Here is a 59,864-nt window from a genome sequence, read left to right as displayed (position 1 = left end):
TTTTACAGGGAGCCAGTGCAGAGAAGCTAAAACAGGAGAAATATGATCTTGTTTCTTAGTTCCTGTTAGTACACGTGCTGCTGCATTCTGAATTAGCTGGAGAGTTTTTAAGGACTTACTAGAGCTACCTGATAATAGAGAGTTACAGTAATCCAGCCTAGAGGTAACAAAAGCGTGGACGAATTTTTCAAGGCAGCCCCCTCACTCTGACATCTCTACACTTTGTGCATGTATAGGTCCAGGTTGTGCATGTGTGTGTCTTTCAGATCTGTGTGTTAATGACAAAAAAGAGTGAAAAAATTGAATTTCCCCTCAGGGGGATTAATAAAAGTATATAAAATTAAATTTAAAAAAATTAAATTAAAATGTGTGCCAATATGGCCATACAACAATACACCCAAATGGGCTTATTTTTTTTTCTTTTACTCCTATCACAATGAAACTTTCCAAAAAGTAAACATGAAAAGTAACATTTTTTGTATTACAAGTTTTTTTTTTAGTTAATTTGAATATGCAAATGAGCTCAAAACTCATTAAAATATAGCCGAAAATACACCCCAATAGGCTTATTTTTCCCTTAACTCTTAACACAATGAAACTTAACACAATGAAAGTATACATGAAAAGTAACATTCAGACAACAACATTCAACATATAGAATAACATTCCAAATATAGAATAAATCACAGACGATAATGTGGTGATAACATTTTGTGCTGGTAAATTTACAGATTGTTTGCAAGATATTGTTGGTTAAGATTAGACATTGTTGGTAAAGATAGGCTAACAATTGCAGGCAGTGCAACGATTAACTCGCACACAGCACGTCTAGCCGAAAACCAGACAGAGCTGACAGACACACATTCACCAATAGCAGACAACACAATGCAGAATGCACTTTGCACCAATTTGGCTATACACAATAGCAGATAGCATCCCTGAACAGCGAGTATCATAGGGGAAAATAACAAACTGAATCAAAGTGGGAAACCTAGCCAAGTGGGGAAAAATTCAACTCAAATAAGCTACACTGAACTGATTAGGCTACTTAATGTATGTAGGTTAGAGACTATATTTCTGAACCATCATAACAGGTAGACAATTTAGGCTAACAGTTAACAATTTTGTCCAAAACCAAAATTACTTCACATTTTGAAGTAAGCCTTACTGTAGATTGCCTACTGAAACAAACAAACATTAGCTTGCTAGCACTAGCAAATTCAATTCATCTTGTTGCCAGACAAACACTGTTTATTTCTCACCAACCCAAACCCATTTCTCTCAACCCAAACTCGACTTCTTTATTAATTCACACTACCTCTTTTTGTAATTATAAACAAGTGTTTTGGACCAGGGTTACATTTTGGGCTTCAACCCTTGTTTGGCTATGCATTGTGTATGAGAAGTAGCTAGCACCTGCAAAATCTGTTCACATTGTTGGCAGGACACCACTCTTCATCTCTCCAGAAACTGAATCTGGACATTTTAAGTTACCAATTCTTTTCTAAATTTTTGGCCCAAAACCAAAACTGGTGTGAATCGATGTTGCTTAGTGACATTTCCAGGAGAAAGAGTGCACGTTGAATGCCGCCATAACTACTGTAAAGCAGAAAATATTGTACGTGATAATGTTATACCATCTTTGCAACAACCAGTGCGACTTATAAATCTCCACTCTGAACAAAACTTCAATTTTCGAGAGCATTGCTTGTTCTGTGGACAACCAGCTAGAACTGATAAGAACAAGAAGCAGAGAGAGAAATTTGATGTCTACCCAGTAAGAACAGGAGACTTCCAGGAACGGATTGTTCAAGTTTGCCACTTTAGGAAAGACAAATGGTCTGATACAGTATTTGGGAGAATATCATCTGTCCATGACCTTCATGCAGCAGATGCGATATACCACAAACAATGTGACTCTAACTTTCGAAATATGAAGAATATTCCTAGTCAATTATCTGCAAACCCTGGCAACGATATAAAAAAGGGTTAGATATAAAAAAATAAAAAAAAACCTCCCCTGTTGTTGCTACCTTGTCATGGTGGGGAGGCTTGTGTGCCTCCGTGACCTTGAAGACTATACTGGTGGGGGTTATACCCCTGGCAGGTACAACCAAGCCAGGCAGGTTTCAGGTTAGAGACCAGTCCAAAAGTTGCATTGCCATCACCCATTGGCAGTAGGATGGTTGGATGAAGATTTGACAGATGTATTCGTCATACATATGAATGGTGTTTTTGAGGTGAAATCACAATATTTTGATGAAATGGTTCATGAAAGTCTTATCAGTGTGTTTGATATCATAATGAAAAACATCTTAAATATAATACATTTTGTGGAAAAACAAAAAACGATTTTCGTGATATGCAAATTAGGACATATTCAATTAGTGTTGAGTTAATTTGCATATTCAAATTCATTTCCAAAGAAACTTGTAATACAAAAAATGTTACTTTTCATGTATCCAAAGAAACTTGTAATACAAAAAATGTTACTTTTCATGTATACTTTCATTGTGTTAAGTTTCATTGTGATAAGAGTTAAGGGAAAAGTTAGCCTATTGGGGTGTATTTTCGGCCATATTTTAATGAGTTTTGAGCTCATTTGCATATTCAAATTCATTTTCAAAAAAACTTGTAATACAAAAAAATGTTAGTTTTCATGTTTACTTTCATTCTGGAAAGTTATATTGTGATAGGAGTATAACAGAAAAAAATAAGCCCATTTGGGTGTATTGTTGTATGGCCATATTGGCACACATCTAGGATTGATGAGAATTAAACATATTTCCGCAACGAGGATTTCTTAGGACTTTTAGTATGTCGTTCTGGACACCTCATAGAAATGATAAATGGTGAAAAAAATTCTCTTACAATTAGTCTGTCGTAAAAGGCTATTTTGCCTGGACTATAAGTCCCGCCCTCAAACGCGATGAGCCAATCACAGTGCGTATAGCCATTCCCATACACTCGACATTCTCTGTCTGGACGTTCATTGAAATGCATTACAGAAAGTCAGTTTTGTTGGGTTTTATGAGCTTTTTCGGATAATTGAAGTTTAAAAATGGTCAAACGGTCTGCATGGGGTACATGCAACTCCGACACAAGGTATCCTGAGAGGCTGGGCGACGAGGTGTATTTTTTACCCTTTCCTAAACCACATCTCAACCGAGAAAAGTGTCTCCTTTGGATAAAAGTGTGCGGTAGACCACAACATCAACTCAACATGAATAAGATTAACAATGATGTCTACATCTGTTCTAAGGTAAGTCAACATCATGTTTGAGGCAACATATTGTCACTTTGCTGGAAAGAAATATAAAGTTATCTTTAACATCTCTAGCTAACGTTAGCTAAAGTTAGCCTAACGTTAGCTCCTAGCTGCGTTGTTCATCATGTCACCTTGTTTGCTGGGAGTTCATTAGCCTATTTTGTTCTAGTTTTGTACTTTGGTGATCGTACATCATTGTTAGCTGTTGTCCAAAGGGCTCTAGTTAAGCTAACGTTAACTTCTGGAGCTTAGCTTCATTAACTTATCTGTAATGGCAGAGATAACAAAGGTTGGCAAACGTTATGCTGAATGATTCAGTGTAAATACTGTAGCACCAAACTAACGGAGAGACACTCTTGGTAAAGATGGTAAAAAGGCCGTTATCCTTTTCTCATATTCTGAGCCAAAAACCTTAACTTCAGTGGCACTTTAACTTGTTGTCTTTGATGGTGACGGCAACCAGATGCGGTTCACAAGCGTACACTGTGACCTGTAAATTTTGGCTTGTAATTTAAGCTTTTCATCGACCTTCTCAACAATAAAATGATGAATATATCCCTCCAATGTGTAGTTTAGGCCCTTTTGTTTACTTCTCAATGGCATCTGATCCTTATGTCCCCAAAAATCATCAACTGCCTCCTGCGAAATGCCGTGTACTGTGACACCTGCCATAGCGCCAGTCACTGAATGTTGATAGTTTGTCCGAGTGAGTGGAGGGGGGCATGGCTTAGCCATAGGTCAATTGGTAGCGTCAATGAGGCGGGTGCACTGCTAGGTAGACGGGTTGGATAAACTCTCCAATGGATTTCGATGGGGATTTTCTGGCTGATAGGTGGGTATACTGTAGAAAGCCAGAAAAAGAGGTGGGTACACCACTACTCCACTGGCTCCAAGGCATCATTTCTGTGGTGGCACATCTGCCAACTAAACATACTGTCACTGACAGTAGAAGCAGAGCTGTTTGGGTTGGTCATGATCCGCAACCATGAACTGTGGGCAGAGCAGAGGCTCAGCCCAGCCAAGAAGTCTGTTACAACTGGACTAAATTTCATTGAAAAGTTTGTGTTTTACATTATATTTACATATAAAAGGTTCCACAGCATCTCCAAAACATAGTATATTTACATAAAAGTGCTTAATAATTAAAATCTTTTACATCCATGACAGTATTATACATACATGTGTTTACAAGTGGGATGCCACTGCAGAAATGGTGGCTTGTATGCTTCCACCTGCAAGCTGGATTTGTCCGTAGAGCCATTAAGCAAGAACCACTTTTTTTTTTTTACCCTAATTATGTAACTATCCATGTTTCAGAGGAATGTGTAAGATCCCCTCCAGACATAATTTACCAATATGAAAATACTGCTTTGAATAATAATTTGTACCTGATGTGATTTTTCTACAATAAAAAAATATCAAGAACCTTATCAAAAATACTTGAAATTACATTCTCTCCCTTTTTGTCATTGAAAAATCCAGAATCTATGAATAAATAAATGTAACCGATTTCAAGGCTACTTTTCAGTCTCAGTGTATGTGCACCAGAGCCTTTAAGTTTACCACACTTATGTAAGTTGCATTTTGAACCATGATTGGCTTCACATCTTACACTTCTTAAACTCAGATTTGAGTACAGAGACTTTCCTCCTTCAGCACATTAAGGTGAAAACATCCTTCTAGTGCCAAACTAGTCTGCACATACATGATTCTGCACAGTGAAGGTCAAACATCCAAGAGAATTAACAATAAACTGGCAACTAAAATGGCAATGGTTAAGGTTAGGTCAGGATAATATTATATTTGACATATTATTTGACCATAAGTGCTGTATGAGACGAAACAAAACCAAGGTTGTTGGTGTCCCACAGTTAAGTTCTGATCAGACCGAGTGCCTTTTGCAGGTTGCTGCTTGTAAGGCAACCACAGAATCCTGTGCTTAACCTTAGCTTAACTGCCATTTTGCTAGGAGTAGGATCAGTACCTTAAAATCTGCATAAAATATGGGCAGGTGGATGGCACTTGAGGACTGAACACAGGAAAACGGACATAGTTTGGGGTACTCGAGTAGCCTGGAAATCCAGACCCAAATCTAGAAAGATTTAGGGTCTGGCTATGAGTAATGCAAATGGCCCAACTCGAGGGGCGGCACCAAGCATGCATTTGAAAATATTAGCTAACGGGTAGATTAGATTCTTGCCGTATCCAGTCGGCAAAACAGCAAAACGTCCTTCTTGTTAAGGAAAGACTCGAGCGCCGTCTTCTGTTCCTCTTTTAGAGAAAAAGCCAATTCTAACTCTTTCATCATCCAAAGCCGTTTCAAACAACTGGTGTTCATCCGTAGCCATCTTGCAATGTTTACTGACTGATTCCGGACTTTGTCGTCACAGCGCTGTCTTCATTTGTTTAGCTCACCTCTGACCCGCCTATATCAGACACACCGATGTGATTGGTGCAGCTCGGCTCCAACGGCATGGGTAATGAGCATCATTACTGATTGCCAGAGTGACTCGCTGAGCAAATTCAAATTGTGCTCTCGCGAGAACTCTGGATTCCCAGGGTAGTACTCGAGAGCCTCAGAAAAATAATTCACAGGAAGTACAACCAGCTGGTCCAGGAGCCTCGTCTGGATGATGGTCAGTTCAAGGCTTATTTTAGGATGAGTCGGGGACAGTTTGACAGTTTGACAGTCTGCTGTCAACTGTCCGGCCTAATTATGGTTGGTAAAATGATAGGAAGTAGTTGAGGCTACAGGCTCTTCAGATATATCTTGCAGGTTGCCCAGAGTGACGATGAAAGTGAGCTAACGTTGGCTTAAAAGACCAGTCTGTTGGATTTAGGGGGATATATTGGCAGAAATGGCATACAATAAGTCTATGTCCTTCAGTGCATAATCACCTGAGAGTAAAAATCCTTGTGTTTCCTTACCTTAGAATGAGCCATTTATATTTACATAGGGAGCAGGTCCTTGTTTACAAAGATTGCCATGTTGCATCGCCATATTTCTACTGTAGCCCAGACTGGACAAACCAAACACTGGCTCTAGATAGGGTCATTCAGGTTTTCGCGCCAGCCACCATATTTAGAAGCCTGCAACAAGCAGTGTGGGGAAAAACACTGATTTGTAACATGAAACAGCTTTATTCAGTGTTTTTACAGGTTTAAGTTTCTGGGTCTGTTTGGTTTGCAGAGGAAGAGTCCTCATTTCAGCTCCCAGTAAAAACCTTGTGAATGTCTGAATCAGGATAAAGGTAAGCACAATGTGGTGGGCAAACCACCCATCTCCGACATGCCAACAATGCTGGAGATTTACTGATTTGTAATGCGATATTGCTTTATGAGTGTTTTTACTTGTTTTAATCATCTGGTCTGTTTGTTTTGGAGAGGAGGAGGCCTCTGTTGATAATTCAGCTCCAGCTAAAATCCTCCTGAATAATAAACACTCAAGGAATTCTAGGCAGAAGAAGTTTCAGCTGGTTGCTGTCTGCAGTCCTCACTGCTTGACGCCACTAGATCCCCCTAACACACTTACACACTTTACCTTTGACCCAAACCATGTACCCTACCACTTGTGCCTCTCAATTTATATGATTGGACAATAAAAAAAAATAAAAATAAAAAAAAAACACACACAAATGATGTCTGCCGCTTTTCAATCTGAGTTAAAGTTTTATTAAATCGAGGTGTTCAGGGTACTCCTGCAAAAATGCAAGGCCCATAGTGTGGAAAAAGGTGAGGCACTCAGCCACGCAAGCTCATCAAGCAAAATCCTTCATTCTCACTGGGTGGGGTCACATGATGGCTTCTCATTCAGAATGAAATAAATCTGAATGAAATTATTCGGAATTAAAGTTTTTCCAGGTAGTTTACATGGGAAATATTCATTCCTAATGAGGGTTTACACGGGAGATCAGTTTAATCGCCTTTTAATTGCCTGTATTCGGTTCCACGCAAGGTTTGGGGCAGGGAAGATTTCTGATTGGATAGGGGATGTTACATGTTTACGTTTACCGGAAGAAAACACTGTAGTCCTCATTCCGGATAACAAGGTGCTTGACAACGCCGTTCTTAGTGCCTTCTTAGGGCTTGTTTTGCTTATATTCTTGAAGCAGCAGTACGACAACCTTGTTCTGCTAATGCTTTGTCTGTTGAGGAGGAGAAGGGAGATAGAAGACCGTGCTGTGGCGAATGGAAACCGGCGAGTGCAACGAGTCCGACTGCTCCATCTCAGCCCATTGCTATGCACGCTATATTCGTCATCACGCCAGAAGGGCAAGGAAACGAGCATGCGCAGAAAGACCGGAATGAACTTAAAGAGGAATGAGTGTATTCAAGTGCGAGAAATTCTTTCCTTCGGAATTAGAAACAGAATATTCCAGCCCCTTACATCGGAATGAATTTTCAATCGCGTTGGCCATTTTCATTCCGAATTAGGTGTTTACAAGATCACTTTTAATAAATGAACTTTCATTCTGAATGAAAAGGGAATTAAACTGTCCATGTAAACGCACTCACTGAAAGCAAAAACCCGCCCCAGGCTGCTAAAACATGTTCTGTCTGATCAGGGCCTTATCCTCCAAAATGTTAGGAGACAAAGTAAAATACTTTTCCAAGAAGTGTGTCATCGAAGCCTAAAATATACACTTATGAAAGAAATGATGAGGCGACTTAACATCTACACACAATAGAGAAGAAGACACTAGTTTTTACTATGACTATGCCTTAAAGAGTCACTCTTCATACAGGCACAGGCATGATGTTTTTACTTTGCTGATTTGGTAAAAAACAAAAGTATTTTCCCAGACATGCAAAAATCCACATAGAAATATATACTAGATGGTATGTTATAGCTATTGTGTTGTTCTGGGAATATATATTTTTTGCCATTCTTTCTTTTTACGTAACATACTTGGATTTTCATAACTTGTGAGGTTTTCACCCTGAAGAATTTTATCTCTCTGTCTTTCTGTCTGAAAGTGCTGGTTGACTGACTCGGGGTGAGATGAAGGGGAGAGCCTCGGGGACTCGGTGTCAGATGATCCAAAAATGCTAGAGATCAAGCTACCATGGATGCGTCTGCATTTGTGTGTGACCTGGGGAAGCAGTGAGCTGGGTGGAGGTCAAAGGTTATCTGGGGTCAAAAGAATTGCTAGTCTGTTCTTTTTTTCTTGTCTAGATGTCAGTCTGAGTCGCTCTCCTTTGGTCTGTCTTGGTGACTGTTTATCTGCCCTCGTACCCATCTGGCTAGAGTGAGAGGGCAAGAGGGGCCAAAGTGTGTGTGGCAGCAGGAAGTTTGACAATGAGAGAGAGAGAGAGAGAGAGTGTGTGTGTGTGTGCGTGTGTGTACGTGTGTGTGTGTGTGTGTGTGTGTGTGTGTTCTTGGCAACTGTAAATAAGTGTGAGCACATTTCCATAGAGCTGAAAATATAATGCTGCATCAGACCCAACTGTCAGCTTTCTCTTGACATTGAGAGGAGAGGGGAGATGGGAGGACAGAGGAAAGGAGAGGGGAGAGGTTAGAGAGGAAGAGAGGAGGCAGGAGAGGTGAGGGAGACAGGAGAGAGGAAAGGAGAGGCAGGAGCAAGGGGAGGAGAGAAGCAAAGAGAAAGAGAAGAGGAGAGAAGAGAAGAGCGCGCACACACACACACACACACACACACACACTTTGTTTGCTATGCGGTGACCTGCTGCAGACAATTATGTCTCCTTCGCTCTGCCACAATCAGATTACTGCTGGAGGACAAGGCCTCTGGACCTGCTGCTGTGAGGGAAATGAACACACACACCCACAAGTACACATACTCTCTCTACCTCTGTCTCTCTCACACACGCACATTCCATCATACACACATACACTCAAACTGGCGTAAATGCAGGAAATGCTGCGAATGAGTTAACAGATTTATAAAAAATAATTTCAAAGAAACAGAAAAATATGATTAAAACACATGTCGTGAGAAAATTACTCTTCTGGCATGAATATGAAATAGCTTGATTATAAAACACCATAATCCCCCTTCTTTATGCAGCACTTGTTGGATATTTTGAAAATAAGAAAGACTGCAGATAAGAGAAGGCAGATATGGTGTATAAAGCAGCTTTGAAGTTACTGGTATATGTCAATGAAATAAATGTAGTAAATAAATTCAACAGGACAATGCTAGGACAAGACTACATGGCATTTTTGTATTTTGAAATGGTCGCTGTGTCAAATTAGGTGATCAGCGTTTTTACTGCAACTTGGCTGAGAGACCTGGCAGACTGCACGTTGTACCCTGACTAGTCATTGCTTGCTGTATTCTACATCTTGTGTGATGTACATGGACAATAAGTAGTAAGATAATTCACTAAGCAAAGTCCGTGAACTTACTCCACTGGACGGCACCAACAGAGGCTGTTTGTACGTGTAAAGATGGTTTTATGAATGGAACTATTCATATTCATGTGACAGTGAAGGTGGTCTTTTTCCTTCCCAGTCAATAAAAAGAGGGTATAATGTGCACAGGACTGATTAATTTGGTATACTGTAATGCTGCTGACACGAGGGTGACAGTCAAATTGTTACAGCTTCACTGAAATGAAATAAAACATGACTGCACTTCTGCTCTGCTGTTTTCTTATTTGTGCATAGAAGAGGGCTCCTGTGCTCCTGTGAGCCAACATCTAATGACAAAGTAGTCGAGAGAAAGCAAAGAAATTTCCACATCATCATCTTTTTGTCAGGCTATCAGATGCATGGGTGGGTTTTATTCCACTATGACACAATAAAACAAACAACAGATAAGCCTATTTTTATGCTCATTCTCATTCCTAATGTCTCTTATCTGTCGGCAAGCTATTACTGTCCTGATTTCATGTGACGCAAACAGGCACACAATGAAAGGCATTAAAGTTGCCACATGTGAGTAACCAAATGTACGTAATGACGATCAATCATCAATAAAAATAGCTAAACAACATTATTTACCAGGAAGGTCTAATGATAACTAGAATTACCAGCCGGAGGTAATGGGTATACTGCAGTTGTATGCGTTCGCGTACCAGTCAAGTTTCTATTACAGTTTTACCAATTCGGTATCTGACCAAATGTCTACCCTTCTGTTCCCGAGATGTGCTTTTGATTACTGGGCAAAAAATTATTTTATGCAGAACATGATGATGTCACAGTAAGTTGACCTTTGGCTTTTTAGATATAAGATATCATCGTTTCAACATTCTATCTTATTAGCGTTAGCTATTTTGAGATATGGTGCTCATGAGAATGAGAAAGAGGGATGGACGGAGGGAAGGAGGGATGGACAGATGGGTGGACAACCTGTAAATATTTTGCCATTATGTCACAGGTGTTGCCGGTGTGGAGGCATAAAATCTGTGCCTTTGTGAGATCACACTGACCTTGACCTTTGACCTACAAGCACCAAATTCTAATCAATTTATTCTTCACTTCAACTGGAGGTTTGTGTCAAATTCCCTCAAGGTGTTCTTGCGATATCACGTTCATGAGAATAGGACGGACACACATACGGACAGACAGATGGACAGACAGATATATACTTGCTCAGATATCAGCATCAGCCAGCGTCTTCATGTATTGACAAACCTTCAGCTGTCCTTGAAATACACAGTTGAGTTTCACAAAAGTGTCTTACAATTTTCTTTTTGCTTATTTAGAGTTGAAACAATTACTTATTAAATCAATTAGTTTATCAACATAAAACCAGCCAACAGTTTGATTGGTCACTGAAATCATTTATCTAGCAAATATGTCAAATGTCACGTAAATCTTTAATTTCCTCTAGTGAAAATGCTTTCACTGGAAATATGATTTGTTAAAGATTCATTAGAGCCCCTTTAATTTACAAGAATAGTTTGACATTTTAGAAAATACCCTTATTCACTTTGTTGCCGAAATTTATAGGAGCAGATTTCCTCACCAATGAAATGATAAAAAATTTAAAGAAAAAATTTGCTTTGCTACAAAAGGCAACCACGCATCACTAATCATTAGCAAACACTGTTCTGTCTCTATTTCATTATTTTACATATATTAAAAATTAGTAAACTATAATGTAATATGAGTGTTACATAGGCTATATCACTGTTGATTGTTAAGAGTTTTTGTAATGTGTTAGTATGTCATGAAAAAGTCATATGCTGGCACTCAGTCATCAAAACTTTTAGAACCCCCCTTAAGATTTTTGTTTCAAAATAATCTGAAATGGTCAGTTTAGCTGTTAAGTTTATAAAACTTTCTCCTGGGGGAAATCCACCTCAGACAGGTTGGGTTGCAGAAGGTGTCCACTAAAAATGGAAAAAAAAAAAAACCTTTATATTGGTGTTTCATGTTCATTGTTGTGGAGTAGGGTAGTGGCTGAAGTCAGCTCCTTATGTCACTTTAGAAATGCGGATAGGATATGTATGAAACGTAAGCCAACATTTTCTTCAGCCGATTGAGCAGGGCTGCTGGCTGTAGCTTCATTTTTATGTTACTGATCTTCTCATTACCTCCGAGGATGTTAAAACTCTTTCTCCACTTAAACCAAGTAGTTTTACTTGCCTAAGCCGAAACAAACATCAAACATAAAACAGCAGAAAAAAACATGTACGTGTGCTTTTAGAAGGTAACGTCTCTATGCAAACATATTTTGTTGTTTAGTTTGGAGGAGTTAGAGTCTGCGAATCACAGCCTCCTGAAGTAAAACCAGACCGTGACAACTCTTAGCGGTGGATCACTCGGCTCGTGTGTCGATGGAGAACACAGCTAGCTGCAAGAACTAATATGCAGGACACACTTATCATCAATACTTGAAACGCACCTTGCGGCCTGTCTGAGGGACACTTGGCCAACCATTTCCGTGGTTGGGGCTGTCACAGGTACCTGATGCCTTCGTCCCCCTAAGTGCAGAACAGTTGGTGGGATGCCCGCTACAGTGACAGAGACAGTGAGATATAAAAACAGTGACAGAGACTGCGAGATACAAAAACACAAAGAGAGACACCTCTTTGTGTTTTTGTTGAAAGCTACTCCTGGGAAGTAAGATGACTCCAGTTTTTTCCACCATAATTAAGAGTAAAAATGCTGTCTTATATTTATGCCAATACAGTATTTGGCAGTTAAATTGAACTAAAAGAGAAAAAAAAAAAATGTGACAACAGAAAGCTGAGAGAAAAAGGGAATGTAGAAGAAAGGAAGTGCCACTGAGACTGGTCTGAACAGAGGGGGAGAGGACAGCAAGTCAGACACAGACAGCAGAGGGATGTTGGAGAGAGGAAGATGTGCAAAAGAGGACGGACAGGAAGGAGAATCAAGCGGCGGGAAAGCGAAACATAAAGAGAAGAAATGTCAGATGAAGGGGGAAAAAGAAGAAGAGGAGAAGAAGAGAGTGTGAGCAGGAGGAAGGAGGGATCTGGAAGAAGAGGGGAGATGATGTTGATGTTTGCTTGTTATTCCAGCTCTAATTTTCCCCCTGGAACTCATTAGAGTCTGGAGAGAAACGAACCACAAAACCTTAAAAACCAACAGAGTGGAGAGAGAGAGAGAGAGAGAGAGAGAGAGAGAGGGAGGGAGGGAGGATAAGCATCCAAAGGAAATAAAACATAAACAAATGGAAAAGGAGGAAAGAGAGAGAAAAAGGGACAGGGGAGGCAAAGAAACAAGGAGCCCTAATCGATTAGATTTAGGGAGAATAAGATAAAGAGAAACAGAAGAGATTATAGTATAGAGGAGACAATAACAAGAGAGACACATATAGCGAACACCACCCACCATTACACACACCAACACACCTGGGGCTGTGTGTGCTTCTGTTTGCTTTCAGAAGTTATGCCAGCTTCCACAAAATAAACTGCCAGGCCAGGCTTAAAGGAGGTTTAAGAAAAATAAAAGTACCATTTAAATTTTATTGATTTCATCAGAGCAAATAAATAAGAAAACAGTAGATAAATTGATTTGATTGATAATAATAATAATAATAATAATAATAATAATAATAATCATCATAATCATAATCATAATCATAATAATAATAAATAAAATACCTTTTTTAGCAGTACGTTTTTTTTATATAAGTAGTAGTCTCAGCTTTTTCGCCACAACTTGGTTTGACCCAAAACAAAAACAAGAAGCATGTTTTTAATCAGAAGAGCAGAACGGCAGCCTCAGATTTCCACACACAATCACTAGTAAGTTTCTCTTAGAATATTTTTTTCTTTTATATAACACTGAAGTACGGAAATACAGATATTATAGTCATCAACCAGATTCAGTTTTCAGTATTAGTATTATCATTATTATCATCATAATACCAGTAGAATAGAAATGGTGGCTTAGATTTCGATATATTTATATATCCATTTGTATATATACTGTGTAAATTTATATATATGTATATATGTATGTACATATACATATATATGTATATATATATATATTATAGAGTTCGTGGTTGTAAGTTGGTTTCAGTGTCCAAAGTCCAACATTGAAGAAAAGCAAGGAAGGATCCGTGCTGGGAGGCAAACGAGTACAGCAGCAGATAAAGTACAGACATGAGGAAGGAGAGGGAGATGGAGCATTGAGGGAAGGAAGAGAGAGAGGTGAGTGAGGGGATAACAGAAGTATACAAAAAAAGAAGAGAGAGAAATCTGCACTTGTGGGTAAACAGCATAGTTGAAGAGAGAAGAGGATCCTAGAGAGGGAGGGCTACAAATCTGAGAAACAGCAGCGGTGATGGAGGGAGAGAAACAGACTGAGGGAGGGGGAGATGAAGGTGTGGACAGAGGATGGTGGGACAGGATGGGGGGGGGGGGGGTGGTTCGAATGTTTGCGTGGCTACCAGAGAGATGACAAAAACACTGAAGGAGCAAGGTACAGCAATACTTTCAGTGTGACTTGTATCGTTAGCAAACTTAGGTTCACTTGATATAGTCACAAGAGAGTTAAGTATTGCGTACACGGCTGGAGATAGGGGTTTTATTACGTCTACATTTAACAGTTTACCTGAAATTCCTGTTATTGTAACCTGTACATATACGTCATACTTTTGCTCCATACATTTTCAGTAGAGAAATGTAAAATTGCATTTTTCTGTAATGTTTTTGGAAAGATTGTGCTTGCAGCATATTAATCAGGGATACTCAACTTGCTTTGCGCAGGGGACACTTTTGCAAAATCACAGATGCCCAAAGGCAGCTAAGAAACAAACATTAATAATGTTTATCAGTATACATATATATATATATATATAATAAATGAATTGCCTGTCTCCAGTCTCTCAACTTTTGATGTCCTCACTCATCCTTGCCGAGAGGCAAATCCAGTGGAAGCAGCCTTGTGCAGGTCAGGTGTATGAAGGGGCGCCTCTAGGATTTCAGGACATTTGGGGCTTAGCAGAAACCTCTGTTGGGGGGTCCACGGCAACCACCCCAGTCACTTTTTGATAAACAAGCTCTACTTTGATGCTTTTTTCATGTACTCTGGTACCTTATTTACATTCAAAGTACAAAAAATTATCAGTTTATTTTCATTGTGAATAAGAAAATGGTAGGTGGGCCAGTCGGAATCCTATCGCAGACCAGATCTGGCCCACAAGATCCCTATAAGTTGAGTATCAGTGTTCTAGATGGCAGACACCAACTCTGTCTCCTCCTGTCTCCTTTAGTTTCTATACTACTCGTTTGTTTTAGTGATTACACTTTGTACAGAAGCATAACTGCTGCCTGGAGTATGGTAGAGAGTGCTACATTTCAACGCATTCTTACTCCCAGCTCATCAAATACTGAAGTTTGATCAGTGGCACGTCACACCAAAATATGACCAACTAGGTACCCCTCCTGCATCAGTTTTGCAGTAGGAGTAGCTGCTAGCTAAATGCATACAGTCTTTTTCAAAATAAACTTATAATGTAGGTTGAAAAAATGCTGGAGAGTCAGTGCAAGTATATTTTATAACTACTCTCATTTTTTTTTTTTTTTTTTTATGTTGTCAAACAAGGAGTCCGCCAGTGTAGGCTAATGTGAGTGAGAGGAGGAAAGTCCAGAGTGAGCGATTAGTTAACCGCAATGATCGCATCATCTACGCTTATCAGTGGGCCCTTTAGAGATGAACTGCGCATCACCTGGAAAGTGGACGGGAGCAGGCAGCTGTAGTAGGAGGCGGTGACAACAAGCTGCGGTCAAGTCGGAGGCTGAATCTAAATATCCACCCTCTGGACTTGCAGACTGAGCCCTCACGGACTTCAGCTGTACATAGTGTGACGTATTTACTGTCGTCACGTAAAGTCTGCGTGAACAGAGGCTGCAAGCGGCTGATAGACAACCTTCGCAGACTGTTGTACTCGTTGCCATGGAAACGTTGAACTAACGCTGCTGTCATATTCATGTCATATAAGTTGATGAATAGTGCTTACTCATCTGTTCCTGAAGATAACAAGAAATAAATCCCATGTATAGACTTTTTTGTGACTGAACAAAAATGTATTAATATATCTCTATATAACAGGCTACACACGTTCAAAAACAGAAATGTTTGCAAATAAGGACAGGACTATAACTCAATAAATTGGGCATTACTTACACACATTACAATCATTAAAATATTATCAGTATCCTATATCAGTTTGTTCTCAGTCCCCAATTGTTTTAATTATGATAGATTAATTTATTAAAATGCTTTACAGGCGCTCTTTAATTTATGTTCATGGTTCAACCTCCATTTTACATGAATTCTCATGTAAATCAGCATCATATCAGTTTGCTGTTGCCTTAACTACAGAGGCTAAATAAATTGTGTCTGACTATAAGGTTAATATTTTCAGAGGAAAAAAACCCAAAACAACAGGTTTAATCAAAGATCTGTCAGATATAGTCGAGGCTTCACATCTGTACAGTTGTTATTTTAAGAATCCTCACATCCCACGGACCACAAGTATCTGTCATGCTAAATATTTCAATAATTAAAACAGTCAAATGTTAATATAAAGTAAACTACATATAGTTTACGATACAGTTAAAATGTGAATGTGAATAATTGCATTGCAGGACCATTTAACGTGTGCCCCTAAATTTGACTTTTCGTTTCACGTGGGACAAAGATAGCTGGCTCCTGATTGAAAGTCCCAAGTTTGTTTGACCCATCCACTCCCACCTGCCCTACGTTGACTCTCTCCTACTTTATACTATGGCAGTTGCCCAGAGCATCAGAAACTTATGCCACCTGGGGCGTCTCATAGTCTTCATGCTCAAGGGTGCCTCTGTGGGTCGGTGTCTGATGCCAACAGGCCACTGACTGGAATTTGACAAGTTGGGAGTGAGGCTGGGTTGTACTTTTTGTACCGCACATGGGTTGTGTGGTGGAGGACTTCGACACCGGACAATAACAAACTGTCTTGGTATCAGAGTTTCCTAAAAGCCAGTAATTATTATGAGAACTATAAAACACAGCTTTACAGGGAATGCAAATGTGTCCCAAGCACCTGATTTTGTGATCAGAGTTGAGTATTTCCCCTATAAAAATTCTGGTTTGGCTTTGGGATAGAGGCTGATCCAAAATCAGTGCAGTTGATGTCAAGCATGGAAAAAAAAACTACAAATAAAGCCACAGTAAATGGGAGGGGAGCAGTTCTTCAAGAAACATTCTTCAAAGCTTATGTTAATAGAGGTCATGAATGAATGAATGTGGAGGAGGGAAAGGGGGCTTTACACTCGGGCTTTAGAACACTCTGGAACATATAAATGATCAATTGCGTCTTTCAGCTGAGAATAAAAAAAGTTTTGGCTGTCCAAAGCTGCAGTCAAGCCACAGAGAAAACAGAGGGAGGAAAGGGTGGATGAAAGGATGGGTGAAAGGAGGAAGGGAAGTGAAGAAGCTGGCCATACACTTTCATGTACCGGCTTCGTATTTCTTCTCTCATTTTACCATTGTATAATCGTTCTATGTCATGCTTGTACACCTCTCTAACATCCCCCATCCTTCCTCTTCCTTCCTCCCTCTGCAGCATCCCGAACAGAGTCCGTTGTTACGTTCCCTCTTCTTTTTCTTCTTTTCCACCATCTTATCCGCGTCCTTTTCTCTTTCCCACACCCCTCTTCTTCCTCCGACTGCCTTTTCCCCTGTCGTCATCATCACACTTTCCATCTTCCACCAGCTCCTCCTCCTTTGTTTCCACCCCCTGCTCCTCCTCTTCCTCTCGCTCTTCCTCTACATGGGGAACACCAGGAAGCCGGAGAAGGTGGAGTATTTCCATCCTCCCATTAGGTTTCCTCTCTCCAGTTTGAGGTAGGCCCGGTCTCCCTTCTCCATCTGAATCAGAACCCCATTACTGGCCGCCTCACGCGTCACATCCTGGTCGCCAGCAAACGCTGAAATCACCGGCCAGCCGTTGTGCATCAGGCTCACCTGTAGGAGACGGGAGAGGACAGACAGTTTATAGAATGAAAAGAGGATAAAAGAGACAGACACTCAACAGGGACATATTTTTAGACTTTCTTGTTGAGCTGCAGGATTTAAAAAAAACAAAATTTCATTAGCAAGTATGCGCAGAATGCATGTGGTTTATGATAATACAATGGGATATAATATTTGCATGGAGCAGCTTTTTACTGTGCAGTCATTATCAATAGATATATCATGTGTTCTTCCCTTTTTTCAGTTACCACTTGGAGCAGATTTAACAGTGACTTAGAAAGACATTCACACACAAAGACACAACAGACCCACACTGTTTCTGACTCAACAAATGTTTCAATGGGGAATAACATCTTCTTCTTACAAAGAGAAGTAACTGTCAGCGATGTGTCCCCTCCCTTTCCCAGGCCAGCCAACATACACACCAGACGACGGCTTTCATCACTTCTCTTTTGAGCAACAGCAGAAATACAAGCATTCCCTGGATTTGCTTCCCCCGTATGCTTCACTAAGAAATGGTTTTATGCTACCCCTGGCACCCATGCAGTGCTAAAACAAACTGAAATGAATTTTGCAGAAATGTCTGTTTATGCAGGATCACACTTTATAAAACCTGTGAGATTACTCGGCTTCCTGCGAGCAAACTCGCTGTACCTTGATAAGAAAGGTGGAACAACACGGGGTTTGTCTTCTCCTGCAGTGGTTGTATGCTACAAGACTGTGACTATGTGATGACTGATTTAGCTTCAGGAGGGGGAGAATATGAAAAACGTTTTTTGGTCAGTTATGTCATCCTGCTTTGTAAATTGAGGCTCATATTCTAATTCCTCTGTAAATGTGATAAATGGTATTTCTGGTTTAAGACTGCCAAAAAGTATGAACTATTTATGAAGGATCACTGATTTGACGAATGTTATGTCTGCAAAAGTTCTGATCTGATGCCCCGCAAGACGACATAATCTGGCTTTGCCCTCCAAAATCAGTATAAATCACAATTGATAAATATGGTGTGACAGTGCTGTGGTTAAAGTTTGGTTAGGTTTAGGTACAACAGGGTGCTGCAGGGAAAACGTTTTTCTGTAGGCTGATGCAGATGTTACCGTCGCCCTGGTTTCGTCATCAAAAAGCCAATGGGATTTTTTCATTGGGTTTCAGATTATTGCAGAAAATAACCTCTGGGACAAACAAAAGTTCATGATATTTGCACATTTTTTCAGCAAGATAATCTTCACAATGTAACACCACTTTAATTATTTCTTAAACCCACATGCAATCGACAGACGTAAAAAGCTAACGTTTGGCTTTAAACTATCTACATTACAGTTGCTTGACATAACATGAGAACCAAAACAAGGTGGTAAAGCCATGTTTGGTGTGATGTTTTTCTGTAGTCTCATTTAGTCACTTGTTGGGCATTTATTTTAAGTATTCTATGTCATAGAACATTTAAACAAAAACTCATCCAAAAAGCCTATTGAGTTCAAAACAAGGGAACTAGGAATGCTGAAAATCTAAATTCTGGGTTTTAGGACTCATTCCTGCACCACTCTGTAATGACTTGGTTGAGTTTGGGAGAGAGTTAGGGTTTGGAGATAGGGTTAGGGTTAGGGTTAGGGTTAGGGCATCAGCCAATACCAAGTACCAGTAGTGTATTAGTGTTAAATTAAAAAGATAACATCAGGCTGGGCTTAAACAAGGCTATCCTAACTTTGTCAACCAAAATTTAAGAAATAAGTGCATAGATATAAATTATTATATAGAGGGCGGCTTTGGCTCAGTGGTAGGGGTTGTCCACCAATGCAAAGATCAGTGGTTCGATCTCCCGCTCCTCCAGCCCACATGTCGAAGTATCCTTGGGCAAGATACTGAACCTCCAATTGTTCCTGATGGCTGTTCCATCGGTATGTGAGTGCGAGGGAATGGTAACTGAGTAGCAGGTGGCACCTTGTATGGTAGCGTTGGCTACCAGTGTGTGAATGTGTGTGTACACGATTGAATGTGACATTGAGTTGTCGGAAGACTAGAAAAGCACGCACCAGTAACTTTGTTGAAAAAATCTTTAAGTTAACAGCAGGTAGCTGTAGAACTTGCAATTAGACATTATGTTACAACAATGCTTGGTTTTGTTTAGGGAACAACAACAAAACAATAATAATCAAACAGTGCAAACAAGCAAACAGTGGTCTCCTGTAAGTCTGGTGTTTTGTCGACAAGGTCATCCACACTGACCTCCTCCCTATACTCTATAATACTACGACATGACTTCCTTCCTTCGCTCCCATCATAATCACTACGGCCTCTAGAAGGCTTTGTCACTTAAATGCAAAACATATGTTAATTCTGGGCAACTGAACCGAAACAACTGATGCTGTCATTCCTCCTGAGGAGGCGGTCTCATTGCATTGAATTGCTCACATGGAAGGATGGATTGCATTAGCAATACCAACAGGTGTCCATAATCCTCCCACCACTTTTTTGTCACGATGGCACAGAAAATGTCCATCTCCTGTACAAAGACACAACCATTACAAACCCTAATGTACCATGCTGACATCCACCTTAAAGGGAAAGTTCCCCCAAATCATAAAAACATATTTTTCTTCTTACCTGTGGGGCTTTTTGTCAATCAAGATTGTTTTGGTATGAGCTGCCAAGTGTTGGAGATATCGTTGGTAGAGGTGTCTGCCCAATAAAATGTAACTAGATGTCACTCGGCTTGTGGTACTTAAAGCGCCAAAAAACAAATACATTTGCAAAACAACAGCAATGTCTATTTCCACATCTCATGACCAAGTTATTAAAGATAATTCACAGACCTTGTTGGGAGCAGTTTCATGTAGGAACTATTTTCTGTCTACCAAACTACACCCACCAACCACATCACAGAAGGAAGCATTCATCTACTGATGGATTCAATTCAATTCAACTTTAAAGCCCAATATCACAAATCACAATTTGCCTCACAGGGCTTTTCAGCATAAGACATCCCTCTGTCCTTAGGACCCTCGCAGCGCACAAGCTTTAACATTAGCTAGCTCAGTGGTGTTAGATGTGTAGATTATCTTGAGTGATCCAGTGATGATTTCTGGAAAGAGACATTGCTGTAAAGTTGTTGTTTTTTAATAAATCTTTATGGCACTCTCAGCACCACAACCCATGTGCCATCTAGTTCCATTATATTATACCCCTTTTCCAGCGTGTGTACGCAGGCTTTTTTACACACAGGAAAACTTTATGGTGGTTTCTTCGTTTTTATATCTCTTAGTCATTCAGTCTCTTTTTCAAACTGCAGACTAATTTGGAATGATATTTGAGTCTTGCTTAAGCGGAGACACACAGTATTTCGTGGTAACGCATCATTGCATCTCGCTGGTAAAGGAGTACATTCATCAGGCTGTTATGTTTCCATCAAATACCCATGTCTGCTGCAGAGTCAACTTTCCCATTCCATTAAAAAGCCAGATGTTAGCGGGTGTTGGTGGGTTTTTTGTGCAGTGGAAAAGGAGCTTTGGAGAGAAGGTAGACACCTTTACAGCTGATAACTCCAACACTTAGCAAGCCACACCAAACCAATCTAGATTTATAAATAGTACTACAGGTAAGAACAAAAACATGATTTTGATTTTGGAGTGAATTGTCTCTAACCACCACTCAGAGGTCTGCCTCACAGCAAAGTGTTTTTTTAACACTTCTTGTCCTTTTTTCTTACTGCAGTAGTGTCTTATTATTTCATTAAAGACTTCACCCAGTGTATGTTAGCAGTGCATTTGTTTCTTCACATTATTTAAGCAGCATGCAGAGCTTTCAAGTTTCATGATTCCACAGAAACTCACATCTGAGCTCCAAATATGTCAAAATATTTCTCTACCACCTAGAAGTAAGTAATTGTAAAACTGTTGCTAAGTGATGAAACACAGTCATAAACATCCCATAATTATACACTTATCCACCTCATTCTACCCTGATGGTCAGGAGAGAGAGGGAATACGTGTGTGTGTGTGTGTGTGTGTGTGTGTGTGTGTGTGTGTGTGTGTGTGTGTGTGTGTGTGTGTGTGTGTGTGCAGAGATGGAGAGCCTGTCAGAGTCAAGAGCTCTCTTGGCCCAGCACTCCTCTTAATAGCAAACTGAACATAGCGATTCTGACTGTATGTGTGTGTGTGCGTGTGTGTGTGTGTGTGTGTGTGTGTGTGTGTGAACAGCCAGTCTGTGAATTTGATGAAAACACTTAGACTGTACTTAAACAATTTTTTTAAATTATCAGGGTTGAAACAGTGCAGGTCATGGCAAAATTCACATATCACTGTGGTGAAAATGAAGTTAGTTAAGGCTGCAACAAATTTAATAAAAGAGGTTGTGCTTATTATTATTATTTACCCACTATTCATGTACACTGTGTAGTTTATGCACCGTAAACAACTGAGACTAACATGAGGCCAGGGAGGCATCACTCAGTATACGATGAGAGAACATTGTTTTGGCTGTCTGACATGAACTTGGCTCCTGCTGAACACATCTTGTACTGTGGGGGAAAATAACTCTCCTCCTTGTGCATGTTTATTCAACTTCCACTCTTCAGTTGACAGTTTTTTACTCCCTCCTCTGCTCCATATTGGTCCCTTTCTATGCAGTTTGGAGCCGGCAACTGGTCACAGTCTTTAAAACAGTGACATAAAACACTTCTCGTGGACAAGGAGAGGTCACCAAAGTCAGCAAGTTTCAAACTGTACTTGTAGCAGCTTTATTGCAAATTTAAAGGCATAGTTCAGATCTTTTGAAGTGCGGTTGTATGAGGTACTTATCCATAGTCAGTGTATAACATACAGTAGATGTTACTGGCACACCCGCAGTTTGGAGAGGGAGGCTGGAGTCTAACACAGAAACAAAGCAATGTACTGCTGTGGAGAGGTTTAGCAGCAAAACCTATTTTCATATCCTACAAAAGAAATCCCAACTAAAGAAAAAAAATCTGTATCATTTTACTTATACACGATATTCAAAATATTTTCACTGCTTTAAAGGGCCAGTGTGTAATATTTGGCATGGTTTATTGTCAATCTGAATCTGAATCTGAATATTCTACCCATTAATATGTTTATATAAGTGTATAATCGCTATAAAATAAAATTTGTTTGGTTTTCGTAGCCTTATAATTATGCTTTTATATATATATATATAGCAAGGGCCTTGCTTTAGAGAGGTCGCCATCTTGCGCCGCCATGTATGTACGGCAGACCGAGCGGACAATCCAGCCAGCCAGAGAACGCGTTTCGCGTGTATAAATAAACCAACGAAGACAGCGGAAGGAAGGAAGAAGGAGGAGGAAACAGCAGAGAGTGTTAGTAGTTCGTCGATAGAGAGTAGTGAAAAGTTTTTTTAGTTATAAAGTTTGCGAATGGACCACACTTACCACGCAACAGGAGAGAATGAACCCGAACCGTCATCTGCGAGGAAAAGAAGACGCAACTTCACTCCTTGTGATGCACTCTCTGCGGCGCTTTTCCTCCTGATGATATATCTCCCCAACGATGGTAGCAGTAGCACCGAATCCCATTCTGTGCATTCAGCCTCTCTTCTCGCCCGCTCAGCATCAAACACATGGAGTTCCTCATCTGTATGCTCCGGTTCAAACAGGTATGGCTCTGAATCTGTGTCCGCTACAAGAAAATCGCGTTCAGTCGTCCATTGCAGCTACTATAGTCTGGAGATATTTCTAGGCTAAATAAACAGCTGAGCTCTGTTTACCGGCTACACTGTCAGTCAGTGTGTGGGCTGGAGATTGGTGGAGCAGAGAGGGGAGGGGGTCCCCACTCGGTATGGTAAACGAGTATATGTGAGTTTGGGACGGAGTCTTTTACCCCCTGGAGTGTTACCGGAGTTTTTGGAGTGCTCAAATAAACTGGCCTTTTTCCCGAACGCTACTCTGGTCTCCTGCTCGTGAGGGATTCATTACAATATCGTAACATGGTTTAGATTTCTAAATAAATATTCACCTCGTCGCTAGATAGACCTACTCCTGAAAAACTCGTTAGCAAGGCTTTTTGTCCCTACGAGGCCACCGTCATTTACCCGACGGGAGGGGTGAGCAAGTGAGCCCTGCAATCTAGAATTTGACCACTGATGTCACTGTTTTCAACCCATTTTACACACTGGCCCTTTAACTTAATGTTGTGATTTCTGATGGGGAACTGAGGCTATTATATTGCTCTCTTCAAAGCCAGACTCTATTGAGAAAAACAGTGATTTAACACCAAAAGAGCTGCTGTCTAATGCTGCCTAAATCAGTTAGTTTGTGCTATTGTGTGGCGTTTAAAAGGGTTAGTTCAGATTCCACAAAGTAACACAATAACACAAACTAACTGACCAATCGAAACAGCTGTAGACCAGCAGCTTCCGTGTTCTGTGAGCCAAAGTCACTGTTTCTGTCAATGGAGTCTGGTGTCTTTGACAAAGGCATGGATGGGGAACTAAAGTCATTATTGGCTTCCCCGTCAGAGGGGGCCACCTGGTGGAAAGGTAAATATTGCATACACTTGCACTGTTAATAGATTTTTTTTTTTTTTAGGTGGAACTCATTTAGGTGGCTAGAGTATGTTTTGTTGTTGACCCCTCCACAGCAGTACATTGCTAAGTTTCCGTGTCTGCATTCCTGCTTCTCCAAACTGGGGGTGTGCCAACAGACTTCTACTGTATGTAATACAATACAACATACAGCTCCACTTCCATAAATCCAAACTATCCCTTTAAGGAACTAGACTGAAGGAATATTTTCCCTGAACATGCCAATGTGTGGACAATCTAATTGATGAATCAGTTGCAGCATAAATAACTGGTTTAAATAAATTGGTTTATCACCTGTTTTCGCAGGGCTGCACGATATTGACATTTTTGGATATAATTTCCCTGGGCAATTTAGAGGATAATGATACCATTAAAACCGGCAATACCACCACGTGACTAGTTTACACCAGCAGAGTGTAACAGTTTTAACTGCAATAACTAGTGAACGCATCTTACAGTAAAAAAACTGCTTAATTAGGATCCTTCTTGATTGATTACAAATATTACACTGTTTATGAGAATCTTCAATCAGTGAAGAAGATGAGCACAAATCACTTTAACAAATTCAAGACATGAGATTTGGATCTCGTCCTGCTGTGCAGCCATCATCAATAACTGACACTGCTCCAGCTAACACTCCAAAGGTGAGTGAAGGAAACAAGTACGCAATTAAAACAAATGACACACTTTTTGTGGAGGCTTTTCAGGGGCAATGTAGCAAGTGTGATGGAGAGATGAAGGGGGGACTTGTGGTGTGTTTGAAACGATTCTCAGCATGTCTAATTTCATACATAAATGTGGAGACAAACTTCTTCTTTTATTTACCATCCACGTCTTTCTAGTAACAAATCAAGCAGAAAGACTTGAAGGAGGCCAGTCTAAAAATATCAAGTACTTCCTCCCCCACCCAAAATGTCAAGCTGAGCACAATATTCTCACAATACAGATAACGGACATTAAGAAGAACAATGTGTGTAAAGAGATGCAACCAAGTTAGCCTCATTAACCTCCAGATCATAATGTCAAATAGACAGGAAAGGAGAAGAGGAGGGGGAAAGAAGATAGATAGATAGATAGATAGATAGATAGATAGATAGATAGATAGATAGATAGATAGATAGGGATGCGCTGATTGAGAAATGGTTTGTTTGGATGATGGCCAATATGGATGGTTTTTTGTTGAAGGGGGAAACATCAGTGTATCAAAAAACAACTCAACTCTTTTGAAGTCATTCAGCCCTTCATTACACTATCTTTTTGTGAGCACAAATTCAATCATACAAAAACATGAAACAACCTATTACCTTCTTTCACATCAAAAAATTAAATCACTGCTTCAATGGTCTTTTCACTACATATCTGTAATTTTCAATATTATATATATTGAATATATTCAATATTCTCACCAACTACTACATTTGAGAAGATTACCTTTCAACATGACTGTAACGGTGTGATTTATCTTCCCCATTCTTATTTTTACTGGATAGAGCTTTAACTCACCCTAATGTAACTCAATGCAAACTCCAGTAGCTGTTAGTTTCAGCCACTGGCTGCTAGCAGCTAACTGCTAATGTTATCCAGCTTTCCACCCTCCAATTTCAATCAATGGCTGTATATCAAGATGGTCAACGCATATCTAACTCCACTCACTGTGCAAAAATTAAGTCAATATATCCCAGATATTGCCGCCAACATCTTGAGCTGGTGTCATTATTTGGAGCCAAAATCTGTGCAGTAGCAGTCTCTGCAGTAGCAGTTCCCCGCCCATACAACTGTCCGACCAATCACAAGCAGTGCCATTGATCATGAGCACACAGATTGGCAAACACAGTTGTCAGTCATGACATTGAATAACTAATGCTATAAAGAAGTAACTAATTGATGTTCACGTGTAAAGATGTTAACTTAAACATACATCAGTGTGATAAGAACTATCTAAAATGACAGAAACCATCTTTGACATATACTTTGGATGTTTCAGTTTGGCCCATTTCACATCTGCTAACATGGAAGTGGGGGGCTGCAGCCAGACACCAGATTGAGATGTTTTGGCTTCCCTTTTGGGGAGCAGTGATGTCGTCCATCTTTGTTATACAGTCTTTGATTTCAACATAGATTTGTTGTTCACAATGTAGCATTATAATGGAAAAAATAGGGTGCATGCCCTGATACGTGGATAGTGAGTTAACTGCGTCCTTTTGTCCTTTTTGTCCTTTTTGTCCCAAATTTGTTTTCTATTGTCTACAGGATTCCATGATGTGCAAAATTGATGACACAACAACAAAAACATCGGCCACTGCCACTGGTGACAGTCATCTTATTTGCCTTATTTGATCATCAATAAGATAGATAGATAGATAGATAGATAGATAGATAGATAGATAGATAGATAGATAGATAGAAGAGCAAAAGGAGTGGGGATTAAACAAGAGGAAGAGAAAGGCAGACAGAAGAGGGAGACAGGGAGAGGGAGGGGGAGACATGGTTCCTGTCCAGTGTGCATGTAATGCTTCCAAACAGAGACAGAGATGGCAGACAAAGAAAAGCCAGCATCACTACATCACTCTGTTACCCTCAGATACACACACACAAGCACACACACAAACTGTGCAGACAAAATACATTGTCTCACCTACCAAAGCATTCGCCCAAGTCAGTCATGCGGAACTCACACTTACAAACCTTCACCCCTTGCCCAAACCCTCATACTGTTTCCCTCCATACACATAACACACACATATACACAAACAATCTCTATTTCTTCTGGTCAATTATTTAAACACACTCCCTTGTTGTCTTGCTTACATAAGCGCCAGTCAGACCTGGAATCTGTTACATTGCTTGGTCCATTTATAAGTTAAGTAATGGCTTTTTGCCATGTTGGCTCTGTTAAAGCACAGTGGGACTGTTAACAGACAGAGCCACAGCAGCGCTTGTGAATTCTGGCTTTACTGTAAGAAGCGAGTCAGGACTTTATGTATCATATAAAGAACATCCTGCTAAGCTGCCCTGTTATATTTTGTGCAGGGAGCAGGTGGATCAGGTCCTTAATAAGGCATCACACCAAAGTCCAGTCTTTTTTTAAAAAAACAAAAACAAAAGTAGAATAGCACACAAGTCATTCTTTAGAGTCAAAGCTGCTGCTTTGTAATTATTGCTGTGATCAAAACATTTATAACTTGGCATCTCCAGATTAGATTCCATAATACTGCAGATGCCTTTACTGGCAATATGGCAGCTTTAACTCACATCTGAGTGATGTGGAGAAAAAAAGCCAAAAATTACATTATAGTCAACATGTACAATTAGCTGAAGATTTGCAGAAAACAGTGAAAGTTAAAGGGGGATTCAAATCTCTCTTTCCATCTTCTCTTACCATCTCTTTCTCTCTCGCTCACACGAATACACACACACACACATACACACACACACAGGGTCAGTGTGTGGTGTGTGCCAGTGATGTATAGCTCTAATAAAACTGTGACAGTGGCTTTGGAAGGATGAGACTGCGGTCAGCACACACACACAAACTCTCTCTCTGTCTCTCTGTCTCTCTCTATCTCTCTCACACACACACACACACACACACACACACACACACACACACCTGTATGAATAAAGAACATGTTGGTTGTGCCTGTGTGTGGTTGCCTGCCACCCTCTCCCTCAATCACTCACACACATTGTCAACTACACCCTTAAAATTACCAAGTTACCAATGATAATAGGGCTGCACATCGTGTCCGGCCTCAATCGATCTGCATTCATTAATTCATAAGCACCAATTAACTGGCTGAGTAACAGAGAGAGAGAGACGGAGTAACAGCGAGAGAGAGGGAGAATTGGCAGAAAGAAGATACATAAAAAGAGGAAAAGACAGAGGGAGAAAAAAGGGATGAAATGGCAGGAGACTGTTGGAGGAGAGAGAAGATAGAGAGAAAATCTGGCTCTTGATATGTAAATAGAAGTTGTCTGACGTCTCAGTGCAGCACTTAATGCCAACGACATGATGACATCCTGTTATTGCATCATCAATCCCTGTCCAGGCGACTGTCTTGACATGACAATGATACTTTTTTTGTCCTAGTTTTTATTTCTTTTTGTCTCTCTTTCTCCACATCTTATTTTCTTTTTGATGTCTCTCCCTTTTATTTCATCTCCAGATCTTTTCCTTAAGATGTCTGTCTTTTCACCTCTCTTTCCTTTTCTTCTTCGCTCTTTGCATTTCTCCTTTCCATCTCCTTCTTTACAGACTGATGCAGATGGACGTGGTGATGGATAAATACATAATGGTGCGTCTGTCTGGAGCCTGTGACACCCTCTGTCTTTAAATGCCCAAGCTTCCTATAGTGGAAGTTTTCTAAAGTTTGTAGCAAAGTTACTCCAGGGTCATTCAGGAGATGGGTACAAAGTACAAAAGCAAGCCTCTAACAGGAAAGTGTTCAAAGACTTGCATCAGTGGATGTATATATGTACAGTAGATAGGATCTGTATTGTCTTACACCATACAGAGACACCCATGTCAAAGTGACAAACTCACTATGTTGGAACAGATGCTAAAATTCTAAAAACTAACCTGACTAGCAGTGTCATCCCTTTCTATTCTTGTTTCACAATAAAGGCTTGCTGCTCCCTCAGTGTTAAAACATTTATTTATTATGGAAGCATGCAGTGTTTGGGCTAACAAGATCTTTACTCATCAGCAGTATCTTACTGCAGCAAATTAGCAGAGCAAAAACTAAAGGCTTCCTGCTGTTTGAGTGACAGGACCGCTGGAAAATAGTGATCAATGAAGCACGATTATGCATATGGGATAGATGCAGTCGGTATTTATGGGAACCTCCACAAAACAAAGCATTAACTATGCTGAAGAGCTGCTGTGTGGTTTTCTATGTGTCACATAAACCTAAAAATCCAGACTTAAGGGCACTTTTCAACCTGGAATGTATTTTCCAATGTTTTTGTGTCTAAGTGACTGATGGGAACATTTTTTGAAATTCGTCTGCAGCCAGCCTTTAATGTAAACAATCAGGGCATGTTTGCACTGTTGATTTACTTCCACTTAAAGTGCTGGTTTTTGCCACTGACAGGCTCAGATTTGTATTCAAGTGTCTGATAAGATTATTAAAAGGATCCCTATAGATTTAGACCTTTTTGTTAAATAAGATCGTTTTTGTTTAACCAGAAACAGTCCCCAAATTGCTATCATAAAACCCACCAGACTCTATTTAAATAGTAAACAGTAATTTTATCATCATAAAACGCTCTGCATTCAAAGTTGATAAAATAAAACTCACAGAGACAATCTTCATCTCTCCACTGTTTTAACAATCACCAGCTCTAGTTTGAATAAAATAAACCCTTAATTTTAATCACTTAGGTGTAAAAATATGTGGGCTTCGTACAAGCTAAAATGACAGTTTATCTAAATAAAGTCTGGTGGGTTTGGTGATGGCAATTATGAGGCTGTTTCTGGTTAAACAAAAAGGATCTCATGCGTTGTCCAAACAATGTAAGATTGTTGTGAGCCTTCAAGGACCTGTAGTTCTTGAGGTTGTGAATCCCTCCATGATAACGCTGAAGCACATCATTAAAACAGGCTAATAGTGTTACGTAACATCACTAAAACATGCTAGTCTATTACATCATAGCATTAATGGCTGTAGTAGGGTACTGATATTATGGTAAGTTTAATTATTCTTATCTAGTAAATTTATTGACGTCTCTTATACGAGTTTGAAATAAGCACTTTCACAGCATTTACATGCTGGGGGAAAGGAGGTTTGCTGACCATGTGCCCTAACTATGTATTACCCACAGCTAATTGCCTGCTGCCAACAGTTTCAATGTGGAAACCATTTCTAGCAAATGCTTTGCATTTTGGGGAAAAAAAAGCTTTTCCTGCTGCACAAGCTTGCTCATATTTAGAATCTGGAACATCTGAGCTGGCCAGGAGATTATTTAGGTCAACTCTGAGTGTCTATTCAGTGGTTTTTACAAGCTTTTTGATTTTTTGATTTCCATTCTTTGTTGTTGCACCTTATGAGATGCAGATATTGTGGAAACCCACAGTAGGTGCTTTTTCGAAATGCAATCCAAAAAATGCAATTACCACCCTGCAACTCTCAGTGGGGCATTGCTGTGTTTTGTAACCATTTCTAATAAGCAGTTTTCTGTTTGGGATTGAATTGGTGCATAAATAGAAGAGTTAACATGTTACAATGCCTGAATATCCTGAATATATTATAAGAATGTTTCTGTGCAGTCTAGGGGGGCTTTCACACCTAGTATAACTATTACATAACAGCATTAGTCAGTGCATACAGTAAGTGATGATAAATTATTGCTGTATTACTTTGGATCCACTATTTATCTGTGTTTTAAACAGTGAAAGTCATTGCTCCCCAAGCCAACATCATTCCAGATAAGTGTTGTATATGGCATTGGCATTACAACAGATTCCCTGAAAGCACTGAATCTTACAGTCCCACTGTAGAGAATGCTACTGCAAACAAAAGACAGTCAGTGTTTCTTCAGTCTTAAAGTATCCTCATCCTTCATCAGTGCCGCAGTGATCGCTGCAGCCTCTTTACCTCTGCCAGCATAGTGTGACAGGTGTTGATAATTATTTTTACCTCAGTACAAACAGTGTAATTGTTAAAGTATACCCAATCAAGGAGGGATGCTTTCTATTACTATATATAGTCAGATGTTTCAAGGTATAAATTGGTGGGCGCATAGGCCTATTAACAAAGGAAATTTGACATGTCACAGAAGGAAAAGCGCAGGTGTAAACAATAAAATATGTTGCTGGCTCACTGTCACACATTTATGGCTTAGTTAGAGTTTTATAAATCTAATATAAAGGTTTTTTGGGCAATTTTCTGAACGCTAATATGGCAAGACGTAGTGTAGTAATGGTGACCTGAACAGAGAATGAAGTCTCTACTCAGCCCGTTTCCACCAAACTCTTTTGGTTTAGTACCTTTGAAAGTAAAAGTAACCCTTCAGACATGGTACCCAGACCCTAAGTCCATTTAGCATTTCCACTGCAAACAGTACTTTTCAGTGTTGTTGTCCGGGGTTGTTCCATCCAGCACTCATTGTATTTCCTCATCACCAGTGACACACGCCAACATTTTCAGAACACAATAAAACAGGTAAGAGTGAGAGTCTCTCTCAATCGGGTATGTAAAAATAGTGGGTTTGTGCATTTAGTCCCTCTCAGGAGAGCACAGGGATTTAGCCTTGCTGTAGTCCACAGGAACAACACTTGAAGATCCACTCATTACTAAAAGTCTGTATCATCCAAGAGAGACAATAAAAGCTAATGGAATGGTCAAAGTTGTCATATTGAAATTTAAGATGTGCTGATAGATTCACGCCATCAACTCATGCATTGAGTAACATTACAAGTAAAAACTCCACCTAAGAAGTTGCCGGCAGTCGGCCCAGTAAATTAAGCTGTTTTTCTCTAGGACCCACATGCTGCGAGAGGCAGCAGAACATCCTTTCATTTTATAGTTACACTTTACTAATATATGTAAATCTCTCTACAGTATGACATAAGCTTCAAAAACCAGCCACAACTCTGCCCTGAGCAAGAGTATGTCCGCTATTGACCAATCAACGGACTGCAGTGTTTCTAGCTGCACCTTTTAGTACCAGATCTGTGTGTTAGGTACCAAAAATGGGGACAGTTAGGAATGGTTCTTTTGGTACCATCCACAACTTTTCACAGTGGAAACAGAAAAAATGCATACCAAAGTGAAAGGACTCTTTGGTAGAAACAGGGCTTTAGTGCATGTGTGTATCCCATTGGCTCGCTCATTGCCACCGCTTCGCACTGCCATCATACAGTGGTTACAGCTGATATTGGGACGACATGCCCACCCTCCGTTTCCTCCCTGATTAACACTTAGCTCTGTCAGCACTATTGCTATGGTTTTCCGCTGTTTATGGTCTTAGCATCGTTAGCTGCTAGCCCCCAGCTCGGCCACCTCTATGTTGAGAACCAAGTCAAGACTGCTCATACACTCTGAATTTTACTCAGTGCTTCTTCAATAAGAAACTACATTTTATCCAGTTGAATTGTTCCTGTTTAAATAGCTATAAAAAGAGTGCATCTGTAGCACAAAGTTGGAAAGAACATTTGCTTTGCTCCTGTGTAAACATAGCATTGGATGTTACTGTGCAGTAGATGTGTGGTTATAGACTGAAATCATTTTGGATAGTTTCAAGGGAAGAGATCTGTGAGTGAAAAACAAGCAGAAATGATGCAAAGGGATGGAGGCAACCACAGCAAAAGGTCAGAAGTTTTTCTGAACTATTTACATTTAAGACCAGGGCAAAAACACAGATCCTACAAATGTCAACAGATCTTCAGCAGTCTTCATCAATACTGCCTAAGGGAAAAACATCATTAATCTTAGGAAGCCACTGGGCAAAGCCTTCACCCATCATATTTCTCCTTTAGTAAAAAGCAAATCATGCAGCTCTGAATCAGCTGCCAAATGTCAAAACACACCAAAGGAGGAAAATTAATTAAGATAAGCCAGTTGAGAACTTCAACAAGAGCAGATGGCCCTTAACAGTATTTACATCGAACGCACCAAAAACCTAGAGGAATTCATTATTTGATGCTGAAAGCAGGCCCTGACCTCTTATCATTAGGTTTACACAGCACATCAACAAATAAAAAAAGACAGTACTTCATATTACTCTTTGTCAGCTGGGAATAAAATGAATCAAATCATGAAATCAATTTGTAATATAATGATGTGCATAATATTGGCTTTGTTTTATCACCGCTTTACAACTTAAAAACAGGCACCTCAGACCAAGGGTGAAATCATGCCATAATGTTCTGACATAACTCTGTAAATCCTTCATGTTGTGACGTCTGGCTAAGCTGCAACTGGAAATCACAAAGTGCTTTTTGTCCTCTGCAGCACTGACACAGCCTGCCATTCAAGTTTCATATCGTAGACTAAAGTGCTGCTTTGGAAACATATTTCTGTCCAAACCCAACCGAAGTCCAAGAGTGGAAACCTTGCCTGGTCCAAACCCGACCCAAACCCAACTTTAATTAATGATAAACAATGAACAGTGTGTGCATACATGCATGCATCGGTTTGGCAATTCTGGGCAATCTGTTTGAGGTCAAACTGTCCTTACAAGCATCTGCCACTGTTGAAATAGCCAGTAGTCTGACATTTCTTTTCTTGAGCAGGCTTAACAACTAAGGCCCATGTTTGCTAATCCACACATTTTTTTTTCTAGGGCACACTATGACCAGACAGAATGTAGCAAACCTAATACTCTGTCCAACTCTACTGGTTAAAATATAAATACTTTTATCATCAGCTTTTCACAAGTTTTTTCTCAACTTTGCCAATTTTGCAGTCCTGGAAAATCTCAGTTGCTCCTTTGATATAATATGTACCCAAAATCTGGCACCATTGCTTACCCAAATACCACATTAAGGCAACACAACACAACATGTAGTTTTCTGAACTGAACATAACTGTTGTCCAAGCAAGAGGTTTAGGTACCCCATCAACTGAACTAATAAACACTGACTTGTTGAACACAGCTTACAACTAGATCAAGATTGGAATTGGACTTACGATTGCTTGATAGATAAAGGCAAATAAGAGCTGAGGAGACAATCTGATGAAAGACTACTGAAACATGGGATATTTAAAAAATTGTTTCTTCCGGATATTACTGGTTGACAAGATCTCTCCAGCAAAACTGCAGATGTTCAGTCCAGCGCTGTCTCACAAACAGCTACAGACTGACAGTGCTGCTCATACAGTCTGTGAAGCTTTTAGCTATACACAGGTATGGACAGGGATGATTCAACACTTCTCAATGCTTCAGACAATATACATCCTTTAGGGCACATGCCTTGTAATACATTGTTAGGCTTCCTGAAAGCCTGATGTCAGCACCATGTTTTTACCCTAATTACAAAAGACGACTCAAATGAGATTTCCTCGAACTTTTACAAGCAATAAAATATTCACCCTAGAGACTTCCGAGAGACTTATTGCATTGTCTTCAAGTGTCTAGGACTGTCTAGGACTTTTGTAATCATTGATCTAAGAAGGTGGAAAAAACTGTGAGTGATTAAGTTAAACATTGCTTTAGGCCAAAAGAGCAGTTGGCAAGAATTGTAAATGTACTTTTTTGGACTAAATCTAGAGTCCTAATGACTCACTTTTGTTCGGTCTTTGTAATAATCTTGTTCAATTAAAAGACAATAAATATTCAAAGAATACTTTTTCTCACACCTCCTCTTTCACACATGAGCACAAACCAGCGCAGCTTTCTATAATGTTCTGCCAAACTGAAGGAGACCGAACACAGGTTGGTTGGATAAAAATGAAACCAAGCATCTGGCTTGCGGATACTGTGTGTTACTGTGCACATGTGTCTGTACAAAAAAGACAATGACATAAATTGTAAAAACAGAAGATGAGAGGTTTCCTCTTTGTAAGAAGTGAACCACTTAAAACAAAAGCAATGTACAAACACACAGAAATGTTTCTCCACTAGATAATTTTCACATTAGTGTATCTATAAATTACCTCCACAAACCAACACCATTGGGAAAAACATGTTTTCACAAATATATTCAGTGTATTTCTTTGATTTGCATCCATTTCTGCTCAACACCCTGACTTAATATTCTTCACGTATGAAAAACAAACATTTTTCTAATCAGATCCCTCAACTTCTGACAGTGGATGATTTAAATGAACAAGTCTCCACTATGGTCACCACAGCATCAACCCCCAGATAAATCCATTAAAATGTCATATTAGACAAGAGAACCAGTGGGGTAATACAGAGATAGGCGATTAATCAAATTTTATTTTCTATTATGATTTTGTCTTCAAAAGACTGTAACTGTGAAAATGGAGATAAAATGATTATTGTACCGTAGGATGTTTTGCAATGATGCTCTCGTTTTGTCTTTTGTTATAAATCCAGACTTTCCTTTACAGTGCTGCACTGGTGCCGACTCTGTGATTTTTTGCTAGTTTTGTTGACTTTTCAGACCATCTTGGTGACTTTATTTCTAAAAAGTGACTAGCGATAATGTATGCAACTCATTCAGCCCATCAGCGAAAAAGAGAGAAATGTATTCAGTTATGTTATATTGTAATTCATTTCCATGTATGCTGCTTTATTGTCCTTCTCCTCTTGCATTTATATTTTTGTTTATTTATTTATTTAGTTAGTTATCTCTTTTTTTAGTTGAATTTAAGTTCAATTTATATATAATATTTTGTGTTATGTAATCATCTTAAATAATTGTGGCCAAAATAATCATGATTTAGATTTTGCCAGCCCTAGAATAATTTGAGCTGAAATGTGACTTTTTATATTTGGCCTTTTGGAATATACATTTTTTTAAAGTAAACAAAGGGCTCACTTTTCATTCCTGGATTCTTAATAATGTTGGATGACCATATCACTTAATTGAGATAAGTACTTTACATCTATGATTAACATAAAGTACTCTCCTTGGGTTGAATTGGTGATTATAACATATAACGTCACACTGATCTTGGGCTGCTTTTAAGTATTTTCATGACTAGGTTTCAATGAGGACATGGGTGTTTATGCCTAAAGTAACTTCTCACATGCACTCTACTGACCAACAACTCAATCATCCTTTGCTAACAAGTCCCAAACAGACGACACAGTGTTTATCTGGATCTCAGAATTATACATTTCTAAGCTGATTGTTTGTGCATTTCACCTCTTAGTAGGTTGCTGGTGATGAAGAAGCAGAGAGGAAACTAGGAGAGGGATAGGGATGCGACATGCAACACAGGCCTCCAGCCAAATAAGTGAAAACTTTGACCTACTGGTGGCACCAGAGGAAAAGCCAGGTGATATCAGAGACAGCAGGCTTCATCCTCTGGGGACCATGAATGTCTGTACAAAATTGAAGCCACCCCGTAGCTGTTGAGACATTTCAGTGGTGGACCAGCTGAGCGGCCAACGGTTCCATCCCTAGAGCCATGTTGCCACAACACCGCTAAAAATGACTTTACCTCACTACTGCAGAATTGTCTACGCCCACCCTTGAAAGAAGCTCACAAACAAGCAGCTAAAACGCAGAGTCTGTTGGTGAGGCCTGCCAGCTCCCAGAATATACTGTCTCTCTGGCCAGTTGCAGACAAACCAACTCCATTACCCCGTCTCTCCCACCCGCTTTCTCCTTTCACCATTTCAAAGGCAAGAGAACATAGGAACAGATAAGGCGGTTATTTATGTTGCTTTGACTTCCATCTCATTCTCCAGCATCTCCAGTGTATAAGATGAACGCTGTCTGAGCCAGTAACAGAGGACCAGTGTATTACTATTTTTTTTTCTTTGTTATAGCACAAATCATGCTGCTCCCTCATTCTGTTCCCACGTCCTCATGTGCAACACATCAACACACTGCTGGCCACACACTTCCCCACAGCTGTAGTAAGATGGGAGTGTAGTGACACATCCTAGTATCTCTAACATTCCCACTTTGTTCTATTTCAAAGTGCTGCTGGTCTTAAACACCATGTGAGTATTGTTGAGGCGGTCACAGATAAAGCTTAAAGACTAAAAGACCCCCATGTGGCCTGATAGGGATCTTGTGTTTTTGTCACTACTGTGGAGCTGAATAGAAGAGAGAGATAATAAGATAGATATGTAGATAATCTACAGAGCACATAGATTTTCTGATTTCCTGTTCAGCAGAGTACAGAGTACTTTAACTCTAAATGCCAAAACACACTGCTGCCCAACACTGTGCATCAAAACACACCAAACAAACCTATTATTATTGTACTATGCCAAGCCAAGTCACGACACTTTGCCCTCATGCCTCACTTTGCACTACTGACTTATTTACAACCTCGCCGCCCCCTGAAAAAACACATTTTTTCCCTATTGCTCTGTGCTTGTACATCCCGGCCTGTACGTCTTGCTGTCACTGTCTCTGTCAAAGAATGGCTGAGGTGAGACTAGCTATTAGTGTCAAAAATATCCTAAACTTTACAACCCATAATCATGTCATGATAAAGATAATGGCAAAAAGTTACTGTCTGGCGAGCCATAGCTATGAGGACTGGCTCTTCAGGTGAGGAATCAAGTTTAATTACTGTGTTTCCACATATGTCTTTAAGTTAATGCAAAGGTGGGAGAGGTGTAGATTTTTTAGTAGAAGTAGTAATAACTGTGTGTGGTCTTCTGCTGATGTGCAGTGCAGTGCGTCCTATTGGTGCTACGGGCAACACTTGATGTGTCTCATATGATGCTGCACTATGGCAGCCATGTGTTTTCAGTTTAAACCCACTTTTTATAATTAGTCAAAGACTCACTTTATTACACTTCATCAATTAACTGTCCCTGGTCTATGCTGGGACTGGGCAAAATGAAATAAATTAACTATCACAATGTTTTTTGACTAAATACCTCTGTATCGATATGGCGTCAATTTTGTAGGGTTGACTACAGGGGTTTTCACAAAATATTTACACAATGAGATTATTGTTATATAATCAGTCATGTGGATACAGTGATTAATTGGGTAAAGGCAAAAAACAGAGCAGCTAGAACAGTCTGGTAAGTACAGAAAATCACATCACTTGATGGCCTTGTCCTACAGGGCAAAGGGGCATGTGGTTTGATGTGTTTGGTCCGTTTGACACATTATAAGTTACTTTTAACAGTTATTAACAAATCTCATTGATACAATCTGTCTTAAAGAGCAACATAAAGTGTATAAATTCAACAGCATTATCAACTTTAATATATGTGTTTCCTGCATTTCTATACATCAAGGCTGGCCATTTGTGTGTTTAGCCAGTGTTTAGCAGTCTGTTGGCTGTAGTGGAAAGCTGCACAGGGAATCAGACTATATTAAATAAACCCTTTGATGATATTTAAGGATGTCTAGAAGGGATGTGGCTTTTGCTAAGTTTCGTCTCAGTGGTTATACACACGTATCAATCTTTAAAAAGTGTGTGTTTTCTAAACAGAATCCGCCAACACTTTAATGAAGCGGTGCTTATACGGCATAAGCAATTTGCGACAACACTGTAACCATTTTAATCAGAGCAGCCTGATATAATGCAGTCACGCAACATTCATTATAGATTATTCAAAATATAAAATTACATAGCTAGACACTGACATTCATTTCTTGGTATTTGTGTTGTTTGTATGCTGTGAAAAATATATCTAACAGGTACAATTATCTGAGCTCTGTTTAACACATATAGTTCTGCCCTCAAAGTGATTGCTGTTGACAAGCAAAACTTTGATCAGCAGAAATCACTTGCTGCTTATGAAAGATAACAGTAGATATTAATGAAACTAATAACTATAGTCTCTTGCTTTTTCTGTTCAATATATCCTACCACCCACATGCTGATGTTTTTGTTACTTCCAGTGGCAGATCTTTCTATAGACAACATAGCGGGCCACCTAGGGTGCCACTCAGAGTGGTACATCAGTAAGAGATTATCACACAACATGCTAAAACACTGATGGGTATGGTGGACAGCATTAGAGTTAGAGAAAAGAGAGAAAGGAAAAAGCCACTGGGGTGCAGTACAAAAAATAATAAATTACAAAAAAAAGAAGAAGACGTAATGTGCAAATTGTAGGTGTTCTTCTTTTATTGTTTGCATGTACTATTATTGTTAAGTATCTACCTTGTTCATTTTCATTATTGTTGATTGATTACCTTTTTTCTTGTTTGTACTAAATACTTTCTTTGGGGGTCGTCTGCAGGGAAAGCTTACCTAGGCCACCAAATGTGCTAGGTCCAGCACTGTTCAGCACTGTTTAGTTCATTTGTTTGTTAAAATACTATGATCATTTATTTTAAAACACTAGTACCGAATGAACTAACTGCATGATAATGAGTTAAATCAGCAAGTAATGAAAAGGTTAAACACTGATGCAAAACATACATTCGGATTTCAGCTTGGCACAATTGTAATGAATTGAAATTATATTACACCATTTTGGTATTAAGAATCTTCTTGCCTAATGAATTACAATTAACAGGGGAAGCATTTGCTCTTCTAAAAGAACTGCTCTGCATTTAAAAACGGAGCATGTTTGCTACCTCTCAGGAGTGAAATATCTCATTACAACATGGGTCGACCCCGGTGACCCAAGTTAGAGAATAAAAATGTGCGTATTGGAAACCGAGGCACAAACCTGGGCTGGTACTGCAAATATTGAAAGGATTCTGCTTTGTTGCAGACAGATGCAGCTGCCCCAGGTCAAAATGTAAAATAAGTTCTCATAACCCAAAGAGCAGTACGTAAAAGGTAAAATTTCCTATTATCAGAGCAGCGTGCTATCAGCAGCTTGAAGCGGTGCCTCCAGGGTTTCTCCTCTCAATGGGAAAATTATAGTGACAGAAAGGCTTAATACGCGCACAGCATGAGGCATTTTAGTTGTGCTCCTTGTGTAGCTTTCACCCTTACCAAGCTGCTGTGACCCCCGAGCCTTCATGAATGCCATTTTCTGATTGCTAGGTGCTCAAAATAATGTTGTAAAATACCATTACTCACTCTGCAAAACCATAATAAACAGCAATAAAATTTATTTTCAATAATATTCTATTTCATGCTTTATATCTCCTGGCCAAATAAGATTTTTTTCTTTCCATGATCTGTTTTGAAATTTACACCCAGGGCTCTGTGGAAGGCCGTATTTAATAACAATACAAGTGACTGTCTGATAAGTAACAATACGACTGCTTGCTTATGTTTAAATTCTGCATAAGTTGCCGCACATTGTTCTAACAAAAGGAACATTAACCCCTGTCGAATACCTCAATTTATTTCCAACACACAGTATTATGGTCTTTAGAAAACACTGAAAAAGAAACTTGAAATAGATTTAAAAGCCCACCCTTCTATCCGGAGAGCACCTCACATTGTTGAGTATTGATATCCTACCAGCGCCTCATCTGTTTGTCTTTCTGATCTGCTAGCTCTCTGTTCCAAGCTGCAGGTACAAGATGTTCACTAAGGGATATAGAATTCATTTGTTTCAATTTAATTTCAAATAGAGAGCAGTGGCACGTGGAGAAAATGTAAATAGCTGCACCTGAGATGATACCCAGTAACAAAGAGAAGTGTTTGGTATGTATATTGTAAGTGATTTTCAAAAACAATGTAAGTCAGCTATCCATTAGTGGAAGTGTAGGCATCGCTGATGGGTGGCATTATGGGGAGTGTGAAGGAGCTCACTTTAGATCAGAGAATAAACTGTATTTAATTTGCAATATTTGTATTTAATTGCCAGGCAAAAAGCAAAGAGAGATAGCTTTTTAGATGCTTTTTGACACCCACATTACTTCTCTCACCCCTCACAGATAGACAGACACAGGAAAGGACTGATGAGAGATGGAGCCAACTGTTTCTCCTTCCCTTTGTACATCTACCCAGCAGCCACTGATCAATAGTTACTCATGATGGTTGGCTTTCTTACTATCTCTCTCTCTTTGCCCTGCCTAACCCTTCTCTTTTTCTTTTCTCCTCACCCAGCCTTTGTTCTTTTCTGATGTGCCCCTCTTTTCTACCCTTTTTTTCTGCCCCTCCCCTCAATCCTCCCACCTTCTCGGCTCCCCATTTGCCTTCCATTTCTTCCACTCCCTGCTTTCTATTCACATTCTTTTTTCCTCCACCTCACTTCCTTCCTCCCCTGTCCCTCAGTCCACCTTTTCTTCTCCACTGTCACTCTTTTACATTTACTCTCATCCTTTCCTCTCCATTCTATCCCCTTCAATCCCTACCGCTCTCCTTTCCCTGCTGTCTCTCATCTCTCGCATTCACCACAGTAGCTGCCTCTAAGGCAATCAAACAGTGGGAGTTTTCAACACAGCAGATGCGCTGGATGGATGGGAGGATGAGTGGAAGAGGTTGAGGGTGAGCAGCACACAGGCTGGATGCTCGGAGGAGAGAGGACAACCTACACCTGTTTCATGTCAGGAACGTGATGGAACACAGCTTTTCCTACTTGCATTTAAAGTTAAAGTTTATAAATCAGTTTTGAAATGTTATTATTTAAAAATGTTTGGGGCTTTAGAGGACTTAAACTGAAGTGGTGCACTCTAGCCTTAAGATTCTGGTTGTAAAAGTCACTGTTTGGCTGTTTGACTGTGCACATTATGTCACAGCTACACCGCAGTTTCATATTGAGAGCACAGCACATTAGCACAAATAACAGCACTAATGGTAATGTGACAGACATTATCACCATTGTGTTCTGCATGTTATGACAGACTTAATTACCTCAGTGCCATGAGTCAAGTGTTAGCCATGCACGGTCTATTTGAGTTCAGTCACACAAAGATGACTGGGAGTACTCGCCAAGCTTGACATAGCTTACACCCCCCCTCCTCACATATCGCCCGCCCTGCTTGTTGTTGTTATTGTTGCTGCCATGCTAATTAATTCAAGACTCCAATAATAAAGTATAAGTAGCAAAACATAATGCCAAAGCCCCGGGGAGCCAACGGCATAATTACACAACAGTTTAATTTGCAAGAGATACATTGTAATTAACGCTGTGTGCCTTGTAAAGCGTCATCACGCGCATGTTAAATGCTGGGAATGGGCTTAAGACTGCTCAAGTGCTTCATCACTTGACACATCAAAAGAATATGGAGACTGCATCTAAGGCAGAGTGAAAACGAGTTGTTAGTAGGATGAAAGGGAGAGTTGTGATGGGGCATACTGCAGGCGGTGTGTGCGAGAAACAAATAAGTGGAAAACATTATTATTTCTGCATAAAACCCATGTGAGTGTTGTTGTGCGTGCGAGCAGGAAAATTAAAATGCCTGTCTCTGTTTGCTCTGTTCAAAATGTACTTAATGTTTTAATCTCTTAAATAATCAAAAATCTTAGTCAGCCTGCTGCTGCTGCTGCTTCTTCAAGAGAAGAGGCAGAGAGAGGAGGAGACGTCGCTGTCCACGGTGCTGAAAGTAAAGCTGCTGGAGCCTCGCGCCCCTCCTCGTGCTCACCACAGCACCCCGTCCTCCTGCCGGCTGCAAGCGCTTCGTTTGGCTCTGTCCTCTCTGCATGTATTGATTAATTATGATTGGGCCGGCGGGTGGCGGGCGACTGGCTTTCATCTGTTAACGCCCGCCTCCGTTGTTGTCTCCCGGGAAAGACATCTCAAACATCTTACAAAATGACTTGCAGTGCGGCTGAACTTTTATTGGGGGGGGGGGGGGGGGGGGGGGATAGTGCGGGGGCGCCTGATGTGGGCCACGCGCACAGACACACAAGCACACACATCCACATAAAAGACAAACACACCAAAAGGCGCTACCTGTATAGTTTGGCGGTTGTAGACTTTCACTACGTGGAAGTTAAAACTGTAAATCCCTTTGCGCGGCGCGATGAAATTACTTCTTTCCTCGTCAAAATTCCTCCCAACGTTTACTAGAACCTGAAAAAGAAAGAAAGAAAGAAAGAAAGAAAGAAAGAAAGAAAGAAAGAAAATAAATCTCATTGATAAAATTGCTTTATCCGGCTTATGTCTTTCACAGTATTTGCACTTCGAAGTCACTGCGGGATCACATGGATGCATTAAGAATTTATTACAAAGATGCCAAACGAACATTAATAACCAAAAGCATAGCCCGCATCTTAAAAAGCAGATAATCCCAAATGTTTCCACATTACAAACAAAAATTAGACGCACATTAAGCTGCGGACGCTTTCTGACAAAATTCTCAAGATTTGTTTATTTTGTATTACTTAGTTTGTATTAAACCCACATGCCATTAAATTATATATTCTGCTTTGGGAATGATGCCCATTATAGCCTATTGAAATTGATATCTCATGTGTTTTTAAATAAAGGACTTTAAAGGGCCCCTCTGGCCCCGGACCACACATTCAGATTCACTCATGTAGTGGAATAACTCTCAGCTTTTATCTCGGCTCCCCCCTCCTGTCAGAACTTCCAAACTTTATGGGAAATGAAAGGGAACTTAATCAATCATTCAAATAGAATTTTCAATTATGCATTTCTGCAGCCAAATGTCTGGTTTTATGGATGGAGGCGAACTATGGCGTGTAATTGAACGGCAGTTTTAGAGAGAATTAACCTTTAACGGCAGGCGGGTAGGACCTCGCCCTCGCGACCTGCCGTTACTAAATTATTTGGCGAGATGTCAGTTCCCATATCCCGTATTGTCAGCTCAGAAAAGTTGAAATATTCAAAAGGCTTGCCTACCAGGCTATACTTTCCCAGCCACTTTGGAAATGTATTACCTATAAAAATAGTCGTTACCGAGACGGATTCATTTCCGCTGCACTTTTCTCGAATGGAGCTGCTCGCTGCTGTCCACGAGACCACTAGCTATCAGAGGTGCACGCGATGCAGCTGCGCGTATATCCAGCCACTGTTACCTATAGCCATTGACTTTCACCTGGGTTCCTGGTTTATGAACTTTTTATTATTTTTACACGCTCCGAGACTACGATCAGCCTTTATTGCACATAGCCTATCTTTTTTTTTTTTTTTTTTTTTTGATTTGCATAAAAAGACCACATGAAACAGTCATCGGGAGGTCATTTACTGGTCAGTGGCGCAGAAATAAGAACGGCCTACTTTTTGCTTCTGGTTTTTCTGTAAGATAGGTGACATTTTATCTTTTATCTTCCATTCACTGATCAATTTGTCTTTCCTCCATGGGCTATTTGACAACTGGCCACACCAGGCAATAAGCACGCTACACATGAAACACACGCCCACACACACAATCTGAAACTTCGTAGGCTATGTGCGCTGATCGACATCATGCCTTCATCAGGTAGAATTCATTTATAATGAAAGCAGACACAAAAGTGACAAGACTGAAACATTTATAAACTTACTTTGCTTATTTGATTTTTTTGATACAATTGTCATTTTAGAATAGAATAGAATAGAATAGAATAGAATAGAATAAAATAGAATAGAATAGAATAGAATTGAATTGAATTGAATTGAATAGAATAGAAATGTATTTCCCCTACCCGGTCGAAGTAGATGACCATGGTCCGGTTGCTCATCTCGGAGGGTTCATGGTTGGTGTTCCGGACTGCGGAGAACGCCACCTTGGCGCTGCCCGAGCGCACCGAGATCCCGAGCGCCGTGCCTGTGGGGTCCGCGGTCGGGTTGGAGTCGCACACCACGAGGCACTTCCCCTCCAGGACGATTGGTTCCGTCTCGTTCTGAGCGCGGGCCGGGCTCGCCGCGAGCCACACGGCACTCAGCAGGCAAAACGCCAACATACCGGACCAGAACGATGAACTTCTTCGGTCGTCTTCACACCTTAACCCGCGGGTCTATTCCCCAGAAAAGTAAGGTAGGAAGAGTTTCCCGTCGTGCCCCAGATGAACCTGTTTTACAACTCTGCCACTCCGTTTTTCTTGGATTTAATTAGCCTACTGCGAACAGTTTCTCCCTCGCGGAAGGGAAACCAGACGGTTTATTTTTAGGCTTCTCTCCTTTTTTTCCTGAAAACCAGTTTATTGCCCCCGTATCTCCAGTCGAGTCGCCAGTTTTCACCTGTTCTTTTCCTCTTTTCTCACTTCTCAGCAGCTTTTCTGTCACTTGGAAACACAATAAGCGGGAGTCGCGCGCGGTGCGGAGGGGCCCTGGACGAGTGACGAGGCAGCAGAACTCATAGCGCGCGGGGGGGAGCTCCGTCTGCTCTCTCTCGCGCGCGCTTGAATTATTGATATGTTGAGATATGAGAGTTTCAAACACAAAAGGCTCGGGAGGAAGGGACGCGGCGCGCGAGCGCAAGATGCTCCCGCCCTGGTCCTACTCCTTTTTTTCTCTTTTTTTTTTCTTTTTTTTTTTTTTTAAACAGACCCCTCCCTCCCCCCGGTAACTGAGACCCATCATCGGATTAGCGCGTGCGCGTCTTCGATATTTTCCAATCACTGCGTGTCGACCGCCCCCTCCCCGCCCCACCACTTTATCTAGCATCTCTCTCTCTCCCTCTCTCCTTCCCTGCTTTCCCCCTCCCCTTGTCTTTCTTACACATATTTATCTATCTATCTATCTATCTATCTATCTATCTATCTATGTATCTATCTATCTATCTACCTCCCTCACACACACATGCTGTATTCTTTCTCCTAAAAATCAATCTCCCTTCATCTTACACACGTGTTCGTTTTGCTCTCTTTCTTTTCATCTGTCTCTCCTTCCCTCTCTTATCCACCAACCCAAACACACACACACACACACACACACACACAGTCTCATCAGCATCTTACAGGTGAGCCACAGAAAGCAGCAGCAGTCCTTACAGAGGAGGAGCCATGTAAGATGAGCACACATAAGCACAGTCCACACTCATGATACGTTCTGCTACTCATCATCATCATCATCATCATCAGCACCATTATCATCATTATCGTCATCACTGAAGCAGAAGACTGCCTGAAAACGGAGTTGTTAAACTGTACAAACCAGCAAGAGGAGACGAAACCTCTCCAGGGTGTGTAAATACCTCCTGAAGCTATGTAAAATCTAAAAGTTTGCAGAGGGATTTAATTAAAGCTGCAAACGAGCGCAGACAGACACGGTTTAGGCATAATGATTTTAAAAATATCAGGAAGCATTAGGCATCTTTGGTATCGTGGCAGCCATAAAAGACACCGCGGGGAGATGCAGCAATGCAGAAAGTGTGCCAAATGAGCACCGCTGGGAACCAATCCAACAGGGACACACAAACATGACAGGTAGTTTTAAAGGACTATTCCAGTGAATAAGTATTACACTAAATGAATGGTCAAATTAACGGCAGAGGAAGAGACTGACTTTTAGTCTCTTGGGTCAAGATCCACAATTGTTGTACCCTACACTTCCCATAATGCATCACAGCAGCATTGTGGATAGCTTTAACACACGTGTCTTTCAATATTATTTAACAGGCTTTCGATTGACTATTTGTAGTATCAAAGCCTGAACACAGTTTATTCAAGTGATGGAAGCTGAGTTGTTTCCTCAGACTTCAGAAAGCTCCCCGCAGAGCCACAATGAATATTATGCAACTGTTTTCACAGGCTCTGGAGTACTCTCCATTTATAGTAAACTGAGTTTGACATGTTAAGTCAGCAGCGTTGCAAACCACAGATAGCTTCACGTGAGCCAAGAGTGATCACTTTTTTCTTTTTAAATAGATTGGTCAAAAAGTGTTTTATTCAACAAATCTATCAGCCATTGTACTGCTTTGTACATTGTTGGATTGGGTGGGTGTGTGTCTATTGTTGTTTTGCCCCTTTTTGTAGTTGTTTTGGATCCCTTTGAAGTTGTAAAGTGTCTCTTTGTGGCCATTTGTGTCTTTTTAGTCATTTTGAGTCTCTGTGGTTGTTTCACTTCTTTTGGTAGTTGTTTTGCATCCCTTTGAAGTTGTTAAGTGTCTCGTCATTTTGTGTCTCTTTGTGGGGGGGTTTGTGTCTCTTTGTAGTTGCTCTGTGTCTCTTTGTGGTCACTTTGTGCATCTTTGTAGTCATTTTGTGTCTTTTTGTAGTCTTTTTGTGTCTCATTGTGGTCATTTTGTGTCTTTTTGTGGTTATTTTGTGTGCTTTTGTAGTCACTTTGCATTTCTTTGTAGTCATTTCAATTCTCTTTGTCGTTATTTTGTGTGTTTGGAATTGTTCTGCATCTCTTTGTAGTTGTTAAGTGTCTCTTTGTAGTCATTTTGTGTCTCCTTGTGGCTGTTTCCCCCTGTAGTCACTTTGCGTTTTATCTGTGTCTCTTTGAGGTCCATTTGTGTGTTTTTGTGATTGTTTCACCCCCTTTTGGAGTTGTTATGCTATTTTTTGTAAATGCTAAGTGTCTCTTTCTAGTCATTTTGTGTCACTTTGTTATTATTTTGTCCCTTTTCATAGTTGTTGTGAGTTTCTATGTGTCTTCTTGCAGCTTTTTCACATTTCTTTGTAGTCCTGATATCTCTTTTTGGTCTTTCTTTGACCACTCTGGGCCCCTGGGCCTGTGCCTGGTAGGTCCATTCCAGCCTCAGTTAGATCCACAGTTTCGATGGTTAAGAGTTTAGTGACACTGAAGAGCATCGAAAAATAGCTTCCAATTGTCTCACTGAACTAACAGAAGTAGGCTAATAAAAACATGTCATGATAAGAGTCAACGGATAAACAGAAAGTAAGAGACTGAATGCATACTGTACAAAACACCAAACCACACACCAACTTTGACAACACTTTTTAAAACCTTTTGTTTTGACTTGATTGTCACATTTCTCTTCAACATGTGCCTCTCCTTATCCTCCTCTAAGGCCTCCTCTTTTTTCTTTTCTCTCATCTTCACTTCTTTCATTTGTATAGCTTTTTACTTCTTTTCAGATTTTTCTGTCAGTGCTTTTTTTTGGCTTTTTTTGTTTGTCTTCCTTTTCTTTGCTCTGTATGATTTCTTCGTTCTATTGTTATTTCTCCCTTTCTCTCTTCCTTTCACTCCTTCCTCCCTCCCTCTCTCTTTACCGGATCTTTCTCTCATGGTTTCTTTCTCCTTCCTACCTTCTCCTGTCTCTTCTCTCTCCGTCTTTGTCATCCTCCCTCCCCTCTGCCGTTCCTGCAGTTTTCCTCCCTGCATCTCCGTTGCTGTTTCTCTCTCCCAGGGGTTTCCTTCAGCCTTTAATACAAGCTGACGGTGAATGACAGGCCAAAAGGACTTCTCTCAGATGCAGGATGCAGGGGACGAGCCACATCTATGCTCTCTCTCTTTGTCATACACTCAAGTATAGATGTTGTCACACATTCAAATCTGCATTTCCTCTCTCCTTCTCACAACCACAATGCTCTTTTGCCTGCTACAATTTGTGTGTGTGTGTGTGTGTGTGTGTGTGTGTGTGTGTGTGTGTGTGTGTGTGTGTGTGTGAGCTGTCTGAGGTTGTCACGGGCACACAGGGGGAACACTGCTCATTGTTTCTCAGGGTGACACGAGCCTGACTGCAGTTTAACTGGACTGACAGACAGGAGCAAGCTGCCACTACACGCCTACTTTGTCCATGTTTGTGTGTGTGTGTGTGTGTGTGTGTGTGTGTGTGTGTGTCCATCAGTGTACGTGTGTCTCTGTGCGTGTGTTGGTTTGTTCTCAGCAGAGATTAAAGAACGATCATGGATATCATATTCATCGCCTCTGGACCACGAGGCCTGTCTTCTCTCCCGACTGCCTGTCTGTCCACCTGCCAGCCTAATTACCTGTCTGTCTCTCACGCTCATCTGTCTGTCTGTCCGTCTGTCTGCCTTTCTGCCTGCTGGCCGATGATGCTCTCTAGCCTCAGACTCTGAGGCTGCGCAGTGCTGCCGTGACATTTAGGAAGTGAGATCACCAAAGTTCATCTTTTGGGGGGGGAGTAAAGAAGGACAGAAAGAAATTAATCAAATCAAAGCTAATGTGAGGAAAAGACACATTCCTCAAATCATAATTATGGAGACAGCATTAGGGATTGCGGAATAACCAAACAGCCAGTGTAATGTGAAGAAAAATATGGCTTTAGTTAGTTGGCATATTGTCTGGAAAGAGTCCTATTGTCGTCACTGCTCTAAAATGTGCTGTTTGGAAGCTAATTAGGTGTGAATGCTGAAAGGAACAAGTATCACTTTTTCTATTTGCAGGCCTTTTTTAGACTTAATACTTACTGTACATGAAAGGGATAGGGATACATGATATGGCATTATAGTCTTAAATAGACTGTGTTGTTTGAGGCTATTATTTCTATAGAAAAGTAAAATAGATTACGGTCCATGCACTGTAGAATAATTTCCTCAATGTAATTGTCAAATTACTTTTGAGCACAACGTCTAAGCCTATTTGCAAGAAAATTGGCTAATTCTATGTGTTGCATTGAGTATTCAGTATTCATTATTGTCCCTGGGTGTCATTTCCCATTAGCGGTGCAGACGCTGACTTAAAGCATCAAGGAGGTCCCTTAACTAAGTCACAGAGAGGGCTGCCTCACTTTAAAATGTGAAGCTTCTCAAACTTGCAGATGTGGAAGTGTTAAGGAAACATATTTCCCAACAGCTGTGCTCTCTTCAGTAAAACAAGAATTTGACAGAGACGGAGGCAGCCTGAAGAAAAGAGGCAGAGCCTGTGGGAAGACCAGAGATTAACCTCTGCTGTTGGAGACAGCTAAAGGGACTCAACACAGACTCGACACCAAAGCTGGAAACAAACAAATTTCTGTCAAAATCTGTTCACAAAGCTTCATAAAAAACATTTTTGTTACCCTTAACTCAGGCTGAAAATTTAGAAACAAATTTGAACAAAAAAATTAAATATACAGTTTGTTATCATACAAGCAGATACAATTATATCACACCACCCACTGAGTTTTCCAATGTCTGGCTACAGTAGTCACATCGTCCCCACCTACTCACCTACAAGAGCTGAGCAAGTTGAGCCTTCTGTACCCTATACGATGAGATGAACACTCTCTGTTAAATACAGGCTGCTGTGAGCCACCAAACCAGTGATCACGACATAGTTGGTATTTTTGTTTTTTGTTTGTTTGTTTGTTTTTGGACAGCCTGGAACTGGCTTCTGCCTCCCTACTTGATGGCTATAGTTTTTTTGTTTGTGTGTTTGTTTGTTTCTCTGTGGGGACAACCCCTCCTTTAATAAATCAATAATACTCTCCCATTATCAATTAATGTTATTTATAAATGATCTATTTATACATTTAATGAATACAAAAACTCATGCACACTTACCTTATAAATGGCTTTGCTGGATGTATATGTACAGTTTCTGCTTGTTAAATGCATGCAGTCTTTTTCAAAATTAACTTAACAGCGTTGGTAAAACACCTCATATTTACCTTTATTTCCTTGTGCAACAAAAGCACGTGGTTAGGTTCAGGAAAAAACATCATGGTTTGGCTCAACATTCATATGGGAAGCTAACACCAAGCCTCTGGGTGAAAGTCAGTCAGTATGTTTACATGACAGTGAAAAGAAAATCAATTCAATTCACATCAGTTTATTGTGTTAGTCTGACTAAAATTGGACACTTAAAATACATGTGGACATGTTAGTCTGACTGACATCGTACTAAACTGAGATTCTCAAAGTCGGACTAACACACCAAGATATAGTGATTTGGAGATGAATCGCTCCTGCATGTATACAGTCAATTGGACCCAAACTGGCCAAGGCGCTCGGCGCATGCTCCACAATGTCCACCCCGGGCTTTGATCTGAAAGGTGAAAGCATAACATGCGTAACAGAGGAAGAAGCCAGTAACAACATGGCCAAATCTACATCCAGTGCTGTGCATTTTTGAACGGACGAAATGTACAGAGCTGTAAAGTTGTCCACCGTGGTATCAGTTTGCTGCCAGCTGACCGGAGCTAACTCGTTTGCTGATTGTTTGGTGTGTGACGTAATAGTTCAACCGGAAAAAAGGTCCAATACTAACAAGCTGAAACGGGGCATATCGCCACCTGTCATAGAAGAGCTGGACATACGTCAGTCAATAAATCGTTTCCCCTCTCATGCTTGTAAACTGGGACAAGGACAGTAGTCCAATTAAATAGCCTAGTTGAGCTATAGCCGTAGCTCGACTTAACTGTGCATGTAAACGCACTGAGTGTTTGTTGGACCCATCCACCACCCCTGCCCCCTTCCCTATAGGGACATTCCAGCTCCTTAAATTACGTTGTTACTTTGTTATAAACTGACGCAGCCTGGTGGTGTATCACACCACTGTAAAAGGATATCCTTTTTGTTGGTGTTTGACCCTGAAATCACTGACCAAGCGGCAGTATTTGACGACTTCAGAATGAGAACACGGTTGCAGTAGCACAGCGTTCTCACCAATCAGCTGGTGCTAGAAGTTTGGTGGCATAGTGACTACTTGTGCTTCCCGCTGCTTATTGGACTGCACATTAATCCAGTTAATTCACTCCTGATGACCGCAAACCATGCTGATGGATTATAGAAGACTGGGTGGTGCAACATACAAAGGAATACTCTCAAGTTAATTTGCAGCTGGTCAGTGTGTGTTCATGTGAGCATAGTTGAAATCTACATAAAGTCTCTGCATGAAGTTACTTTTTTTTAATAGTTTTATCACCAGTGTCAAAAGGGCGCATATACAGAAGACTACAGAAACAGAGTGGTTACCAAACAAAAAGAAGCATTAAAAATATTTTTAGGCTATAATTTACAGTAAAAAAATAGCACCTTGAACAGTATATGTATACAACATAATAGAAGTTGTGTCCATGAAAATGTTGTCTCTTCAACCATAATTTGAGGAGTGCTACATGTTTTTCCAGAGTGTAAAAATCTCAACCAAAAATAATCACTGTGTTAACATTGGAAATGGACTGAAATTTGCCACTTAAAGATTTAAGTGAATTATAAACAAGGTGTGGAAAGAATGTGTGAATAGAGCTTTATGCAACACACATGCACGCAGAACATGCATACACATACTTAAACACTTGCACTCGTGTACAAAGACACACACACACTGTGATTTTTCATTAGCTAAAAAGAACATCTCAGAGGAGAAATCTCAGGTCCCACAGTTTTCAGCAAAACAACACACCCACACACACACTAAGCTCGCACAGAGACAGAGGCAGTCTTCCAGAACAAAACGTGCACACACACACACACACACACACACACACACACACACACATGTGCACACACAGCAAGCCAGGTAAGCGCAGAGGGATCAGGGTTAACCAGGCATCAGTGGGATGTGCTGTCTGGTGAACGTTCACTTCCCCCTGAGACCCTTTTGGATGTGAGGGTCTCAGTGTGTGTGTGTTTGTGTGTGTGTGTGTAGGTGGGTTCATGTGAGCATGCATTCTCATTGAGTCATACCATTGCCTAAGGTACAGTATGTTTTTCCCCACTGTCTCAAAGCGACAGAATCAGGAGGAAAAAAAGGCTAATGCCCTCTGCTTTCTGTCTGCCCTCTCTTTTATTCATCGGGGAGCCTGATCGCTGCTTTCCGCTTGCTTGTACATGTCATACATCTCTGAGAAACGGGGGTGACTGAACACAAAGAGAAAAGCAGAGAGGCAGAGGATGCAGTGGACCAGCGGGACATTACACAGCGAGCTTTTTAGGAGCCATTGACAGAGCAGGCATGGAACAGTCGACAAAATGGTGTCTGGTCCCAATTATTCCACAAGGCGATGCCCATTCTCCTGTTTGCATGCACCAAGCTGGCTCTCAATCTCAGCGCGCTCTGCCTTATCAAAGGGGAGGCTGAGATAGTTGTGTAAGGAAGCAAGGGCAAAATCACAAATGTTATATTCTTAAATCTTTAAATCTTTAATGGAGCCAGCGGCAGCTAGATTATTCATGCCTTGAACTCAGGTAAGCTTAACTTCCATCTGGATCAAGCCAGGCAGGGAACAAGCTGTAAACTACTGAATAAAGCCGGAGTATATTTAGGGTAGGAGGTGTTTAGGATTTCAAAGCCTAGCAGCCTGGAACGTCTGAGTTAGTCTGAACGGCCAAAGGATGAAAAATGTCTAAGAAATTATGAAATGTGAATTTGTACTGTGTAACACTGACAGGTCATTCTGAACCTTGACAGTTCACGTGGTCCATTTAATCACATGTCCTGGAGATTGTGACTGTATCACACAGTCATGTTCTGCAGATTTGAGAATGGGTGTTCAAAGCTTTCAATGATCCCGAGCAATTAGCTCAATCACCAGAATAATTTGTTGGAATATTTCATTTCTGCAAACCATGGTTACCTTATATATTTGTACTTTTTTATATAGCGGATGCACTGAAACATTTCACTTCAATTACCGTAAAAACTTAAATTAATAGCACCAGGTGAAATCAGTGACAGGCATCTATATGGGGCAGGCCTTAAATTCTTCTCACACAAAACTGTTGCTCAGCAAAGATCGGGAAATATGATCAAATTGTTTATTTAAACCAGTAAAAATATTATTTGTATAAAAATAAGGCCTCAATTACATATCAATTATGAATCATTCATTTGATCTAGCTCCGTCAGGCAGCGCATCAGACAGAGAGTTGCGACATTCAAGGACTACTCATAACTTGAACTAATTTTTATGAGAAACATTTTAAGTCTTTTGATCTTACAGGGTAATAGAGGAATGGACACATAACTGAGGTAGTCACCAACCAGGTTTTATACATCCAAAGAACTTCTGTAAAAAAAAAAAAATTAACTGCTTGGCAACCAGACTGGCATCTACTTGAGACAAGTGTTTATTTGTCAAAATGTGTCGCCACTCCAAGCTAGTAAAAGGAACTGGGTGTTTACCTGGGACTAGGCTTTTAATTGAAGTTTCACTGTATACTGTGGTTAACTCATGGTTAGGATTGGGCACAAAACCAAATGGTTATGGTTAGGAAAAGATCATGTTTTGGTTTGAAGAACCTGGTTTCAGAGGTACGATCCCTAATGGAAAAGCAGCAATGTCTCACCCAAAAACAATCACAGTGAGGTGTCCCTAAAGGCCCTGACACACCAAGCCAACAGTAGTCCGTCGACCAAAGTCGGGCCGTCAGTGAGCGTCTGTCGCCCTAGTTTTTGGGGTGTGTCCCGCACCGTTGGCACTTCAGCATCAGCTTTTCAGCCGATTGAGCATGTTGAATTGGCGGCGGAGCTTGTCGGTGAGAGAGATCACTCTGATTGGCTGTTCAGGTTTTATTTCCTGCACAGATAGGAAACCCCTCGCTGACAGGATGTACCACTCTCTCACTCCGCTACTTTGTTTATCTCATGCATTTCTCGGACTTCCGGTTTCCCTTTTGCGTTATTTCCTGTCACGCAGGCGCAGAACGTACATGCTACTTGGCTGTCGGATGTAGTCTTTGTAGTGTGTTCAAATGCAACTGACAGATGTAGTCTTTGTAGTGTGTTCAAATGCAACTGACACCGGGCGACGTGAGGCGACGTAGACGAAGCAACAGTTGGCTTTCGTCGCCGCTAGTTCTTTGATGTCGGTTTGGTGTGTCAGCACCTTAGGAAAACACCCACGTTTGATACCTAAAATTCTGCTGAAAACTAGGGCTGTCCCATGCAGGTTGCACATTAGCCAAAATAGCTAGAAAAAAATAATATCTTTCAGTTTTTTCAGGTGATTTGCAAAACTCATTGTAGATTTATTACATACCAGTTTCCTTTAGAATATCTAGCATCCACCTTTTGGGATTCTCGCAAATCTTTGTAGCTTTTCTGTAAGCCTGTCACGTGAGGTCAAAGTGCCTGGTCAAACAGTTGTGCTGGAGTGCTAGTGACTGACATTAGATTAGAGCGAGTCAGAGTCACAAAACTATAACTAAGTTTAAATATCCTTGTCTGAGAGTATCTAGAAATAGTTCATGTTGATGCATAATAAATAAAATTGGATAACTATTTCGTACTTCATGAGTTATTTGAGATCTTAGGGGTAATTATTGAATATATAAACAGAACATTTGAATACTGATTTTGATGTAGATTACCATGGCAACAATTAAATCTCCACAGCATTCACAGTTAGCCCTGCTGAAAACACTGTAATGACTCTCTTACAACAACTAGTTTTGTTTGTCTCGAACATGGTCGGCAGCTTGTCAGGCATCTGGCCTATGTGTAACACCATCCACCATCCCCTCAATCTACGTATGACAAACTCAGCTTATACATTACATCACTTTAGCAACATTGATATGATACTTGCAAATGTAACCAATTCACGGTTTGCCGAAACAAACCCTGCCAAAATTTTCTTCTGGCAACTGGGATTAAACCCAACCCAAACGCCAGAATAAATGTTGGTAATGTACATTTCTGTAAACCATGGATAGGTTACATTAAATGTAACCTATCATATATATTAAATTTGTGTATTTCATATGTAGCGGATATGTCAAAACTTTGCATTTTAATTTTATGTGGCCACAAACAGCTAAAAAAATACATGGTTTTGTCACAACAAACACAGCGGGAAATGTCCCATTGTGTTGTTAAAAATATCTGCTTTTGCTGTTTGTTGGTCTTTAACAGTGGTTCGCTTATGTCTGCTGCTTTGCAGCTGTCCCACCAGGAGTCTCCTGATAAGAAACTCAGCTCATATAAATGTAATTTGAACTATGTCAATGTCTGAACTACGAATTGTTGATATGATATGGAAAAAACATACAAATATAATATATCCATGGTTTGCAAAATGTACGATGCCAACGTGATATACTGGCAACTGGGCTAGAGCAACTCTAGGTCTTTTAATCCATACTGACTTAAAATTGAGGGTGACAATTTGTTCATGACATTGGACTCTGAAGTTGAGTCTCAACTCAAGACTCAAGGTCCGCTTACCTGCTTGTTCGGGAGCTTTCAGCTGTATGTGTGGAACATGTAAATTCAATCTGCAGATGGAGACGGTGTGATAGTTTAGACTGATTTGTCAGCTACAGCATGTCATACAGGCACGTTATCTTTCAGTCCTAATACATTTTTTGTCAAGACAGCTGTATTACCCGTCAATCTGTTTCCTGATAAAAGCATGAAGAGATGGAAATGCAGATTAATGCAGAACCACAAATCTATTACATGCATTACTGTAATTGGGTCCAACATTTGTCAAGCCTATTCATGTGCAGCACAGAAAATACATCTGTTGGTTTGCACTGAGTTGTAGTCAAAACCTGTTGTCAAGTGGTTTAAAATGTGTAGAATTTATCTCAGTATTGCATCGTTTTTGCTATTATTTTTACTATTGATGCATGTGAAAGTAACATTTTACTGTTGTAGTTGATTGAGTTGGAGCAGATTTTAACTACTTGTTATACTGTTTTGTATAATCCTTAAAAATGTTTGATATTTAATAAAGTGTTACAGGTTTTCTGTGTAAAAACTTCAGAGCATGTACAAGATGCCATTCTATGTAACAATAAAATGTTATCTCCACAGTTATACACTGCAACTTCCAAATCATTAGTTGTCTAAAGTAAGGATGTTGACCAGATGTGAGGCCACCCCTGCTGTGCCCTCACACCTGGTGCTGACCTCTCTGCAAAGCACTGTGCAGTATCATTGCTTTTTCCTGTCTTTATTGATGTATCAGCATTGTGGTGTTCTGATGCAGCAGGCTGGCACAAATCTAATAGGTTATTTAATATACAGTTGTCTTGGCATAAGATTAATTAACAAACGCTCTATAGGCTCTATTTATAGGCATATTTTTGAAGTGGGGCTGCCATTAAGTGAATTATCGTTTGTCACCGCATCCAGCACTTCTGTTGAAATAATCAAATCAGATATGTAAAGTGCAGCCTATAATCTCATTTTCTAAACCTGATTACATTTTGTTGACAGGACATTGGTGGGTCTGATGGTTGCTGGGCGTGACAGTCTAGTGCAGCACAAGGTTGTCACGTCCTATAAAATAGTCCTCTATGTGCTGAGTAATTTTCAGGACCACTGGAGCAACAAAACAACATGAAACAGTTGCTAACTGGTATAACCAAGGGCCTGGGGCTATTTTCAAAATAAAAGTATTGTTGAATAGTGACTTATATGAAAGCATAAGGAATGAGGAGCCAGACAAGATGAATTGTAAGGATGGGCATGAGTTCTCAAGTACTTGATTTGGAATTTTTTTTTTTTTTTTTTTTTAACGCATATAGTAATCACTTACTTCATAGTAGAGCTGCGCAGCAGATTGCTTCGCTGATCACCTCCAGGCCCAACTATTGCTCTTCTTTATCATGAGAAAATAGAAGACTACTGGTGATACGGTCACATCAAATACATGTACAATTAAATATACTTAATACAATAAGTGTGGAATTTTGCCATTTTTGTAAGCATCATATTTTGCAGCCCCAATGTCATGCCATTGATCATATAGGATGATCACATGTACAGTTCCAAAAATGCTTATTTTTAAAAGCACAAAATGAAAAGCACATTTTCAAGAATCACGTATTATAATGATTTCTTTGAGAGCAATTACAGTAGTCACTTAATTCCTGTAGTTTTGCAATAGGTATGAAATCTTTTGGCACCTTAAAGCAGCCTCATGTGTCTTAAACGCACTGTATAAAATAGTGGATGTAACCATTGTGATGGTTACGATGGTCACAAGTTGGCATTTTGGTATTTTAGCCAACACCATCTTTGTATTTCAGTGCCAAAAATGACTATTATTGGACGAGAGGAAGCAGCTGTGGAGGGGTGAGGGGTGGATCTGACTGAGAACCTGAGGACACCGCTGTGGTAATGACTTGTCAAACATAAGGTAGCCACGCCCTACAGCACACCCTGCTTTATCATCGATTTTTACTTTAAATGAGAAAATTATTCACAAAGTGAACATCATGCTGTATTGTAGAGGACCTAAAACCAACGAATAAGACCATAAAATCATTAGAAGCAGAGGGACATGAGAAGTAGGGTCAGTTTCTCATAGCCCAACATACAATCAGACTTTTTCTCCAACAAAGAGGCAGCCTCTGGGGCTAAAAAATTAAGCCAACGCAGAAGTGCCAAAAACTGCAGTTCCTCCAATGACCACTCCCATCCATCCTTTTTCGTAACCGCTTATCTTCTTGAGGGTCGTGGGGGGGGACAGGACATGATAGTTAACTGTAATGTTTTGGTCAATTAAACAGTTTTGTTCAGCACTTGTTTTTACTAAAAGACCCTTTAAGAAGTTGGATATGAAATCTTTCTGGTTAGTACAGTTTGTTTTTAATAGTTTTAAATCATTTAAATTTATCAGAAATTAGCACTGCATTGTGCTAACTAAGCTAGCATTAGGGTTATCTTCACCCTCTCGTCCAAATATTCACTTCTGGCCCCAAAAAACCAAGATGGCAAACCAGTGGGTGATGTCACAGTAGCTATATCCATTATTTTATGCAGTCTATGTTTGCAGCCACTGGAGTCGCTCTCTGCTGGCCATTAGAAAGAATGCAGGTTTAAGGCACTTTTGCATCGACCTTACTTTTCAGGCCTGGAGATACCCCTTGGTAAACAATGTATGTCTATGTTTTACCTACAAAGTCATTGCTAGGAGAATTATAAGGAGCTTGTAGAGGTAACTGAGTGGAAAGGGATGGTTGGATGATGATAAGTTTCTTATTTTCATTTTGGTCATAAAGGGCTCAGTAAATGTATGTATATACAGTATATACATACTATAATACATATATATATATATATATTTTTTTTTTTTTTTTTTTTTTTTGTTTGTCATGCTGTAGCTGTGCTCCTTTTTACCATGGAAAGAGCACTCAGCAGAAACAAGCAGCAAACTCCCCAGGGAATCTGCCATCAATATTGCACGATATCCATCTACTATCAAAGACAAAGTAAAAACCACTCAGAGCAGGCATGCTTAATGTCTAAAACTCTGCCTTGAGTGCATGTTTTCTCTCTATGTTTAGATAGTAAATGAAAAGTCTAGCCCAAGTTGCAAAGTCTGATTTGATCTGGGAAGGAGAATCTGATAATAGAAACATGTTTTTTGTAGATTTAAGAGTGTGGTAGCCATTGGATAAATTCCCACAGTCTCAGTCCATTCTACTTAGGCTTAATGGTTACAAGGGTATCCATTATATAGAGCAAGCCCCCCATCCTGGATATTGTAAGCAGAGGTGGGAGTAAGTCACACATGTGCAGGTCTCAAGTCCTAATCTTCAAGTCTCAAGCAAATCCCCAGTTACTGTGGTGAGAATCAAGCAAGTCAAGTCCCTGCTATTAGTCAAGCAAGACAAGGCAAGTCATTACTTGGGTCAAACAAGTCACAAGTCAAGTTACAGGAAATTCTGATGATGACAAATCAATAAGTTAAAGTTAGCTAAAAAGTCACATTCATATACCTGTCTTTCAGGGTGTTGTTGTGACAGATGAAGTTAGATGTTGCGGTGGTTATGTCACTGATCTTTCAGCTGCAGGTCTTGCATACAGCTGTTGTCCTCTTACTACCTTCATCATCAACATAATCCTTGAATCCAAATTTTATTATTTTTGGACTAGTCCCCTCCACAATAGCTGCCTCATGGTTTGCCTCCACTAATCTGCCATGTCCTGTAGGTTGCCTGGTTTGTGCATTGCACTAGAAATTACCCAATCATAGGTTCTCAATATCTAGAAAATGCAAATATTTAATTTTCAAAAAGTCAAGTCTTTTTGAGTCATCTGTCTCAAGTCTAAGTCAAGTCTCACACACTGTTCTCATGCACTGTACATATGTATCCTTATGAGAAGTTGTGCCCCACAATTCACATGTAAGCCACGTAATCATTAATCAGTAATTTGTGTATAACACACTTAGGGCCCTATTTAGATGGTCTAAAACGCGAAGCGCCAGGCGTGCGGCGCATGGGCGTGTCCCAGTCACTTGCTAGTTAGACAGCGCGTTTTTAGACTGTGCGCCATGGTTAAGAGTCTAAAAAGGTTGGACTTACTCTGTGAATTAGTCATGGGTGTGTTTTGGGCGTATCATTCAATAAGCCAATCAGAGTGTCACCTCTCATTCCCTTTAAAAGAGGCGCGATTGGAGCGCATGGCGGAGAGCTAGTTAGATGGCGGGCCTACCAACTGGAAAGAGTGAGCGTTTTACAG

At 40.2% G+C, this 59,864-nt stretch overlaps 1 protein-coding gene across 1 annotated transcript; it reads right to left on the bottom strand.

Annotated features, from left to right (window-relative positions):
- Window positions 1-13,234: 13,234 nt before the first annotated feature.
- cbln1 (cerebellin 1 precursor) lies at window positions 13,235-45,084 on the bottom strand. Its single transcript, XM_050074266.1, has 3 exons — window positions 44,291-45,084; window positions 42,594-42,713; window positions 13,235-17,660 (listed from the first exon to the last, which is right to left on the bottom strand). Exons 1-3 carry the CDS (start codon window positions 44,546-44,548, stop codon window positions 17,463-17,465), a joined length of 576 nt encoding a protein of 191 aa, XP_049930223.1. The 5' UTR covers window positions 44,549-45,084; the 3' UTR covers window positions 13,235-17,462.
- Window positions 45,085-59,864: the final 14,780 nt, after the last annotated feature.

This window comes from Epinephelus moara, chromosome 20 (genome assembly GCF_006386435.1).
Source record: "Epinephelus moara isolate mb chromosome 20, YSFRI_EMoa_1.0, whole genome shotgun sequence".
Lineage (NCBI taxonomy): Eukaryota > Metazoa > Chordata > Actinopteri > Perciformes > Serranidae > Epinephelus > Epinephelus moara.
Note: the sequence above shows the minus strand (reverse complement) of the source record. Positions and strands in the feature narration are given on the sequence as shown.

Excerpts from the sequence above, each read along its gene's own strand:
- cbln1 (XM_050074266.1), bottom strand. The coding sequence starts at position 44,548 with ATGTTGGCGTTTTGCCTGCTGAGTGCCGTGTGGCTCGCGGCGAGCCCG. Across the intron at positions 42,714-44,290 it reads TGGTCATCTACTTCGACCGG|GTTCTAGTAAACGTTGGGAG; the intron begins GTAGGGGAAATA and ends TTTCTTTTTCAG. Across the intron at positions 17,661-42,593 it reads ACAACCGCCAAACTATACAG|GTGAGCCTGATGCACAACGG; the intron begins GTAGCGCCTTTT and ends CGTCTCCTACAG.